The 62,303-nt window shown below is 42.6% G+C and overlaps 1 protein-coding gene across 1 annotated transcript; it reads left to right on the top strand.

The window, feature by feature from the left end:
• Positions 1-27,033: 27,033 nt before the first annotated feature.
• On the top strand, positions 27,034-52,767 carry SRD5A2 (steroid 5 alpha-reductase 2). The gene is made up of 5 exons (XM_057389761.1): positions 27,034-27,374; positions 47,720-47,883; positions 49,653-49,754; positions 50,731-50,881; positions 51,448-52,767. The coding sequence occupies exons 1-5, from the start codon at positions 27,091-27,093 to the stop codon at positions 51,512-51,514; spliced, it is 768 nt and encodes a 255-aa protein (XP_057245744.1). The 5' UTR covers positions 27,034-27,090; the 3' UTR covers positions 51,515-52,767.
• The last annotated feature ends 9,536 nt before the right edge of the window (positions 52,768-62,303 follow it).

The raw sequence follows: 62,303 nt of genomic DNA, 5'->3' as shown, positions 1-62,303 counted from the left end.
AGGATTTTGACAAGATAACCACTTCTTGACAGGAGAAGCTCATTCCCCAAAGCCAATGCAAACTGGAAAGCCAAGAGGTCATGTCTCGTACCTTGTTGTTTGCTGTTGTGCTTGCATGTTACTAAGCTGGAAGGTTTGTGGTTTATGCTGTGACTGTGAGGGAGTACAAGCTTTCAGCCACACAAACAAACTCTGGTACTTTAACACAAGCTCGGCTTGTCAGTACAAAGTAACATTTAATTAACCTAGAAAGTGTTACCCAGGAGTTTGTCTGAGCAACAAATGATCAAAGAATACGTCTCTCCCCCATTTCATTGGTCTGGTTTGACTCCCTACAAAGGGATGTTTTGCACTCTGAACGTGGAAGGGGGGATGTTCTTCTTTGAAGTTGCTTTCAAGTGCTTTTGGCAAAGGTGGTAAGAACCGTGATGTTTTCAATCTCCTTTTCTTTGCAAAAAAATTGCCAGCTGCAGAGGCCAAAACCTTTCCCCTAGAACTGCAGAAGAGTGCAAAAGGCTGCTGTTCCAACAGGTGGTGAACTTCTTCCTGATAACCCCCCCCTACTTTCGTACTGGTTTTTTTTTTGAAGCCCAGTGAAGGTCCTCTTGCTCAAGCACGGCAAGGGATGGATCAAAGGACATGTTGCCCAAGGGGTCTGCGGTATGCTGGGACCAGAAACTGGATATAGAGCTGAGCCTGAGACAAACTGTCAAAGTTTTGCTCTTGGCAGCACTTTCAGCCCCAGCCAAACCCGAAAGGAAGCTGAGCTGGGGCTTTATGCAKCTCCGCACCCCGCTTAACACGCTGTTCCCAAAGTGAAAGGCAGCAGGCTCCAAATGGAACTACCAAGTGTCACATAGTTTTATTGAGTGCTGTTCACTGATCCAGAGGGGAAGGAGCAGCAGCAGGGAGAAAAGGGGAGACCATCCTCGTCTGTTGGTGTCACAAACTAATTAAAGTGATTAAAGTCACGCTGTATCCATGACCTTAGAGGACCTGCAGCAAAGGCACAGCAGGRCATGTGGGTACATACCCACACAGCTGCTCAGTGGGTAACTGTTTACACAGAATCCCATACAAGGGCTCATAGTGTATTAAATCCAGCCTTCTGGCAGGAACAAAAAAATTAAACACACACAAACCCCACAATATTGAACTATTCTATATTTTTAGATGAGATTTATGAAAAAAAAAAAAAAAAAAAGAAGATGTACTTTGATAAGACATTAGAAAAGAACTGAGGATAATATTCTCATTGGAATCCCAGAGGTTCTTTAAGGACACCATTTTAGAAATTGATAATTACTGCATCTCTCTAATTAATAAAAACTCTGAAAGACCCCTCATAAAGACCAAAAAGTCTGTTAGCAGAAGCTAACAGGAGTTTACCAAAAAAAAGTTATTTCAAGCAAGGAATAAAGATGATGTCTGTCAGGTTAAMTATGAAAACATAAAAAGGTTGGACAAGATAAAAGATTTTCCAGAGCAAATTACCAGAGGCAATAGATAATATTAAATGTATTTAAACTCATCAGAATCAGGAAATTATTGGGTTATGTAATGAAARCTCCTTTGCACACACGGAGAGGGGCACAGAGGATGGGGTGCATGAAACACCTTCCCCAGGTCCTCCCAGACCCATCACAGGGACCACCAGACCACCAAAGTTCCATCTCCAGAAGCCAGAGGAGCATAGAAGCCCAAGGGCAAGCGGGAATCCAAACCAAGGACTCCCATGGAATGAGAGAGAAACTTCTCCAGGTTCCTCCCAGGGCTGACTCCAGAAGACTTCAGCCCCAGTGCCCAGACTTGAAACCCATCAGAAGGGGTCATCAGGAGCAGCTCTCTGGATCTTCCTTTGATCTGTGGGAGCCACTGTCTCAGGCTCTAGGACAGATTAAGGGAAAAGGAATTTGGAACTACTCATTCCTTATGAYAAGATGTTTAGAGGAGGAACCAAAGGAGGGTAAAGGCAGGGATTTCAGTGACTTGGAGTGCTTTGTGCACCTGTACCTACTGGGAATACATTTCCAGTCTCACTACGGGCTTGCCCTGGGTACGGAGGTGTGGCAGACTCACCTCTCTGGAGCTCTCAGATCCAGCATGATGTATTTTCTCCAACAGAAACCTGCCAGAAGTCTGTGGGAGTAATGTGATACTGAGGTGTAAAATGAGCAAGCAAGACGGCTAATGGGACCTGGCAATAAGGTTAGCTGGAAAATTTTGGTGTCCACTGTGTTGGACTTCAGCCTTTCTTTACAAAGAAATAAAAACTTCCTAAAACTAAAAAATGAGTAAATGAAACTCCAGACATGCTGGTATAAATAATGTCAGGTTAGCAGGGCCAGAAACTGTTCAGACCAGGTTTCTGAATATAGCTATAACTCAGGTGTTGAGTCATGAAACTACTGCTTGGATATATAATCCATCTGGGCATAATACCTCAGCTGTGGTGCCACAGGAGTGGGAGATGACAGATGTGACACTAATWTTTAATCCTGGAAACAGATCAACAATCCTGACTTCCACTCAGGGTCAAGGCACAGACTACGACCAGTAGGCACAGAGATAAATGTGGTATCCTGGGAAAGGTCTCACATTGTTTAGAGAAAAATCACAATGTGTGTTGGATTCCTTTGAAGCTTTTCAAAGAGAACTAAATAGCCAGGGGGTTAGAAGGAAGATAATCTGTGTATTAATRACTGGTTGAATAATAGAAAACAAAGTTTTCTGCATGGAGAAAGGGCTTCAGTAGAGTCTCTAAGGAATTGGTGGTGGAGTCTGTATTCTTCAACGTACACAGAAAAAATCAGAAATGTGTGAACAGTGAGGTAACAAAGTTAGTTGACTAAAAAATTTACTCAGATGTACTATTCCTATTTAAGCTCAATCAAGGTTTTCAAGTCACGTAATGATTTACAAGCAGACCCATAAAAATGGGCAAAGTCACAAAAAGTCTGAGACATAACTAAAATTTAACCCAGGTGCAAATAAAATAGGAGCTACAATCTGGATTTATAAATACCTCCATCTATGTAGTTTTCAGGTAAAATAGTAGTACAAATCAGTAATATGAAAAACTACTTATTGTAAATTATCCTGCCTCTTTAACAGGAGATAGCTAGCCACAAGGGCTGGCTGAAATCTGCTGACAGATATTGTCTTTGCTTTAACTGAGCAACTTTGTAGGGTCCTAGAGATAAATGCTGTAAAGAGACTTCTGAGACCAGTCAATCCATTGGCCTAGAACTGAATGATGTGTCCTTAATCCTTTCCTCATGTTTCAAAGACCYGCAGCCTTGGGGAAACCAGAGGTTCCACTTTGCAACCCTTAATGTTGTAATGTTTTCCTTGATGTTTATGTTCCTTGTCCTTTGCAGTAACTTAAGCCAATTACGTTTCATTGTGAATACAGGAAATAGTTTATTAATTTCCTTTGTAAAGCAAAGGACATAAAAGAACTTCCTGACTTTTTAAATCTTCCTTCAGCCTGAGAACCCAGTTCCTTCAATCTTCCTTCATAAGTCATATTTTCTAGATCACTAGTCATTTGTGCTGCTTTTCCCTTGACTCCATCTGCAGGGATGAAAGCCAGACCAGCACAAGCAATATTCCAGAGGACCTCCTACCAAGCACTTTGTAGAGCAGAATGGTCATTTCTTATGTCTTCCAATCCATAGCCCTCCTTTTTCAAGACCAGTATTTACTTTTTTGCCACCAGACAAACACCGTTGATGTGAGTTCAGTCTTCATTCTTCAATCAGATTATTGATTCCCTTTGGATCATTCCCAGCTGTGATTTATGACTCCAGGGGCTGTGCACTTTTGGCTCGTTACCTAGAGACAGAGCAAATCTAGAGGGGATTCTATAGAAACCATCTCTGCAAGTTTTACATTTAATAGGAGGCCACCAGGGGCTGCCCTGCCAGTCATGTGTACAACCAGCTTTGCACTGGGCCTGTGGTAGTTTTGGGTTAACCAGTGAGTGGGAAAGTATTGTCTTTAGGTTTTGTTATGTGCCACCTTTAGGGGGTTTCTCAGATGTGGCAAAGAGAAATAGGTACAATTTTAGTAATCGGAATTTACTATGGAGCACTGTGAAGTTCCTCACGGTTCTACATTAGAAAAGACAGAGAACCAAAACCATCTGAACTGTGCTTCCCTAAACTGTGATACCAAATGAAACAGTGCTAGGGAAGGCCTGGCTAGAATCATGGRATGCTTGCTTTTGTTCTTTCCACAAGACATGTTATCCGTATTGCAGAAGGACAGCAAACCAGTTTAATCTTATTTATACTTGACAACCAATTAGCCAATACTCATCTTCTTTGTCTTCCATATACAGTTTGTTCTTTTTTTTATCAGTATTTTTCAGTGGAAATTACCTTTCATCAATTGATAATTTCCCATTTCCATTCTAACCTTTTAAAGTGAACCCCTATGTTTTTGATTTTGTCGTCTTCAGGAGACCTTGTTTGCCCTCTGTGGGTTTGCCAAGGTTTCATCATTCTGAAGTTACTTCCAGCCTTCAGGATGTCAGGCTGGAGTTTATTTGTCCTAGTCTCCTGGAAAACGTCTAAATTATCTGGATAATTTCTGTCACACTTAACATATTTTCAAGCAAAAGCTTTCATTTGCATCTGATTCCATTTTTTTTTCAGATACCTGTTTCAAATATTTTTGCTCATTCAGACGTAACCAAGAACAAGCAATGTGGAAAAACCAGAAAGAAAATTTCACAACATTTCTTACTAAGCCTCAGTTGAAAGGAGACTCAGCGAGGGCCAAGCCCTGTCTCATTTTCTAGGCATCTTACAATAATTGAACACAGGAGACAAATGCAGATGCCCCCCAGATGCACCTGGAATACAGACCAAGAACCCTTAATTCTCATAGTCAAGACATCCACCATCAACAGAAGGCAGACTAGTGACAGAACCTCACGTATTTTAGGCAAAAGTTGAATGCTCCAGAGAAAAAACCCAACTGAGAACAAAGGAGGAACGATGAGGGTTCACAGCCAAACCACATAGTTTGCAGTCTATTTGTCAAATTCTTGGCCTAAAGATGACAGCCAGAGAAGGGACAGAACTCTGCACTGCCTCGTTCCCTAGAGGTTTGTCCATCTCTTCTCAAGCCTCAGGGTAAAGGCCTGGTGATAACTAAGTGCCAAAACTTTTCCCCAAGTCTCCTTCATATGGCCTGAAAAAAGAGAGTGACAGAGCTTATGCAACTCAAGTGGCAAACCATTAGCGCTGGGTGCCATCCCAGGATCGCAGCTGCTGGAGTCAAGGGTCACTGTGGGGAGAATCAGCTGCTGTCCAACCCCTGCAGGTCCAAAGCTGAGACATCATGAGGATCTTGGCAAGATCTGATGAGTCTCCACTGAACCATGTGTTCTGCAAAATGGAGGCGTTGCGAGAAAAGGGTTGAAAGTGGAAGGTTTTATGAGGAGGGGATAATTTTCCCTCAAAGCGACTTTGCAGCTGAGAATGTTAAGAATGTCAGTGTGGGAAAACTCCATTTAWTATGGCCAGTGTTGCTCATCCTCTTCCTACTTCGAGAAGTAGAATTCCTGTGTGGAGRTAACACGCTCACAGACATGCTCGAGCCTCCTGCTGGGAGWGGGACCATAAACCAGCAGCCTTGTGATACACTGCATGGTGGCAGAGCCCATTAGGACGAGCTGAGCCTGACAGAGCCTGTATCCCTGTGTGTCTCAGCTGCCTGGCATTGTCAGGGAGGCAGTGAAATGATTCTGCTCTTTGCATTTCAGCAGCGCTTTGCTGGTTGCCCGGGTTACCTGCGTGTGTTGATTCACAGGGCAGRTCAAAGAAGAGCTGATCCCCCCAGGCTCCTGATGCTGCCATTCCCTTTTTTGTCCCACACTGCAGCACAGACCAAACCAGAAGGGAGCTGGAGCAAAAATTTGGGAGCTCAGGAGCCAAGCCCAGACTGCTTAACCCAAACTTTGTCATACCACATCTCCTATAAGACTGKTTTTTTGCTATTTTGTACTATTGGTAGTGACTAAGGCTCATCAAAAGACTGATTTTTTTTTTAGTTCTATGGATCCCATAACTTCTATGTGCTGCTTACAGAAAATTAATATTCACTATCCTACTTCCCACTGCTGCTTAAATGGAGAAGAAACGATCCCTCAAAAGAAACACATCTCTTCAGGAGAAATTCCAACAGTACCATAATTGCATCTTTCGTATAGAGTGAGTCATAGAAAGCCATGGGAGGAAAATGTTTGAAATAAAATATGAGCCAGGAAGTATCAGTTCAAATTCTTATCTCCAGCTTTGTTAGAGACAACAAAGATGGAAAATAAATTATCTACCATTGTGATGAAACCTGTCCAATGGGCCACAAAGAGCGTGGCACTAAATCCCCGTGAGTTATATTGTCTTTCCTTGGAATGGAAATGTTACCAAGCATCAGCCAAGGCTAAATAACTGATCAGAGAGGATCCAGTTCCAAATGTTTTCCATGTAGCATCTAGCKAAGGGTGTTTCAAATCACTCCCCAGAATAAAAGGTCAGCCGTTAAACAATTTGCCAAAAGAACAGATAATGTCTATGGAAGAAACATAAACATTAATTAAAGAAGAGATTGTGCTGATCAAAGAGGAGCTCAGAACACCAATAAACAACCTGGAATAATTTCCTKAACAGAGATAAAAGGGTTGAAGTCTAGACTGAGCTGCAAGCTCTGCAGCACGACTCAGGAAAGCTTCCCTTCCCCGCTTAGTAAAACAGTCCGTGTAACTGCGCCTACCYGAGTGCACCTCTGGCACAAACACAAATCTATCAGCTCTTGGAACGTGCACTCTGTAGAGAAGAGACCCACACTTTGCAAAGCAGTTCTYACAGAACAGTGTGCAAAGCACTTCKTACAGAAACTAAAAAGGAGCAAATTGCCAAGCCTCAGACMAACTACTGAAACCAAAATGGTTGATAGTCACTAATCCCAGGCGTCATCACTGCTCCAACACTCAGAGCAGCTTTTATTCTCTTTAAATGGTGTCATTTCCAGCAGCCAGGCTTTAGCTGTAGACACATGCACCTCRATACATTGGCCAAGCATGCAAAGAAAGGCAAAATCCAGTAAAAGGATCACCCTCATTCCATCTTCCATCCATAAAACCAACAGAGCAGATCCTTCTCAGGGCACGGTGAGAGCAAAACCATCCCTGATTCCCTGCTCCCACGCTCGGAACTGCAACCCTCTGCCAAGATGGTCACTCAGACCAAAAACTCTCAACTCAGACCAAAAMCTCTCAACTCATACACAAATTAGACACTGAGTTGACATATATAAAGAACATTTCATTAACATTAATCACAAAAGAAGTTAAAGCAGCATCCTCAGGCTCTGCCATTAATATCTGACTTCTCACAACTCGTGTCAAGAGAAGTCCTATGTAGGTGGCAAGAATGCCATTTGCAGGTTTCTCTGATGCACCCAGAGCCATGTGCTGTTGAGGGCTGAGGGACTCTGGACATTCTTTTATGTGGCAATTCCTTCACTCCTAAATAACTGGAAGTGCTGGAAATTTTCCTTGGAGATCAAGGTAACACATGGCACCAGATTTTGGCTAAAGCATAGTGCTGACACGTTGGTACAAGAGTGTGGTGCTTGAGCAAATTAATTTTACACCTTATCACATCAGCATGAAGTAAATTTATAGCTATTAATTAATTTTTTTTTTCCAAAATAGGCTTGAGAATAACCACACACATTGAGGWGGACACTCAGAGACACTGAGGTGAGTTGGAAAGACAGAAATGCAAGCGGTGTCACCARATACCATGCTGTATTTCACCTCTGCTGTTTGTTTGCCTTGGCAGACAGGCCATGAAGTGGAAAKCTTTGATTACACACAGGCAGGGAAAGCACTGATGAGCACCAGATCTGGTGCACGAGGAAGCTGATGGGGAGCTCGTGCTGTGACAGCATGACTGGTGGCATGTGGCTGGAGTTTGGTGCACATGGATTAAAGCCAAGTGGGATAGACAGGCACATACAAAATCCRGTGTGTAAAATGGCAGTAGGCACCTGTGTGTAGGACCTGCCTCCTGCCCTTCCTGTCCTTCTTGGGCTCCTCTGACCGCAATGATATCCTCACTTGAGGAAGAGAAGGCAAAGGGCTGTGAAATGCTGTCACTCGTGTTACTCCACTCTGGGGATGGGTGGCCCTCCCAGTCTCACTCTGGCTGCACACTGTGGCAGCTCCTACTGCATTTTCATTGGTATTTCTGGCAGCTGGACTGAGGCACAAGGTGCATCTCACAGCRCTGCTTCCACCAGACTTTACAAGGTGCTGTTAAGAGCTGTTTGCTCTTGCAAAGCAGGGTTTGAACGAGATGTAAACTCCTCTGTGGAAACCCAGCACAAGCTATTGAGACGCTGAGATGCCAGTAAAAGAAAATATTCAGGACACGATCAGACCCTGAGGGTCTAAGCAAACGCTACAGAGCTGTGTTTGTTTACCCGTGAGCCTGTGCATAGCCACAGGGCACATCAACAGGGATTACCCAGCAGCCAGGTCTCTGTCACAGCTCTGGCTGTCTCAGCCTCACAGACAGGGATCAGGGATCAGACCAGCTATGGGCACATCACAGCTCAGGATACCTTTGTGCATCATTTCCTAGGAAATTAAAGTGACCCTGCATTCTTTTTGACTCTTTTATCCTGGAGGAAATAACTGATGAGATGTAAGTTCTCTAGCATAGGTGGAGCTCCAAGAAATGAGACTAGCCAAGAAGGACACTGCGTGACCTGTGCCACTCGTTTCAGTACTGGAAGAGCTTGAATATGGGGTTCCCCATCCTTAGGAAAGGCTGGCAGAAGGTGCCCTGGAGCTGAACTTCATGACGGGCTATAAATGCACTTAATCTGCCTAGAAGCACTTGAGCCCCCAGTAACAGTTCCTCAGCATGGGGTAGATGGGCACTTATCCATGTTGAGACAGCCTGGGATGAAGGCAGCGCATCTGCCTGCAGATGGCGATAAATGTAATCAGTCCTTTGGAATCTGATACGAGATGCAAGATCTCTTGCTGAGATGATTCAGCTGCGATCAAATTCTGAGCTGGTGGAAAAAATAAATCCCAAGACAAGTTCTTACATTTTGAGTCTTGTAGACACAGAAACAGCAACGCAGACATAGACAGGCATAGACAGCAACATTTCCGACATTAAAAAATTGCAATGTAACAGTGAAAGGGAAACAAGAAGGCTGGAAATAAACCGAGGGAGTTGGACTGAAATCTCCCATTTTCMTTTTAAGTCATTCAAATGTTATAAATCTGAAATTTTGTTTTAGAATTTATACAAATGAATGAAATTTCAGGGAAAYTGATTTTCCATCTGTTTTGAAAATAGTGGAAGAAACCAACCTTTAGTTGGTAATAAGTGATAATAGAGTCCTTACTAATCTTCAAACTTGCATTTAAAAATATTGTGTGGATGAAACAAAGTCTCAGGAAGGAACTGATTTTCATTGAGTAAATTCCTTTTCATGCCATCTGAAGCCATAATTTGGGTCAGATGTCTCAGCAGTTCACAGCTTGTAATAGATGAAGAATTGTTGTGATTTGCTTTGAAACACACGATGGGGTGAATTTCAATAGTCAAAAATCTTGTAAAATTGAAGCAGGGTAAGTTCCTGCTGACCAGGGATATTAATGAAAAATAGCTAGCAGCGAAAGAATGGAAAAAATGAGTGGCAAAATGCAAACCAGGGAATATAGCAAAAGCTTGAACAGGAAGCCCAGTCCTTGGGAAACAGTTTGACACCCAGAGTACGAACCTATCTTGAGTGGGATCTGTTTCAGGCTGTGGGTGCTTTCAGAGCAGTAAGGGTTTTACTCTGTGATGCACCAGGAACGTGTCATCAATCGCTCCTTGAAGCTGTTCCTGTGCTAAAATGAGACAGTCTGGAGCCTGCAAYTGAGAGACACACAGCCTCTKCTGGAATGTGCAATGACAGCTGAGGGTTGCTTGATTTCATGAGTGTCTGGGATTTTCCAAGGATCCTCRGGATCTTAGGTACCCAGTCCTTGCTGGCACCCATTGAAACTATGGCACGTGGCTGYCCTGCCTTCCTTACACCTTCTTTAAGAGTGACGGCTGGAAAGATGGGGGTAGCCTGTTTGCTCCTGACATGGAAAGGAATATTAACTGAAAAACAGTCTCATCAGAGGAGGACAAAGCTCCATGGGTCTARGAGAGCTCAGCTGCCAGGGAGCCCCAGGTCTGGGAGTACCCAGCGTCCATCGGTCAGTGTGAGGGGCTGTGGCATTATCCCACACCGGTTCCTGCACCTCAGGTCTGAGCATCCCCTTGGCAAGGCCATCCACAGAGATGCTCACAGGGAAGGACTCAGCAGGGTTTCCACAGGAGCCAGCACGTTGTAGGCACATGCCCTTCATGAGTCACTGCTCTAGGAAACAGGAATACAAAGCTGAAGTAGACCAATGCCTCCTCCCACACAGGCATCTCTGCTGGATGCAGGTCATGGTCTCTTAGACTACCCCAAGAATCCAAAAGAAAACACTTTAAAAAGCAATTTCAACAACAAACTAAAGATGGAAAGTCATCCGGTACTTCACATCCGCTAGAATTAGGAAACCTTCTCCTGCCTTACCTCAGCATCCTACCATACACACCAATTAGAAAAATTTGGTTTCTCTGTGGTGGTGAAGTTTGTTTGACCTTTGACTTGTRACAGTGACTGCTAAATGCCAGTCTCTCTAGAAATTCCTTTGATGCTTTTCAACTGAGAAAAGAGCATGGAAAAATACAAAAGGAAACCCTATTCGGTCCAAACTGTCAGTGCTGTGGTAGGGAAAAATCCTTCACAAATCCAAAGAAAACCGAAGTTGGTGTCCCCAAAATAAAACTCACTATTACGAGCCACTGTTGCATAAAGCAAAGAAATTCTGCCCTGAAATCGCAGTTAAATTTAAAACACATTTTAAATTTAAAATAAAACCAAGTTAGATTACTTTTTTTGGTACTATGATAGTCCTGGTTTTTGTCCAGATCTTATCTTGTGAACCTTTCTCCTGCAACATTCCTTCACTGCCAAATCTGCTTTACTTTCTTCCACAAAGAAAAGTGCAGGAATGTGGTGATGTTTCTGTTGATTGTACAACAGACAGAAGTAGAWATTCAGTGACACCACAGCTGAACATATGTATATCTTGGCCTTTAGGAACTGAAGACAAATCTTTGAATGCAATTGTGCCAACAAACAAAATTTAAGTGCTTAGGTCTACTACAATTTGTTCTTACGGAGTTTTGCATAAAGATCAAAAGGCCAACTGATTGACATTTCTAAATTAATAACTCAGTAGTAATGTATTTGTCTTTGATATGTTTAGTGGACTCTTGTCCTTCAARTGCTTGTAACATAAAATCAAAAGCCCACGCTGGTTGAAGTTATTCACCACAATAACTGAGGCTGCTGTGCTTTCAAAACTTGGTTTTGGTAATGTAGAATTGCTTTTCATTACACACTTTCATGTTGCTTTTTAACCCCARTTCTTGGTTGGGAGCTGTTGTTAAAGAACATAGTTGAGAATGTTATCTCTGCTGTCCAAACAAACAAACACATTTATACTAAATATCTTCTTCTTATCATCTTTCACGGCTGGAGTCTGAGTAACTAAAAAACTGAGTTCTTCTAATCTAGAAGAAAGGTACAGAATGAGATAGAGAGATGGAGTGTAAGTACAAAAAGGAGTTAAAATGGAGAGAAAGAGAACAAGAAATGTCATACAGCAGCCAGCCTCAGGTAGAGATAAACGAATAATTTATTAGTTGCTTTTCTTTTTCAACAAAACAAAAACTGGGTATTRTAGTTTATTTTTAAAAATAAGACTKATGGATTAGYWTATGCTTTWCAGAATAAAGCAACTTTAGCATTTTTTCACATTTTAAATTAAAGCATCCTTTTGAAATGCATTATTGACTTGTWCTGACTAATGTTTTCTCTTTRTTTGCTTCTCTTCTGTTGAAATATTGAACTGAATCTGAAAACTTATTTCCATATTTCTGTCTCTGAATTGCTTTAGGYTACATGGTCTACAAAGTACTGGAATAACTTCTCATGCCAAGACGCTTCAAAACTCAAATTTGTTTAAATATATATATTGCATMTTCCCCACTTTCCCCAGCCCCACATTGCAGACATTAAATGGTCAGTTATTACTACTGTTATTTTGATTTTATCTGTTCTCAGGGTGATAGACTTCTCAGTAAGTGGAAATCTGAGAAAGATATCTTTTGAGCTGCAGACCAATTCTTGAATAATAAGCATGGATTCTCAAAGAGGGAATGAAAAATGGAATCATGCCAGGACATGGCTTGAAGCACTGGAGAAATTTCTGCCTTGTGTTACCAATGCATATTGTGCTTTAGAATTTTCTAAAGGCAAATGCCTGCTCAGTGGGTGGCAGGACAGCAGAAAGCTCTTCTTAGACTGCTGAAGGAGAGAAGGAGAGGTGACTGCTCAGTGCCTCTGTGGGTCGGACAAGTGAGCGTGTGGAGGCAATTTTATCTCCAAAAGCAGGGCACACAGTCATTAGGTGTGACCGTCTACTTCACTCACTGATCCACAGGAAGCCCCCAACCCTTTTAATGAACTTTAGTAGCTTGTTATGGCACATTATCAATGCTGAAGCTGCTGTACATGTGTTGTTAATATGCTATGGTATTTTTAATTTACTGTGACCTTTTGTGACATCGAAAATTCTTCTGTCTGTCCCAAAAGACATCCACATGTTGTAGGAAGGACAAGTGTGCTTCAATGAACCTTTTAATCAAGAACATATGCTCAACAAGCAAAAAAGTTTTTCTTGATTTCATAAATAGCAAGACAATGTCGAGCCCATGCCAAGCGATCTGTTGCACAGCACTCTCGAGTCTGTGGTGCGTGTGTAATGGAGAATGGTGGCTCATGCCAGAGGGACCATTAGTGSTCTCCTTGTCTTGGGGTTGGGACCAGGGAGAAAACTGTCTCTTCCCTCAGCTTCCTGTGGGGTTGCAATGGGCTCCCTGCACTCAGCTTTGGAGGACAGCAGGAGCAAAAGGTGCTACGATCRTGCTCTGCACCTTTTCTTCGTGCCCCTTTCCTGGCACAGTCTCTGTGTAGTTAATCTCTTGGCAGCTTTTTAAACATCCTCCAGTTCTTTTGGTTTTCATCCTGTAGCATGTGTCTCATATTCCAGTCCTTTAGTCATGTTTGCCACCCCTTGGGAATGACTCATGAGACCAACACGCATTTCTCTGGGGGCCATGCTCAGGCAGGGGTTACCAGAACAGAGAAACCACACAGCTACATGGCACAAAAACGTTTGCCAGCGGCCAGCAGAAATGCCAGATTAAATGTTTTTTCCCATAAGTTTTTTTTTTTGTTGTTTTTTTGAATTTAATTTCTTTTTGCTTTTRCCATTGTGGGGAGTGCCTGAAAATGGGAAGGCATTTTTCCATCTAAATCTCCTGGCAAATTTCTTGTACCATTGTTATGTGTCCTAATGTAACAYTCCTTTGTCAGATGAATTCTACTGGAGATGTTTTGATGATTATGAATAGATGATATTATCCTAATTCTTTTTGAGCAGATCTAATGTATTTCACTGTTTCTGGCACAGCACCARGTGCATTTCAGGAGCGGCTGTTTTCCCACCACTCTTGATATATTTTAGCATTCTGTGATTGCTGGAAGAAGCCAGTGGGAAGGCATGTCTCCATGGCAAGACCCCTGAAGGTTGTTAGAASAGAGTTTGATCCTCCATAAGGCCTTCCATGAGCTCTTTGGCATATGTTAATAACTTTCAGAGAAAAGTGGGACATTCAGCCCAGGCTGWGGCAGAACAATGTAAGCACATCAGCAGGACATTTTTACATATTTTGCTTTCAACTCCTAACAAAGCAGCAAAATTCTTTCCAATTATTTTGAGGGGAAAAAAGTGTTAAAATGGAAAAAAAGTACAATAATATCTGTAAAAGTCTTTTTTTCCCCTATGAAAAAAAATTCCTCAGTTACTACTGTGTTCTTTGGTAGTTAGCATTTGAACACCATAAACTTTTCTGTTCAAATAATCATTTTATAACATAGGTGAAGAAAATGAAATTGTCTAAGTAAAATTAAAAAACCATAACAAAAAAGGGCATMAATAGATCTAGCTTGCTTTTACTATTCCAGAAGATATTTCAAGCACTGACAATATTCATATTTCTCCTTAATGTTACTGGCACTTGCCTGTTTTCTTYTTGTATTCTCCTGCTTGGTATCTGCCTAAGTCTGATTAAAAGGATAGGTGAAATGTTCAGCACTTTTGGAGACATAACTCATATGGGAAAAACAATAAATTTCCCTCCATTTTTAAAGAAAACCAAAAACGTTTTAGTTAAAATATGGCAATTTAAAGCAAAATATTCAAAAATTAATTCTGAGAAAGATACCAGCCTTTCTGAGGATGAGGCAAAAGAAAAATGAATATAATTTCCTTCATACAAAATATCTCACAGATTGTTTGTAAATTAGAGGAAAACCCTCCATGCTTTAGAGCTGGCAATTTTCCCTTGGTAGTGATTTATCCTGGTGCCAGTATCCACTGAAATTTTGTGTAATATTTCACACTTTAGATGACTCGCATACTCCTTAGAAACTTTAAAAGAATTGCCAACTAATTCTGCAAACACTTGTCTTCAACCAGCATGGCTSAGTCCCTCCCAGCAGGCTGAGTATCCTTGATCTCCAGCAAATGAATGAAMAGCTTCCATCCCATACCTGAAAATTAGTTAGGATCTTCCTCACCTTTCTTATGGAGTTTGTCCAATGCCTGTGGTGTATGACTGCACCATGGGTGCCTCCATCCCTTCTTGGGCAGGCAGCAGGTTAGAATGTGACGGTTAAATCAGACTTTTTTTTCCCATAGGCTTCCAAACATAGKTTTTTAAATCCAAGAAAAGCAAATTCTTCTGTATGCAGGTCTGCCTTACAACAAGGAAAATTCATACTGAATCTGTACAGCAAGTCAGCCACTCACTGGATAACAATAAACTATTAGATAAATTCAATTGGAATGAAATATATTTATATTTAAATTATATTTAAATTCCATGGAAAGACATAATTACAATTTTGTACATACTGAATTGCCTAGGTATTTATAAAAATATATGCTTCTTTTATGTATAATGTATGAATTCAGAATGTTTTCCTAAGAAGCCCCATAATTTGAGTTTTTTCTAGGTATGCACTCATTTAAATGCTCATTCTAGTTTCAGAAATTTAATTTTAGCCAGTTTGAATTCATATTCCACTTGTTACCACAATCAGACATTTTTAGAATTTCTATAAAGTTGAAAGTAGACATTTGCTAAGTTTTAAAAGTGTGTAAGCTCTGTATGCTTGCCAATATGTAGAACTTCTAAAGTTATGGGACTTGGCATATGGCTTAATGCAGGCAAAGTTGTTTCTCTCCTATCATTGATGCCAAGTGAAAATGTTCTCAGTTTGTTCTTTTCCTTTATGTAGGTCAGCACTTAGCTAGAGTTGTCCTCTAATTCTGCCAAAATCGTGTTCATCTTATTTTAATTCTCTCAATAAAAGCCATAAATTTTWATTTTAGCTCTAGCTAATGATAACCATACTTCTAACTTGAAAAAATGTACACCGGTCTTCAGGAGACTGGCAAGTGCCACATTTCTGAAACAGAGCCTAGATTCCCATAATCCCAGAGAGCCAGTCCCCATCTCCAGCCATCTCCTGTCTTCAGGAGGAGGCAAAACTTAGAGTAAATGTCAGAATATCCCCACAAAGTTATTCCTCTACTCTTCCCCAGCCCATGCCAAGTCTCAGTGCTCTGTTGAGCTGTGCTGGCTCCGGAGCAGGCCTGAGAGCGTAGCTGATGGTGAGATGATCCAGGGAAACCACATATTCTGCCCTGAGACCCAAGAGAGATTTGGCAGAAGGGGCTTTTCTGCTCCGCTCGAGCGCTCAAGCTGAGCCAAGCCTCTGGAGACGGCTGCTGGCAGCTCTGCTGTACGAGGGACAACATCTGCTTTCAGGGGACAGCAGGACTTCCACAGATGCAGTTTTTGGTTCACATGCTTAGTGCTTCCTGCTCCTTTCCACTCACCCCACCTCTGCTCCAGGGGCTCAGAGGTTACCAAATGGACAGCAGGCTGGATGGTGTCACTGGAYACCCTCATGGGACACAACAGGAGCACAATAAACAAAACAACAATCTAAAACCCTCAGTGTAAGCTCGACACATCCCGTGGTACAGCCAATCCTTTAGAGGAAGGCATGCTCAGCAGCTCCAGAAAAGAAGCCATCAGATGCTTGAAGTACTGAACATTGAGATTTCGACTTCCTSTATGATGCTCAGAGCAGCTTGGCAAAACAGAAACAAAGATATTTTGACCCCTCCTTACCAGCCTTGCAARTACACAAAAGGGAAACAGAAGAACAACAAAAGATGTTTGTAACTTAAACAAGAAAAATGATGAACTATTCCCAAAAGAGCACTGYCATGACTAAAAGGAACGAGGAATGTTTCAATGGCAGGGTCACAAAGGCAGTGTGGCCCAGGCTGTTGGAGGCCATGGCAAGCTCAGCTCATACGGGGTCTGCACTGAGCGCTGCTGCCAGCGATGAGGTCTGGCAGGGCTGGTGATGCACGCTCCCCTCACTTGGGCTCTTTGCAGTCTATTTTGAGCAAGCAGCTCGCAGCGCTGCAGTGCTGAAGACAGAGATAGTCCCAAGTATGCTAGCCTTCCCAGGGAATCGTGACTTCATGGAGTGCTGCAATTGCTGCTTCGCAAAACAGGCGCAGAGGGAAAAACTGACTGAAGAGCGTGCTCCAAACTACCTGCGGAGCTTCTGGCAGTTCTGAGAAGTGAATGTGGATCTCCCGAGTGCTGGGTAAAATATTGAAACATTCTTTCTCTTGCTAAACTTCTGTTCTGCCCTCAGGCACACGTTTTAGAGCAGCAAAATCTGAAGAAACAATATGAGAAAATACACACCCCCAGGAACCCCTCTCGAACGGTACTGAGGAAACCTGACACAAAATGGTAGCCAATTACTAGTAAAATATCCTCATGAAATCTAAGGAAAGGTCACATTCAAGCTTTCTGAGGTCAAGAACAGTGTTGTCAAGTAATCTCCATGCATGTTTGATGAATTTAGGCAAGTGGGGAGGAGGCATGTAGCAAACAGAAAATAAGTGCATGTTGACCAAATGCTGTGCTGGTTAAACAGTAAAAACCACATATGTATATATAAAAAAAAAACAACAAGCCACAGCATTTGGTGTTAGCTTACAGTTCAGAGAAGTCATTTTTGCTACACCTTGTCACCTGATAACTCTATACTGAGCCCTTCTTACTTGAGATACTTCAAACATTCTGCCTGCATTCACAAACACATTTAATTGTATGCTCAGTATACAGATGCTCTGCCTTGCATCACGTACCTGTCCTTCCTCACATTTACCCCTTGTGGATTTAACAGCCACCACTCTCTGCTCAATCCATGACCCGCCCTCCTTGATCTCCCCTCCAGTTCCTGCTGGAATTTCAGGCCCTGGACTTCAGATCTTCAGCTGACAGAAACAGAAATGCTGTGTGCCTTTCATTATCCAGATGGTGTTACTCAGTTACTGTAACTGCCAGACACAAACCCATTCTCGTTCTGCACGATGCTTTCAGAAGGCTMTATCCACTGCTTATTATATTGCTAGAAGTGGAAGTTTGTAGGCATTGGCAAATAGTGATTTTACAGCCAGGATTTCAGAAGTTACMACACAACAACATGTGGTGTCCTGTTACTAGATCAGCGCCAAAGAGCAACTGAGCCAAAAATTAAAACAAACTGTGAAAATAACAAAATACACTAAGAAACAATTGAGATATAATGAAGAATATGAACCTCTAGTAGACCAAGTCTGAGGAGACTGGTTTTCCAATTTCTACATTGAACAATCTTTACTGTCACYACTTCCCTATTTAACCTAAACACACTGAATGATTTACAAGAAGGTACATAAACACAAGCAACATATGCAACAACCCACCTTGATCACATAAAATTTCTTCATTAATCTAATATCACATTAGTTTTACTGTTGCTGAAAATCAAATCAAATCAAATCAAATCAAATCAAACTATTCAATGCAATGTGTGCAAAGCTGAACTCTAAAGTCTGGGCAGGTAATTCTGTTTTTTGTTAGTCATGTTGGTGGCTTTATGCTTCTATTTATTTTCTCTGACTTCTGTTGGAGAAACTCACCCATACTCCATATGACAGGTGGCAGTGGCTAGGTTACCATGTCACACTGGTCTGGAGAGCTCTTCATTTCTAGGCTCTTTGCTGACTTGAATGATCAAAGAAATRAAGAATATTTCTGGTATGAGCAGTACAGCTTCTTAATCTCATGCTTATAACCTGAACAGAAGTGGATTTAATAGATCTGGAAATGACTTCTACTTGCTTCCCATAGACTCACACATTTCAGGGTCAGAAAGAAYCTAATTCATCTTATCTGAGTACCTAACAGAGGGCACTTCATTTTATCCAGCTACTCATATATTGCATTCAGTAATTTACTTGCCTGAAGTACATCCCCTGGAAATGCTACCAGTCTTACTTGGAAAACATTAGGCAATAGAGAATCAACTACTTCTTTTTGAAAGTTTATGCTGTGATCATCTTCTTCAGCTTTAAAAGTCATGAGTTTTTAAAATGACATCTGGTTTTTAATTCCAGATATTGGTTTTTGTTACATACTTTTCTGGTAAGCTAGAGAGTCAGTTAGCATCAAGTATTTTACCTCTGTGAAGGCACTTTCACATCTATAAAGTCACCTCTCAATCTTCATAAGCAAGTAATCTTAAAGTATTGATGAATCATTTTTTCTCMGTGCTAGAGTATTTTACAGCTCATTTCAGAACTGTTGGAAACATTCTTTACAATACAATTTGTTTATGGTGAATTTGGAAACAGAATTCCTCTTGTACCTGGCACCATAACTTGTAAATAACATATGGATTTAAAAGAACCTGAAGTAACAAAAGAAAGTAGAGATAGTTGAGATGGTGAAAACACAACTCTGCTGTTTCATGTGAGGTCAGGAAATGAAGGTCCTCATCTAAAAGGCATCCCATTATGTCCCACCTAAGCATATTGGTTTGAGACAGTTGTTTATATTTGCTTTAGAGAAATAAATAAAGTGCTGATCTCACATAGTTTGTAAAGACCAAGATTGCCCAATATAATAAGAAAAAATCATCAAGGAGCTGTCCTGCCAGATAGGAGGGAGGATATCCTGGTTCCAGGAGTCAGTTTAACAGATGGGGCCTCAGTGGCTCTGCAAGTATGGAGACTGGAATGGCAGACACCCATAATTACTCTTCTTGCTCAGATGTATGGGTCAAAGGAAATCTTCTCTTTCACTGTTTGCACTCTGCTGATTGGCTTACAAAATTGCCAATTGYCCCACCTCTTAAAAAACATAACAAGCAAAACCATGTTGATTTGTGACTATGAAGTTTATTTTAGAAGCTGCTGATGGCTTCACTGATGTAGAGGAATCTAATCTTCCATTAAAAAGAAATATGTTCTGGCAAACTTTGTCTGCATCTACTCTGTTGACTTGGTTGATGCCATGAATGGCACTAGAGAGCAACTGTGAAATTGCTAGAATGATCCTTGGCTGATCTTGGCAATGTACTTGGCACAGTTTTGGTCTAAACCAAATAACTTTCTGTTGGGATTATAATGCATGCTTTGGCAGTCACGGTTGGCAAGGGTCTGTTCCTGTAAACAGCTTACATGCAAAATAGGTCCATGACTCTGCAGACAGCCTGAAATATTGTTACTGAAAATATGTATGACCTGTTCTGTTCCTCTCACTGGGACAGATCACAGACCAAGATATGTCTGTAGTTCACAGGCCAGTTATTCTCAGCTGCATCACCAATGGTTGTTTCGCTCCTGGCTTGGATGAGGCTTATGCACTTGTCCAAGTGAAACAAGTAATATCTGTGACACAGCATTATCATTTTAATATTAGTGCAAATTCTAGGTCTATTGAGTTTTGTCACAAACTCAAAACTACTGAGTTTTGTCACAAAGCCCTAAAGGTGAGGATCAAGAGATTACTCGAAGACATTAGACCAATTCAATTCTGACAGAGTAAACAACTGGAAATGGAAAACAAAATACTGCAAAGGACTAGCAATCTTAAATGTGATTATATGTACTGTCAYGATAATCACAAAATCTGTGATTAAATGAAAATGCGCTGAAAGCACAAGCAAATTCATCCAGTTACTGAAAGAAATGTGCTACCAGCATTCAAATGKTTCACTTGGTAACTTCCTTACCTCAATTTAAAAGAAGCTGCCACAGAATTTAACAGGATCATGGAACAGCTGAGGTTGCAAGGAACCCGTGGAGGACAATACACCTGCTCAAGCAGCGTCACATAGAGCAGACTGCCCAGGATCAAGTTCAGACAGCTTTTGGATATCTATCTCCAAGGACAGATAGCTCCACAACATTTCTGGACAGCCTGTGCCAGTGCTCAGACACCGTAACGGTGAAAAAGTGTTTATTGACTTTATTGACTCCTGCGYTTCAGTGTGTGCCCATTGCCCCTGTTCCTGTCTTTCGGCATCACTGCAATGTTCCCGGCTCCGTTTTCTTTGCACCCTCCCTTCAGGTGTTTATGTGCATAGATGAGATCAGGGCTGAACAGTGCCAGCCCTCTTGGCTGAACTCCCATCGGACAGGTGCTCCAGGCTCGGAATCATGAGTGACCCTTGGCTGGACCCTCTCCAGCAGCGCCATCTCTGTGACAGCCGGAGTGCCTCACCCCTGTCAGAGCGSAGGGGCAGGATCACCTCCCTCTTCCTGCTGGCAGTGCTTCTCCTAAGGCTGCTGACACAGTTCTGACAGCTGAAGGTATAAAACACAAACAGATTATCATATAGAAATATTCATGACAGTGGATTGCACTGAAGTCTCTCAAACATCCCATTCTGTCTTTATATATATATATATCTTTTTTTTAATTTTTTTCTTTTTTTTTAGTAATGGCTTGGAGTACCCTGGTTTGTTGCAGGACACCTACAGTTTACTAGCACCTGAGGATTRCTTCAGATCAGGCTCCACCTGTGGAGTCTCCCTTCAGGAGATAATCTGGACTGCTCAGAGAAGCCCAAATGGAACTGGTGCCTCAGGGCAGAGAATGAAACAGCGCAGTTCAGTTGAGTTCACAGTGAGAAAGGTGCGTGCCTGTTGTTGAGAAAGCTTTCCACATCTCCCCATTACAGAAAATAATTGGTAGAAGTTTAGCAAACCACAGACCTAAAGTATTCATCAATGAAATGTGCCAGCATAGGAGCTGCTCTACCTCCTTTGCTACTTCCATAAACAGCAGGTAAGGGGAAAAGTACCAAAAATAATTTAAAATGCCTGGCATCTCTCATAGTTAGCCCTCATCTCATTTTGTTCATAACTTTTCCAGCTCTAACCAATTAGTTTGCCATTTTCCAAGCTTGGTCCCTGCTCAAAGTTTTGGAAAAGGTCAGCCAACAATTCAACTGTTTCTGAAAAGAAAATAACTAACCACGCTAAAAACAAATAGTGGCATTTTCTTTGAGCTTCTCTAGCACCCCCAAGCTTTGGAGCATTCACATGAAATCTGCCAGGAAGTGCCCCACCCATCTGCGACATGCCAAGAAAGAAGTCTTTGAAAAGATGTGGTTTACTGTGATCAGGAGAAACAGAGTTTAATAGCTAATTTCCCTGGAGACAGTGTCTGCAATGACTGTCCCAGCTTCTGGTGAGCACAGAAACTGCAGCTCTGTGCTGTGTGGGCTCAGTGCTTTACACCAGACACCAGATGAGGAAGATTCTCTTGTGCTCCTCAAGCTCCCCCTGCTTTTCATTCTGTGATTCTCTGGCTCAGCTTCAGTGAGCTTAGAGAGTTAACCCGAGAATGATTCCTCATCTTCTTGTGATGTTGAGTGGGTAGGAAGTTTTAGTGCTAACAAACTGGAATAGGTGGGACAGTGTGGGTGTAAAGGTACTGTCCTTCTCTGCTGAAGGAGGTGTGCAGAGATCAGAATGTGAAAACCTTAAAGCATACCAAGAATGGCGACAACAAAAGAAGATTTAAGGAGAGAACTCAGATTCTGATCTCGTGGCTTTTCCATATAGATACTGTTCAAGCAAATCTGAAGTAAAAGGAACGTCTTTAAAAGCTTTAAAATGTGAAGCCTCTACCTATAGTCTGTGGGCTTTTGTTTGTCATAGGTTTTATATTTTTATATTCATTCCAATAATGATGTGAATAGATTACTAAAAATTACTTGCTGCAAAAAACCCTGTGTGCACAAAGTTAATCCTRTAAAATGTTTACTCCTCCTTCACACACACTGAGCTAATCTGCCCTGTCTTCCTCAAAACCTATTCTCACACTTTCGTAAGTGTTAGGATTACAAGTAACAGTTGCTTATTAAATTTCGCAAACCAAGTCAAAGCCCATTTCTCCTGCTCTAATTGCTTTTCTACAGCTGCTTGCACAACCCAAAGGAGAGGCCTTTGCAAAGACAGTTTTACTGACCATGTGATGTTTGCTTCCCACTCTTCCTATGCAAAATGTCTTTGAAGGAAAATGCAAATAACTTTCCCTTTTAAAAATTGTTCTAAACCCCACCTGCTGGATCTAACATACAATGAAAAGTGACAGTCATGCAGCTTCTCATGCCAGTGGATGAAAACTCCTGCTAAGTAGTAAAAGACTACTTGTGACTGAGAGGGAAATGTCTATAYTGGCTTATGAACTCTGTGCTCTTGTGGAATGAAGCATTTTTATGAGAMTAGCACAGTAGCAAATAAACCAAGAGGAAATAGAGAGTTCCTTATTGAGCACAGGATATACATGATACAAATCAAACAGCAAATGGCAGTTGATGGTTCCCAAYGTTTCGTAATTTCAGTCTGGCTATATTCATGTCAGCACTAGAAAGAGATTTGTTCGAAATTGCACCAGTGCACATATGATTTCTGGGAAACCTACAGCTGCTCACCCTGTTGAGCATTCTCATTCAAAAGTTAATCCTGAGCCCTTCCTAAAGATTATACCTGTGCCACAGTGTTGTGGTTTAACCCCAGCCAGCAGCTAAGTCCCACGCAGCCACTCACTCCTTGAGTGACGCCCTGATGGTGCTCTCCAWGCTCAAGCTCCAGGTCCTTTTGGTRAAAGGGGCAGACCATTTCTTCCTTCACTGTGCTCTGATCGTGGTTTACAGGAGCTCTCTCAGATGGTTTCTCTGGGTTACAGGAAGGCTGTCAAACAGAGATATCCTGTTCTCTGGGACTGCCAAAGCAGAGACACCCACCATGGTGGGTCCAAAGACACAGGAATATCAGAAAGTGACAGGCTGAGCTTGGGCAATGCTGTATTCCAGCCATGCTGGGATTCTGCAATGGGCCACAAGGATTCTTGGATACTTCCTGAACTCAGAGAAAGAGACCCGCAGCAGCACAAGTCTACCTTGATTTTCATCTGTGATTTCCCTCTGAAGAGCATCCATGGGCCTCTGGATTTGTAAATGACACACAGATGATTCCTATATATAAATACATACCTATGACATATGTAATATTGTACCTCCTGTACATTTTGTACAGTTCTTCAGAAGAGTTGGATTTTTCTTTGTAAAGGTAAAATAAGCCAAGAGTTCTAAAGTCCTATCAGATATGCGAACAGGGCTTAGCTCRTACATTTTTTTCCCTCTCTCTTCAAATTCAGCAGGCCTGCTAACACTTTATTGTTGAACTATTTTTTTTCAACAAACACTCCCACTGAATTATTCACTGTTGAGATATAAAAARCATTCAGAACGTCTGTAATTTACTGGAGGGGGGAAGTCTGAATTAAATGGTCTGTGTTTTGTAGCTTGATCCTGCTGACTTGAGATAATTTCTGGGCAGGATTTATTACTACCTGGTGCTCCTTTGAGCTGATTAAACAGATACCCAGATATGCWCCCCTGGAAGAAATAAAGCTTGGTTTAAAGTAAAGTTTTTTGGTGATCCTGTGGAAACCACTCTCTTTCAACTCTGGACCTCACACTTTCTCAAAACCAACTGATGAACACAAAGAATGCTTTTGCAGCACTGCTTTCACCTTTCTCATCTCAATTCCTCATGTGGTGCCTTAGGCAAGAAGAAGGAATTCTCAGGGGAAGATTTGTGCAGTGGTKGAATATGATGAAGAATCATGCGGTGCTTGTTTCCAGCAATGAACATAAATTAACTCTACTTAACATAGAGGAGTGTGTGTCTATAGAAATTTCTTCTGAACCCTAATTTACAGAGCAAGAGTGGGATTCAGTTCTCCTGACACAGTTCTCCAGACATCTTTTAGAGCCAATGAGGAGAAGCAAGCTTTTCTACRTATGATTGAYTGATCTGTTTCATTAYCCCTTTGGATGAGATGAATCTCAYCTTAAAAGTACCTCCTTTTGTCCATGGACTGGAAATGGTTCTAYGTGAGTASCTCACTGCCTCACCATCAGAAGCAYTTCCATTYRTTMGTTTTACCCTGTAAACAAGTAGAAACAGACCAGCTTGAATMCAAGCAGGATGATGAACAGGAGACTGCCTGAAGCTATTGGTRCTKTCTGAGATCACACCCCTCCTCTAGYTCTTAKRCWSTGYKTCTTTTAGAGTTTTAGYTTGAATGCAAAGTGTTCTTTTGGAGTCATCCCCAACTAACTACTGAGCTTTAATATGCTTTGTGAAAGTCTGAGTCCATCACTGGTTCTCCTTCAKAAGACTGTGCCAGAAAATGCACTCCATAAATGCCCCTAAAGTGCTTCTTTATTTAATATGTCCTTAATTCGTGGGATCAGGCTAGAGGCAGTTTGAAGTAATTCCCCATGAAACTTGCACGTTATGATTGACCAATTCTCATATTCAGCTGTTTTGCCCACAACTGTTTGTTTTGGATTCCAGTTCACCGGAATTAAGATACAGATTCAGATTTCTAAAATCCGTCCTGCAGGCACCTTCCTCCACTGATGGTCCACAGCCAGGAGCTGTTGCTTGAGCACAGGTGCCAATACTGCTGACCTGTGATCATCTATACTGCTTTAAGGCTGGCATAGCTGGCACAGTTCTGCTCCTGCCCTCTCTCACACTCAGCTGGGAGATGGCATGTACCAGAGAGTGCAARCAGCCAGGCATCTTCTGCAGGGGAAGAGTGCTCTGGCATGAGGCTGACAGCCACAACATGTAACACACCTCAGAGGCAAAAACCCCTTGACCTCTTTTACTCGCTGCAACAAATGTGACCTTAAGTGACTACAGGACTCTATGAGGATGAGGGGGAAATTGTCTATGACTGAAAGAGTTCTGCTCCTCTAAGTAGCTGTCCCATGGGCAGCATAACAGAACAAGTGCCTCCCCTTAACTACAGCATAGAYTACAGCTGGTGGCTTGTCTCCCTCTGCAACAAGAGAATATCCTTACGCAGAAGAGGCGATTGAACCCAAGTCTCCCATATCCTAAATCAGCGCACTCACCACTCAGACCTTAAATAAAAATCCATTACCACCTCTGCTCCAGAAGAGCAGTTTTATGTGGCATCCAATCCTTTGCAGAGTTCCATCCATCTGCTTTCTCATTGAAGCTGCAAAATGACATGAATGACACTGCAATTTATGGCCTTGAGGTGCTGTGCTGTAATGGCCAGAAAAACCTCAAAGCCTAATATTCTGCTAGCCTTCCTGCTGGCATTCAGCCTCCTGTTAATCCTTACCAAATGAAGATCCCTGAGGAAACAAGCAAGGAAAAGGGCTGTAGTTTTAGGCAAATTGTTTTCAAAACTACTTCATGTCGTTCAGACTGAAGGACTTCTTGGCACACCCCAAATCTAGCACTTATATTAGGACCACCTTCATTAAAACTAGGGGCATTTCAAACGTTGAAGCGTGTTCTGGGTATTGCAAACATGACCCATGGACTTGTCAGACTCAAAAGTCTTGGACTGTTTCCCCAGTCCTACCACGAGCGCCTACATTTGTTCATTTCCACCCGACCTTTGGCACCTCTCCGCCTTCACTCTCCACCTGCCCGCAGCGGAGCGGCAGTGCCTGGCACCAGGCGGCGGCTGAGCCCTGGCAGCACAGATGGCCGGGCAAGCGGCGGGGCACGGTGACACGCTGGGGCAGCGGAAGGGGACTCCGCCGCTCGCTCCCGCCTCGCCGGGAGCCACCGCCTCCCGCCGGAGTCACCCCCGCTCACCTCCGGGCCGGTCCCCGCTCGGTGCCGACCGTGCCGCCTCTGCCCCCGACCCTCCCACCCTCCGCCCGCCGCCCGAACCCCCGGACGGACCGCAGCGGAGGCGGGAGGGGCCGATTCGGACCCCCGCAGTGTGGGGGACGGGAGTGAGTGCGGGAGTGGGGACGGGAGAAAGGGGAAAGAGACAGAGGGAGGGACAGAGGACTGCTACCCTGCGGGCGGGATGGATGGGAKGTATGGAGGGAGACAGCTCCCCTCTGGACAGGCAGGGAGGGAGAGCTGGATGGGGATAGCTCCCCTCCGAGCGGGACAGATGTCAGGGATGGAGTGGGACAGCTCCCCTCGGGGCGGAACGGAAGGGAGGGGTGGAAGAGGAACATTTACCCTTTGGATGGAACGGGAGGAAGGGATAGAGTGGGACAGCTCCCCTCCGGGCAGGACGGATGGCAGGGTTGGGGTGGGACAGCTCCCCTCCGGGCAGGACGGATGGCAGGGTTGGGGTGGGACAGCTCCCCTCCGGGCAGGACGGATGGCAGGGATGGAGCGGGACAGCTCCCTTTTGGACGGGACGGACGGGAGGGAGGGATGGAGCGGGCCGGGGCGATTCGCCCGCTCCGGCACGAGGGGCTGTGACGAGCCCGGGCGCGGAGAGGCAGCGCGGCGGGGCGGGGTGACGGCCGCGGCTCTAATAAGGCCGGGGCTGGCGCTGGCCGAGGGCTCTTTGCCCCCGCCCGCCCCCGAGCATGCAGTGCTTCCCCGGGCTGGTGCTGGCGCTGAGCTCGCTGCTGGGCGCCCTGGCGCTGCTGCAGCTCTCGCTGTACCTGCGGGTGCCGTCCCGCTACGGGAAGCACGAGGAGCGGCTGTGCCGGCCGCGGGGCCGGCTGCCGGCGCGCTGCGCCTGGTTCCTGCAGGAGCTGCCCTCCTTCCTGGTGCCCGCGCTGCTGCTGGCGCTGCGCAGCCCGCCCCGCCTCGAACCGCTCGGCTGCCGCCTGCTCTGCTGCCTCTTCTGCTGGCACTACTTCTACAGGTACCGCCGCCGGGCGCGGCTCCCGGCGCCTCGCCTCGGGAACTCGAAACCCAGGGGAGCTGCGGGGACGGGCGCGGCCGGAGCCGGGCGGGCGGTGGGGCCGGGGCGGGTCCCGGCTGCAGCATCGCTCTCTCCGGCGTCCGGCTGGACATCCGCGGCCCTGGACTCCGCCCGAAGCTCAGGGGCCGACCGGGTGGGCATCTCTGGCCCTGCGCGGCCGCCGGGGGAAGGAGCAGGTGGTTCTCGGGCGGCTGAAGCCGGGGAGACGATGTATGCTTTGAATTGTTCTCTTAGGCGGACAAAAAACAAACAGGAAAAAAAAAAAAAAAAAGGGAGGTTTTGCTAAGCTGGAGCAAAGGTTTGGATGAAACTTATCCAAATACTGAGTGAAGGTACCTAGGAAGCGCTCGTTGCGGGCAGGAGAAGCGCCGCGTGTGCAGCGCCGGCCACCAAATCCAAGCGTGGGAATATGGGCGAGGATGGCCGAGGGCAAAGCCACAGAGGCGCGGGGACACAAAGCCACAGCGCTCGGCTCTGCCCTCAGCGCGGGGCACAGAGCCGCTGCGGGCTCGCCGTGCCGCGGCAACAAAGTTGGTCTTTATGTTCAATCCGTCATTCTCACTCCACTACCAAAGTACCGATTCATATTATTCGGTTTTTGTTTTTTTTTTTTTTAATGTATTTTCTTTTTAGAAATCTTGTCGTATCAGAGTCAACGAATGCTGTAACTCTAGTTAATTYTGTATTTACTAATCAGGAGCTCAAAGAAATAGTAGTTTTGATCCAGTGTTGTTGATAACTTTGAAGAGACATAGCTTTACAATTGTAATTTGTTTCTGCAGTCAGTGGGACTCGTTTCTGGAGACTATCACCAGAATCCATCTTCTGCTCCACTTCAATTTTCTGTTCAGTTCTTTCATGAGGAATTTGAATTTTGCTTATCTGCTTATGAAAAAAAAAGGCTTTTATTCACGAGTAGAAAGTGCATGTAGAAACGTTATGCCATTATGTAGTAAAGAGCTATGCAACTTCKGAGGCAAAACCTTTTTTTACTTGATTTGCCATTTTTCACCACAATTCCTATTTCTGTTTTTTTTTTAAATTATTTTTTATGTTTGCTTTATAGAAATAGAAAACATTCTTGTAATATTTTATCAGAAATTATTATTTGCTACTCAACCAAAATCAATATATTGAAAATCCTTTTTGCAGTATCTCTACAGACAGTATGGGGATAGAAACTAGACTGTTGTTGAAAAATTAAAACAGAAGAGTGGCTTACAGTGCTAAAACACTGTTTTAGAGGTGTATTTGTAATCACTACCATTGTCTTTGCCGGAGGGCACACMTATAACACATTTGGCTTCCAGAAAGCTAGATGCATTAATTATATGTAGTTATAAAAAATTTGGTTTAATGAATTCTGTTATTATCTAGAATTTCTGTTTGAGAAACACAACTATCAACGAACACCACTAGACAACTGAAAAAGACTATTACCTAACCAGTATACATACATCTATTGAGTCTGGGGCTTCTTTTCCAAATTTACTGCTAGACTAGGGCGAAACCAGTGCATTTTCATACATTTCCTTTCCCAGACAGTTTGGGGATCTTCTCATCTGTCGCTGGAGAATACTTTTCTCTTTTAAAAGTAAAACTCCTCAATTCAGCCAACTGTAGAAAACTTTTCTTTCTAACACAGSATGTTGCTCCAGTATTCTCACAGCCTGCAGCCCCAGCTCACACAAGCCATTCTGACATTCTACTGAATCAATTACTATTTGATATGTTGTATTAAATATTACTATTCTATTGTTATGTAATAGAGTAGCAAAATTGCAAAATAGATTTTTTTCTGGGTTTCACCTAACAATACTGTGGGACAGGTAAGTTCTTTGAGGGGTCTTTGGTAGAATGACCAATGACCACATGGTTGTGATTGCAATTAGAGCTTTGYTGATAACATTAAAGTTTTAGCAATCAGCACATCTAATTTTTACCTACAATTTCTAGCAGCTAGGATAATTTCTTGTTACAGAGAACTATTTAGCCATTAGCATAGCTTACAGTTAAACAGAATTTATGCAGCTTTCTTCTTTTCTAGACTTTTTAGCTACCTACACTGTTTAGTTTCTCAGACCCTCTGAAGRCTGGGTCAAATTCTTAGCAATCAGCAAGTGACACAATAACTGTTATCTGGATCAAGCCTTTAACTAAAAGAACAGGACTTTTTCAGTCCTTGGAGGAAGAAGACAACAATGGAGGAGACATCCCTGACCAGGATTCGCAGGTTTTGCCATCCAGCATCAGCTCCAGCCTAAGTCCACTTGCAGCTCCTGGGTTTCCTAGGCAGTTTTTCATGGGATATTAGACTTTCCTGTTCTGTACTGAGTGCCACCACATCCTGGTGACAATGCTGGTGGGCAAGCTGTCCTATTGCAGAGCTGAAAAATGGGTAGAAAGAAGTGCACTTACATATTATGTGTRCTTGCATATAATGGCTCTTTGCCTAGAAAATGACATTGGATAAACCATATTACCAAGGGGTACTGGTCACAGTGGATTAGAACATTTCTTTGCCATACAGTGTTTGAAAAGAGGTTTGATAGTTTGATACAACAGTCAGGTGCTACCTTGATTTTTTTGTTCTCCCCCCCCATTTATTATCTTTACTTGGAATAATGTAACAACAGTTTTGAATACTTTTGTGATTTAACTTGAATGCAAGGACAATGAGTAAAGCATTACATCGATCAACAATAAAATTGCATTTACCTAATGGATGTGGCCTACTGCATTTTCTGTCTTTAAAATTTTGAGATGAATAAARCTGTTCCACTTTTAATTATAAATGRATTTTGTTAACCCACTCCTACTTTTACTACTGATCATCTGATATATGTACTTAAGCATTCCTSTATGCTTGTATGGAATGGTTTCTTTGTACATTGTTCATAATTTAGTGGCTTGTTTCTCTCCACAGGGAAGAATCTATAATTTCTAATTTTGTCTTTTCTTCTATAGCAAACACACATGAGGAAGGGAAGTTTTCATTAGAGGTATGCTTAGAAGGACAATGTAGCCTTTAATGAAGACTACTGTTCCTGGCTAATCTACATTCCTTTATGCTCTAGCCAGCTGTGTTGCCCCAGTAGCTTCTTTTAGACTGAAGCACATATTTCAGAGTAACTTCAAGCCTTCAACTGAAGACCCCAGAAGATGAAAAAATCCATCACTTTTTAAAATAGAGAAATCAATGTTTTCTTTGGTAATGTTATCTTCTGAMTTGTTCTACCCTTGCTAAAACATGTATAAAATGTCTTGCTTAAATTTGAGTAGTCTTGATTTTCTCCCATTGGGCTTTGCTCTTTCTGTCTACCCTGTGCTAATTTAAAGCACTCTGTAGTATACCTCAGTATTTCCTTACCATGGTATCACTTACACAGTGACTGGATCATGTTTTAATTTTCTTGTCACAGAGCTGTCAARTCCTCTGTCAGCATCAGTCCAGATAACATAGGAGGAGCACACGATCGTGTTTCTGATGCATTAATTACTGCACATGATATGGTATTTATGCTGAATTTATGGCTTTGTGGTGGATTTATGGCAGGTGTAGGGGAASAGACATTACCTGATCTGACACAGAGTTAGAGTGGTGCAGACACATGATACTTCATCCAAAATGAAGCTGGTCAGGATAAAATTACCTTTTCATAAATWTAGGAACAGGTTTAAGCCAGCATAATTGACTTGTCCTGCTTTTGGACAGGATGTCAAATAGCTACAATATTTTTTTATTTTAACKGAGGTATCCCAAACTAGATTTATAATGTCATTGAACCATAGCAGATGATCCTCTATGCAAGACATTTTTMCCCTCTCAGTCCTCCTATAATTTCTGTGGCTTCCCCCCTCTCCTTTTTCATCTCCATTTAAGAATGAAGACATCAGTGTGTGATGTCKAATACAGTACCAGAGTTGCAGTAGCATGTCCAGAGACAACATTACTTTCCTGCTCCCCCATGCTACTCCCATGTTGACTGGGAGAGTGCTTTTCTGTTTGGAGTCATGGAAGGACATCCTGTGTTTTCAGGCTACTTAGAGCACTCTGGAGCTGGTGAAACCAGRATTGTAACCAAGGTTACAATCTATCGCTCCTTAGGAGTGTATTTTGTTTGTGTCACTGTATTTCTTTGATTTTAAAGTAACTTTTCTATATGGGCACACTGCTCAGAAAGTCCTTCCCTCCCATGTTAATATTCACCAGTTGTCTAGAATTTGTGCCATGTGCCAGCTTAATCAGGGGCAATTTTGTATTTATAGTCGGTTTCTTAAGGAGTACGCTGGAGTGTTGGAAGGACCRTTCTAACCCTGTTCTGGAAATTGGGCTAATGCTAATGGTGCCTGGCTGACGAGGACTTTAGAGGACCTCTCTGTTTGCCCACATGAGCCCTGAGAGCCACTTCTGGCAGGTGCCATGCCCCCACGAGAAGGGACATGGTCACCCGGGCACTGACTGCTGGCCCAAGAGCCAACCCGCCCCTGGTGCTGCCCAGAACGGAGATTTGCTGCCCAGAGGATTCGAGAGGGAGGTGGATGGAGCCAGGAGACCTTTCCTCCATCCTGCCTTGTGCGGTGCCCCGTGGTGAACCGTGACAGCAGCGCGTTTTGTGCCTTTCTCTGCCACCGCTAGGCAGCAGCCTCTCTCTTTGTGGCTTTCAAAAAGGGCTGAAGGCAGACTGCTGCTGCTGCTGCTGCTGCTGCTGCTGCTCCTGCGGGATGGAGATGGAAGGGAGGAATCCCATCCCCATCCTGTTTGGCTGCTCTCCTTAGTTAGCCAGCTTTTTGTGCCTCAGTGTGCACTTTATTACGACAGCGTGCAGCGAATTTCGTCAAATTCAAATGGTGAATTCTGGTGCTAAAGATAGCATTCTTAAAATCTGAATTATCTGAAATCTGAAAAAAAAATATTTAAATCTGAATTTTCACACCTGTTTTAGGTAAGCTTATAGCTCCTTGACTTYCACACGGGAGGTTCTGTGGTAGAGCAGAATGGTTGGTAGGGGCCTCCAAAAGTGATGGGGTGGAAGGCAGAGAAAAGGAAGAAGAAAATAAGAAAATAAATGATTGCCAAATCTGCCATCTGTATATGCAGTCTCTGTGGAAAGCTGGTCATGAGCTGAAAATGATGAGTGGTGCAAGATGCATGTACAGGAAAACTTCTTGTGATGTATGATGTACCAAGTAATGGTACATCATACTTGTGGTTTGTAACACAGCCTTTCCTGCTAGGGGGCTGTGCTGGGAACACCAGAGGAAGCCCTCAGGTGGTGGGGAGAAACCCATTTGCTGCATTTCCATTTTGCAGTCAGGCTTCAGAAACCAAAGGTGGGAAACACAACATGAGGTGATGAGAGGAAGCCTCTGCAATCCAATTCTATGTAAATCTTAACGYTGCATTTCTCTTGGCAGTGAGGAAGACAGAATTGTGAGGGAGCAGAGAAGATGCCACCRTGCAATGGTGGCAGGAAAGGCTTGTCCCACTGACTTACAAAACTAATCCTGAAGACAGAGGTGTAAAAGACAGGGCGCTGCATTTGCCCCTTCTGCGTTGTCCTAAATAGCTGGGGCACAAGCAATTTACAGGGCATTTCAATTTCAAAGACCACCTAGAATTACATTTATTAATTGATTTTCTTCTCTTGCAACTTTGTTTTTAATCAAATCAAACCTTTATTTTCTATTTTATTCTGTTAATATATTAGCAAAGCAAAGTGCTGTTTTCTGAAGTGCACTGAGGTGAATCTGAAAGACATTAAGAAAGGCTGCTCTTTGAGATACAGCTGGATCCCCAAACTCCTCTGGTTGAAGGTGTTCCATTTGGTGCRGCTGTACTTGGTTTTCTACAAAAAAAAAACATATTTCCAAATGACATATTTCCAAAAAGATCAGGAAAAGCAGAATTTCATGGCAAAGGAATGAGAAATGGGGAGCATAAGTTTTTAACACTTCTTTTGGCCAGTTCCCCTCTCACTGAAACTAAGCTGGGGGAAGAAAGAGAAAGGCTCTCCCTCTCGCCTGACTCTGCAGAATATGGTGCAGGTGGTCCATTTTTAAGCCTGCCTGTACTGCCTGGCTGGCCCRGCAGGTGCTGTGTTTACCTGGACATACCTGGACTGGCCCTTTTTCCAAGTAGGACTGCCTACTTGCAATCAGTATGAAAAAGAACCTCAAGCCTCCAGAGAAAGGCAGATGGATGGAGGCTCCAAATGACTAAGTCATATATAAATTAATTTTCCCATAATCTTTACAGTTACTTTGTATTGGTTCATACAGATTTTTTTTTTTTAAATAACATGAAGTGGATAAACAGAAATTAGGTTTGAAGGATATCTGTATTTTTGAATGGTACGCTCCTTGCTAGTGCAGACCAGATAATAAACACCAGATCTAATAGATCCAACTCAGAGATTATATTTTTCCTSCCATAGAAATAGTTATTTTATCCTTTGGCCCTAGAAAGTCACCATTATTATGTGACAATAGCTAAAGACTTTTTTTTTGTTGGCCTCTTGAGACCTCTATCACTAATCTTCCAATACAAAATATGCRGATATTTGACAAGTTACGAAACCTGTTCTCTTTTCCTTCACCTTGGYGTTTTGGAATAGACCCTGACCAGATTCCTTTTGGCCTTCACCAGCYACACAGTACACATTTGCATCCTCTCTCCTGCTGTTTGGACTTGGCAGCAATTCCAGATCTGTCAGCAATATCACTAACAGAGGCTGCCCATTTGCTCTTCTTCTGTGTATTCCTTGCTCCCCRGTCATCCCAGTGTACTTCACTAATGCTAATACGTAATTTCTTCAAACTCTTCAAGTATAAAAATACTAGATTCATTGCTATTTTTTATCGAGTTTCCTCAAATTAAAGTATAAATAGCCAACAAAAACATCTCTTTATATGCTTGGTCTCAGAATTATGAAATGCTTCTGTACCCGGTGCTGGTGGTGAGTTTGTTTCCTTGCAGTATTCCATAGCATTATGAAATGCCTTCCTAATTCTGCTCTCAAAATAGAATACTGTCAGATCACCTTCCTAACAATTAGCACAAATAATCCCATCTATACACTCCTTTCCCATTAGAAAGTGGGCTAACTTTACAGAAACCTGTAGTTTTTGCCCAGCCCAAATTGTACCCATGTGATTTTTCCTTTTATCTCTTGGTCTGGAAAATTTTCTGCAGAGATAACTTAAGACTTTTATCTTTCTTCACTACTTTTCAAGACAACATGCCTTTTAAGTGTACCTTTACACTCAAGTATCTGATGACACTTTGTGCTCATTTGTTATTAGCAGGCAGCTTTACAAGCCTTTGTGGGTTTTTATTTGTACTCCAGGTTTTTTTTCCCAGGTAGGCATTGTTGTGTGCCATGTTCCTGCTCTCCATTCCCCATTGTACCCACTCTCCTACTGCAACCTAAGGCTGTAATTCTGTTATTTGGCTGTTGAGGAAGGTTTTKTATGCTTGTGTGCTCATGGGCATTACAATTTATGGTTCCAAAGATACTTTTTTCTTGCAGTCAGCCCGCTGGCCTGAGCTCCGTTTGGGGAAGGTGTAGTCTGTCCTCCAAAAATAAAGGGAGACGCCATAAGCACAGAGCGTGTCATGGAAGTGTTTCTTGGTGTCATCTCTGCTCCCCAGAGAAGGGCCATTAAATGAAGGAATACCCATGCCTGCTCTGAGACCTCACTGTTGCTGTTAAGCACAAAATGAGCTCGTGGGTGCTTAGTCTCAGCTGCTCTGCAGAGAACTGTCCCAACTGCAGACCCAAGTCCCAGCCAGCAGGACATCACCAAGGCACAAGAAGGCTCCTCTGATCTCACCTACATAAGGTTTGAGCCYACTGAGGAAGTTAAAGCCTATGCTATCCTGTGAGCTTAAATCCTTTTTGGACGATAACATTCCAAGCTCCAAACTCCATTGAGCTCTGGTCAGACTGGTGAGGATATAAAGATCTGGGTTTGCATCACCACGTTCCTGCTGTTGCTGTCAGAAAAGCAAAAGACTTATAAAGGGTTATACTAAGACACAGAGGGGAAAAAAATCTATTATATAGAGGAGTTTCTGTAAATGCTTTTACTTGAAAATAGTAATGCTTTTAGCAAAAAAGAAAATTACTTGTTTCAATCATGGCATGTCTGTAGTATTCCCTTACTGGGCATACTCCTTTAGGTAGGAAACAAACAGCAGGAGAAAAGCATTAAAGTTCATTCTACATGCTCAGTGGGAAATCTATAATGGATCTTRCTCTTGCAARATCWGKKTTTTYTTTTTTTTATTTCTTGTCAAAAATAGAAGAGGCAGCCATTATGGGGGAGGTAAACTTTTACTAAGCCAATAAATATGTTTGACAAAAGGACAAACTTTAATAAGCCCTTTGCATAATCAAAGCCTTATATAATTAGGTAATTTGCCAGCTTTATGGAACTCCATTAAGAAAAATAAAATTGTGAAATAACTTCCTAGTAGTATGATTATAAATCAGTGTCCATCCCAGAGACCCTGCACCTATTTCCCATGGTGTAAGCTATATTCTAGGTATCTCTGTCAAAATAATTTTAGTCAAGAAGGATTATGATAAAGAAATACATTCAAACTTAAATCAAGAGACTATTCTTAAGTTACACGCCTTGAAATGTCCTTCTCTCTCTTGAAATAGATTTAAATGTGGCAGGCAAATTGATTAGTAGGGTGATCTTTACTGAATTTGGTCAAAAAGTTAAATTAATGTGTGTCTACACCCATTTGAATGTAAGGGCAATGTAAGAGATGTAAGATAAAAGAGATACAACAACGGCAATGAAATTATTTTGCAAAAAAGAAAACCAAACCAAYAAAACAAACCCAATTAAAACTGGCTTAAAATACCCAGTGTAGGAAAATGGGAAAAGTCAATTCCTAAGAAGAAAAAATAATACTTTTTTTTAAAGTTCCAAATTTATTTTAAGAGCCATCTAAATTCTACCTAGCTGTGAGCTTTTGAAGCACCAGTTCCCATTGTATTAATACCTAAGGATGGGCAGAAACTTCCACTTTTCCTAGAAAGGTGTATTCAAATGTGGCCTTCAATAAYAATGAAAAAAGGTCCTGTTTGAAGGAAGATGGCTTTGACCTCCTCCTTCCTAATTACTCTTTATAGACATGTGACAGAGTAGCAGCACCCACAGTCAGTTACAGCCATATTTAAGATATCATTTTGCTTATTACACTGCTACAGTTCACCAGCTTAATCCAGCACCTGCTATGCTGGCAGACTGCCTTCCAGAAATGTCTCTGGAAAATGTCACTTTATCAAGGCTGTCTGCAAAGAGATGTGTTGTCTACTGCAGAAACGGGGCTTGCCTAGGGAAGGGGCTAAGGAGCTAATCAGTTCCCAGGCAGGACTGTGCTGAAGCAGATCCTGAGGCAGCACTTGGACACAGAGGTAAAGGTGTGTCAAAATCATGAGCTCTGTGACTTTCCTACTAAGCCAGGTCTTCTTGATCCTGCCATCCTGCCATTATTCAGGATGGCCAGGAAGGCTACAGAGAGCTCTGAGTGAKCTGGCTGGGCTGCCCAAAGCAGTRYRGTCACATTAGCACTGTTTCCTGCTAGAGAAGCACTGGAAATACCTCCTGACAGTGTGGTCCTAAGCAAASCTTCCAGTGACTCCTGTCACACATCTGGGGTAGGACAATGCAAGGGCTTCTATGCAACTTCTGYTGCTCCTGAGAACAGGAGAGGAAGAAATGTTGAGAAATGACAGAGAGGAAGAAAAGTACTTACATTATGTTACTGAGAGAGGCTTTTGCCTGTTTGTTTCTCTTTTAAAAAAGAGCCTTTTTTTTTTTAGAAAAAGAACCATTAAAGCATTCACAYTTTAAAATTTGGCCCAGATTAAGGTTAGTGAAGTGAGACATGTCTCTGGCTCTTCCTAGGGAAAGCAATTTAAACTTGGCGGAGTTGTCTGAGAAATGCATCTGTATCTGTTCAAACAGAAAGGTCGTCATTAACATTTTTAGAGTCTGTTCCTCTGGTTCATCTGAGGCTATAAGCAGGACCWCAGCATGCAAACCTGCAATCCAGCCAAGTATGGTCTAAGCTGGCACTGTAGGGACAGAGCAAGACTTTTCTGGCTGCTAGGATAATCAACAGGGAAGAAGTGATCTCCTAGCTGGAGTTCTGGCAACATGGATTAGGAAAATACGACTTGTCTTGAATGCAGAGAAATAAAAACTACTGTGAGATTTACAGGCAGGGCTACGAGGTGGGGAGAGATGGAAAGGCCAGGTGACAGAGCACAGGAAGGGACAAGCAGGAGAGCTGTCAAAAACTAGGGCAGTAGTGGGGCAGGAGTGAGAAATGAGAAGAAATGGATAGGAAAATGTCCTCATGTGAGAGGTCAGTATCCACGTGTCAAGAGATGATACTGACACTGTGCTGAGTGATTYACTCAGCAGCTTTCAGTGTTAGGAAATTTTTTGACATATTGTGCGAGGAAACAGACAATTGTGACTCAGTCAGCCAGGGTAGCTTTTCCTTAGGAAAAAAGGCTTCTAAGTCCTCTGATCATTTTAATGTAAGCACAAACTCAGGACCTTACCTGAGTCAATTCAAATTTTGTTCCCTTTAAATTTTGTTCCTCTCTATGTGTATGTRCTGCCATGAGTGCAATGAGATCATGCAGGTTCAGAAGAAATTTGGACTATTACCTTCCAAATGTAAGATATTTCAACAAAATGTGACCGTAAGGATTTAGAAATTATAGTTTTCACCTTTAAATTTTCTACCATCTTGGAAAAAAGAGTGCATGTGGTGTCTCTGGCCATTTTAGTTATGRAGAAAACTTTCCCAATACACGACAGGCCTGAACTGCTGCAGAATCTTTCTGTTTCATAGAGCATCTCATTGCCTGTAACAAATAAGGAAGAAGATGAGCAGTGAGGCACTTACAAACCCTGTGGTCTGAGRTGAAATCATCAAAAATTCCTCTACCAGTGTCCTGCGGCGAAGTGAAAGAAGCACTCTCAGCAGAGGCAGAACTCCCAAACTAATGAGATGGAGTTCTGATGTGACCATCTATAAAACACAGAGAAACTGCTCTAAACTAAACGACACTAAAACCTCAGTTTTCTCACATGCAGTTTTTGGTTTTATGGGGAAACTGTTCTGGTTTTGGGTTTTTGTATTTTTTTTAAACAAATACATAGTTTCCAATCTCAAACTACTTCATGTAGATAAATAATCCAGATATGTCAAATCTCATGTGCTGAGGGTGAAGTTTCTGCAGCTGGCTGTCACCTCAGACCCACGTCCTTTAGGTGTGTGCCTCAGTCTCCTGCAGCCCCACAGCATCGCTCCTGCTCTGTGATTCCAGCAGAATCTGGGACCCTGCTCACTGTCCCTGGGACCAGGGGGCATCCTGCTTCTGCACATATCCTTATGGGGCCCTGAGGGCAGACATGCTCCCACCTGGAGACTGGTGCTGGAAACCCTTCCCCAGCAGACACCAGGCCTGTTCCTCCCTCATGAAAAAAAAAAAAAAAACCTTTGTTTCACAACCTCAGTTTTCCTAAAAATTTTGTGAGCAATGAGGAGCCATAAAGAGGCGAGGATCTGAAGAAGGAAGGACAAAGAAAAAACAGCATCAGTAAGACTGGAAAAGCAAATTGGAAACAGAGCAGGAGTTCAGGCATAAAASAGAAAAAGAAGGAACAATGAGAGTGGGAAAAGTCAGTCAAGCGTATTTTTAGAACTACTTGTAATGTGTTCTCTAAGTCTAGCTGCAGCACTAGAGTCCAGTGTGTGTTGGTTGGATACAATCTGACCAAGATTTAATCATGAAGGAAAGATTACCAGTTGTCTGGCTGCCTTTGGTCATTTCTCAGGCCCATGTGGACAACTCATGGAAAATAATGACATTTTATCTGGTAAGTGCAGTTGTATGAGCACACATCGGTGCACTCTTGGATTTTGTGCCCTTTTCATGTAGATGCATCCTTCTGTTCTGCTCATGATCTCAACCTCTGTGAACTCTTAGAACTCTGTGCTCCAGTGAGGAACTTTTTGAAGTGCATAGCATAGTGTCTGACTAAGTTACTCTGGCACGTATTTCATGCTTTTGGCAGACACCTACAGTTTAGCAAGAGGAACAAAGTGATCTGTTTTCATAAATATCAAGTGATTATTTCTGAAGTAGAAAAGAGGGAGATACCTTGCTGCAATGTATCCTTTGGCTGGCTAAGGCTTTGACACACTACTGCTTAGATAAAACAACAAATATTCTCACAACCTCTAAGTGCTGCTGCCCTTTAGATGTTATCAYGTAGTAGAGGTGATAATGGAGCACTGTGAGATCTGCACATTTGGCATCACCATAGTCCATCTAGCCAAGTTGAACTCTATTCCCCATACAACTAGTCCTGTCCTCTAATCCCCATGMAAGTACAAATTCTGGACTAAGTTTAATTGGTTAATTAATTAGCCCAAGTTCTGAGTTTCAGCTGTGTTAGCTGGCCTGGTGATGAGTTTATCAGAACCTCCCTCTGACCAAAATATCTCTACATTGCCATTCCCAGGCAGCTCCTGACCACATGCAGTCCTCACATTTTCTTTTCATTCCTGATGGACGTTTGTCTGGTCCGTCCTTAACAATTGCTGTTTATTGAGCTTCCTGTTATATTCCAGTGTTTCTCTGTCTTTCCCTAATGTTTAAGCTGCATTTTCTATGCAGTTGYTTAGGCCTGTTGCTTCTTACTTTGTTCTCAGTAGAAAAGCAAAATATTTTACTCCTTCTTTGCAGGAGTCTTTTATACAGTTGCAGATTGTTATGTCTTCTACTGGTTTTCCACTGGTTTTCTCTCAGTTATTTTAAGAAGCCCTGAGTCTTTCAGTCTTTCTTCACATCACACTTCCTAGACCACAGTTGTTTCTCTTCTTGCTGCTTCYACTTTGTCAATGTCTTTTACAGAGTGCTGAGTTCAGCTGGACAGTGCATAATTTCAGCTCCTACGAACACCATACAAAGGAGAAAGATTACCCCAGATGTCTCCAACAACACACCCATTCCCACAACACATTTTAATATTTGCCTTTTTCACAACAGCCTGACTTCAATGGCTCATGCTCAGTTTGCCACCAGCATTCCCTCTGCTGTCCAGCCCATTTTTCAGCTTGACTCTTACATTTGGCTAAGTGTAGCATTTTGCCATTGTCTTTACTGAATTACACCTACTGTTTTAAAACTACCAAGAGTATTTCAAGGTTATCATAAGCTCTGGCCTTCATTCTCAGTGTGCTCAGCATCCCTCAGAGTTGTGTCCACCACAAGCATTGGAAATATTTATTTTCCCAGAGGCATAATAATAATAATAATAATAATAATAATAATAATAATAATAGTAATGAAAAAACCTCCCGAATAGTACCAGAAAAATCTTTGACTAACCTCCCTCAAAAGATCTTCCTAGTTTGATAGTGAACAATTGTTACTATTCCTTGATATGATTTTTCAGTTTTGCAGCTGTTTAACATCCTCTAAACCAGAAAAACCCAAGTTATTTATAAGTTTGACATGTGAGACAGTGTAAAAAATCTAGGATTAAAACACAGGGCATCTTCTGCTCCTACCATCCCTCTCCTATAATATATCCAATTTATGTCAATTCCTGTACTCAACAAACCTATTTCAAGAAAGTAGGGTTACCTAAGTTACCTATAGAAATGAGTCCTGTCCCCTGCTATACAGGGGACTGATATACAGATGTACAGGACTCCAAGTCAAAGAGGCTGTTACAAGAATTGCTGTTTAGATAAGAAAGGCATCAGGCTGCAAATTCTGCACTCCAGTAACTTGGCTGTGTCGTGCCTGAGGACAAACTGTGAGCTTGTAGGGGGCGGTATTGATTTCAGCAGGGATCTGTACAGGGGGCGTATTTCCTTTGCTCTGTTAGCTTTTTGGTTAGGAAAAAGCACTTTAAAAACAAATCCCCATCTTTCCAATGAATATGCCCAAGTGTTGGTGAGAAAGGTATYAATATCAGGTTCATCTGACTCTTTCTTCAGTTGCCTTTGGTYATGGGCAGTCAATCAATTTATTCCYTTTGTTTAGTTCRRTGCTCATTCTGATTGCCTTTCCACAATATAAACAAATAGGAAAAAAAAAGTGTCTATATAATAGCAAATTAAAAAAAAATAAGAATATTTCAAACCTATTTGGTGTTTATATCGAAATGGAAATTTGGGAAYCAAATATGGCTGATATAAATGTATACTGAGTGTAATTTGCTGATGGATTGTGACTTGCTGAGGCAGCTTGTTAGTGCACCAAACCCAACAATTCTGGTTTTGGTGGCCCTTTAGAAAATGCATAATAAATGAAGTACAGTGTTTTGTTCCTATATCKGCAAAACCGGTAGAAAAGATCAATGCTTTTCATGATTCAATTCCTTTTTACCAGGAAGAGTTCTTTATTGGTTGTCTGGATGCTGGTAGCCACTGGGAGATACCAGATTTTCTGGTGACATTTTCAGAAATAATAGAAGAAAACCAGGAGGGGTAATGAAGCAATTTATAAACAAAATTGCAAAATGCTTTTGAAACCTGGCTGCTGTTGCAGTGAATTTAGAAGAGCAAAAATTTTTGCCTTGGAGTCAAGCCTACACAATTCTCTATTAATTAAAACCAAATACYCTTTTTAAGGTCCTATTTCTTTCCTTTTTCTTCCTTTGTTTTCCAACCAATTATATTTTATTAAATATAGCACATCTAGTAATATCTGTAGGCAAGGTGAAGAGGAYTAAATTTTATCCCTAAACTGTATTTATCCTTCTTTGTTAGCTGCATAACATATTGAAMATTTCTATCAATCAATGAGGCATTACTGACTAGTTCTAGATGGTCAGAATGACCCATTCAGGTGCTTGTAATGTTGGAACTGAGTGTCACATAGCTCAAATTCCTTAAATTTATCCAAGGTTAAATGCATCATGAGTTTTGTTTTTTTTTGTTCTCCAGTAATGATTGACAGTAATATAAAGGCAGCATTTTATTTTTAGCCTTTCCCATCAGATACACATGCTTCTGAAAAAAATTTTCYTATGACTCCCCCTTTATTCAAATGCAGTTGTAAGCAACTGGGCTTTTCTGACCCATCACCAAGGTTWCATCCTGAAATCTGTATTTAGCTCTGTGGCCACAAGGCAAGTGCAGTTGCTGATTCCTTTGACTGTTCTGCAAGGGCTGTCATCCACGGTGCCAGCCTTCCTGGCACAGCAAGTACCACTCTGGAGTTTACTCATAAATGCTGGTGTTAAGCAACTGCTAATCTGTTCYAGGGAGTTTATCATCTTTGTGATGCTCAGTTTGTATAAAATGTTAGATGAGTCATGAGATGTTATGAAACCCTGAAGGTATCACACTGGATTAGAGCAGAGGTCCTTCACAGTCAGGACTCAGTCTTGGCAGGTATCAGTGTCAGATCATTCAAAACAAAATGCAGTAAATGGTGGTCAATTGTCCTCAGCAACCGCTACCTTCTGCCTCTCTTCAATGGACTATAATTTATTCTCTGAAATATGGAAATTAATGTTAATTCTAAACYTTTAGACTTTGTCTTCTCTTTATGAAAGAACCTGCCTTTGTAATTTGTAGTTATCCCCCTTCTCTCGGTCCTACCAAGCTTTTTACTTCAATGTTTTTTCTGTATTACATTTAACAGAAATTTAATTTCATTCAAACCTCCTTTCAGTATCATGAAAACGGTTGGTCACGGCTATCTACCTTTACCAAATAAATGATTTTCCAGTATTGTGCATTATTTTTTATCTCAAATAAGTTTGATCTCAATAATCTCCAGTCCAAGTTGAGCAGTTCCCATGGTTCGGTATGGCAGTCTCTTACATGCCTCTTCTCATTTTGCAACTAAAYCCTACTTCATTTCACACGTCTTTGCATTAAACCAGTGCTGCCCAGACTTTCTCATTGCCCTTCTTCTCAAGAAATACTTGAAATCCAATTATGATGCCAACTGTCTCAGAGTTTCCTCAGTCTTTCTCTCATCYCTTGATCAGATGTGTGCCTGTCTCTCCTACCCAAGAAAGAGGAGTCTGCTCCTGCCAGAAGAATTCATCCAACCCTGGATCTGACACTAAGAGACSACAAAGACTGTCCTTACAAAGAAAKACTGTCCCTACAAACAGGCTTCAGATTGGATGAATTTTGAACGTGAACCACATCCCAACATCCTTAGGATTGTAGACTGAGACAATTATTTGAGACAGAATACCCAGAAATGAACCTGAGATGACAGGTTTGGTATTGTTTTATGCAGCCGAATCATAAAGTTTTTCAATAATAGATCTTTCTTGTTCCTTAAATTATAGCCATCAAAAGTTTGCTAGATCTTTAGWGGAACATGGAAATAGAGTATTTTCCACCTCTCTTGGAAAGGAGAGCTCATTCCAACTTTGTTTTTGTCATCACTCAATAAATAAATCTGCATGATCAAAATAAAAAGGTAATTCTCTTGCTCCCCTCACTGACTCTGTTCAGTGATTTTAGATGAGCTTACAAGCTGARGGATCTGTAGATATCATGATGAAGGAGGGTTAAAATGCTTAATTTCACTTTTGAAAGTATTTTGGAGTATTTTGTTTTACTTTCCATTTGAACTGATAGCAAATTAGCCTGCARCACAGAACTGAAAATTTACCCATTACATTTGTTTAAATCCAGTCTGGGATAACTGAAAATTTTTAATCGGCCACCAGAAAATTAGGTACCAGATTGTGTCCTGGTGTGGACTTGACAGTTTTCTCCTACAAATATTCAATCAGAATTAGTGTAACACAACTTMCAAAGAGTAGAAGTTTGAAATTACCTCAGAGTGCAATTCACAAATAACCTACAAGATGGGGCTCAGGAAGTATGTGCAGACTCTTCATCAGCAGATATCTCTGGGATGTGTAATTTGACATCCATCACTCTCCAGAATAATTAGAGGCTTTGTGTAAGGCATCACAGCCACCCCAAACAGAAGTCCATCATGTTTRTGAACGTGTTTGTCCAAGTGCACAGGTATGACAAGGGTGTCAGCAGCTCCCTGGTAACAATTCCAGTGATAACCTATGGCAAAAATGCCTATGACGTTAATTGTCGGTGCAAATAAAACTGGTCGGTGTAATCTCCCCATGTTTGGACACCAGTCTTACCAGTCTGTGCTCAAGACAGATCAAAAGTAAATCTGTGGTTTGATAGCTGGCAAATCCTTTCAAGATTGACYGATCTGTAGTTAGTGCAACACAAATCACACAGCTTTTCTTATCACCTGAGATMCAGATATTGGTACGAATAAGAAAGTGAAAACACCCCCAAAAGAAAGAAGGTTCAGCAGAGTCTAGAGAGCTGTGTCTGACTTAGAGAGGTCTTTCTCTGGGAAGGGATCAATKAAGTGGTGAGAACTCTCAGTGGATTATGGTAACATTTGTGAAAAGATTTCCACCTTCTGTGGAAAGAAGAGCAAACCTACACTTTCCCTTGGTTTAGGTGAGAGTCTGTGGAGTTTTCAAGAAGCTGGACTAATATCTTTAAGRTGAAATTTGATGCAATGTCAAATGATTTTCTCTTCAAAACCTGCTCTTTTGGAAAATAAAGGATAGGGAAGAAAATGAATAATTCATTATTCRTTAATTTAAAAAGAAGCTGTTGGCAATAATTTACTCAGATGCAGTGCCTTTGGCTGGTAAAGATAATAAAGGAGTAATGAATTAGTCATCAATACTGCACTGAAAGGAAAAGGTCAAATTTGTCATTGGACTAAAACCAAAAGGCCAGATTTGTTCTGTTTTTTTGAAAATGGTGGTCTTCAGGCTCCTTTTGATTTTCACACTGCAAAATAGTTCCAGCAGAGTTACAGACTCCTGCATGGAATATTTAAACCTATTAAGTGCCCCTGTTTTATCTCTGTTGCTTTTTCAAATCTTATCAGGAATAGTTTGTACACCCTCGATAGCYGTTTAGTACAACCTGACAAGTGCTGTATTAATATAAATACTCAAGRCATTATTCTGATTCAGAGAACTGAATCTATCCTCTGTTTTTATAGACCCCCAGGGATTTCCTTGGGGAATTTGTTCCACACAAAGATTCTTGGATGAAATCCTAACTTGGATTGTCCAAACTTCTATGAGGCAGGACTACAGCCATGCCAGGATTTTACTCCCTCAACAATTAAACAAAGCTGGTGCCTCCTGGCTCCTCTGCCACTGTAGTTTTACTTTGCATGCAAGTTCTTTCTGTCCTGTCCCCACCACATCCATAATAGAGAGGTGTGTGGCCTCTGTAGGAGAGAGGAGAATAAGGAAAATAAGTCACCTTCCAAGGGCCTATAACCTCTATCTTGCAACGGCAGCATCAGGAAGCAGCATGGAAACAATCATCTTTGCTGGGGTCTGAGAAACTTCAGTTTGCAACAGCTGTAAAAGCTCAGAGATTCTCAAACCCAACTGGTATTGACAAAGGGTAAAGCACTGCCAGTCCTACTCGAACCTACTGTATAAATTCACCTCCTAAACTCTGTGTGGTTTGTATCACTCCCTCTTCTACACAGTTTTTTCTCTGAGCCTCCATTTGCAAGTCTCACACTCTTGTAACTGTTCCGGTCCAATTTGTTAATATGACTTCAACAGCAGATCAGAATGCTAAAGCTGRCCTTGCCTGCTCATGACTCCAGCATCACATTCCCAAGGGTAAAACCAGTGATTATTGATAACTTYATTCCAAAGAGCATTCCTTTCCATTCAGTAATAAATATGACAAATGTGAAATCACTATCCGAAAAATATTTTCCGTACCTCTTGGGTTTCACTATATTTAGAAATATTTCGCACTTCTGCATCACAACTGCTTTAATTGCTGGAAATCTGTTTTAGCTTGCTTTGGAAAGCAGTGAATACATTAACATGTTGCTGCTTGTACTCTGCTTACTCACTTCCAGACATGGTATGATTTAATCTAGATTTATAATATTATGACATTTTATGCCTCAGCTTGCTTAAGTTGATACTGGCAACATGGGATTTGAATTACTTATCAGCAATCTTTATATGCTGGCGTGATGAGCAGCATCCAAAGCCCAAGAGGGCAAAAGAAAGAAATGAAGAGTGTAGATTTTACCATTTACAGAACTTTATTGGCCAGGTAAGAAAATACTTACTAAATATGAATACAACTTCTTCATTTCACTCTCCCAAGGATGATACGGGTTGTTCAAAGAGTCGAGGAGTACTCCCACCTGATGCAAACATATATAAAAATTAAAACTATACAAGCACCAATTATTTGCTCACAGAGATGATAATGCCACTGTTAGCACAGCTTTTGTCTAAGACAACCCTAGGTGCTGTAGCTGCATGGAAATCTTGGTGTTTAGCATATTCAACTTAGGGCTCTAGCTCTTCTTATTTTAAAGAAAGGTTTGAAAGCCTGAAGGGGAGGCAAGGACTGGAGGCAAAGCAGCTCCCCAAGCAGCCAAAAACTTTGCCTCTATGTGTCACAGTGTCTGAGCAGAGCAGGACAGAGCTGCTGTGCATTGGAGATGCATGAGGGTCTCTTCTTGAGTGAAGTGGGAGAGGCTGGGAAAAGGGATTACATCCTAGGCTGTATACTGCAGGGGGTGAGAGAACTGGAGGGGTCTCAACATTGCCTTCAACTCCCTCTGCCACCATGAGTTAAAGCTCTAGGGGATCAGGAATGTAGTGGGATCAGGAATGTCTTCTCCATAACAGAGCTCCTCCACAATCCTCTGCCCATGGCACAGTAATGCTCATTTGGAGACTCACTATTGCAATTGGTATTGCCCCTCACAAATCAGGGACATCTGAACCTCATTGTACCCACGTCCCTCCACAGCAACCAATCTTTGCTTGGCCCACTGGAGCACTACATTGAGTTCTTAAAATTAAAATGGTATTTGTAGGCACGACTTCCTCATTTTCAYCATCAAATGTGGAGAAAGGTACAGAGACATTCTCAAAGCATCACTGAATCTGGATGAGCTTTCTAATTTCCCAGCTTGTGTGCAGTCCTGAAGGACCAGAAAAAGACTCGTATCTGTAGTATTTCATGCTCCCATTAATTGCTGATCTTATATTGTTGCAGTTGTTTTCATTTTTTTGTCTTTATTGACCTATTTTCTACTTTGTGCTTTGTTCAAGTTTTTTCCATACAGCAGAGAAATTGCAAATAYAATGTTATCATGAGCACTGTGCTGACTTTGTTTTCTTATCTACCTTAGGACATTTATTTACCCTTTCTTCACTAGAGGCAGACCTTTCCCACTGCAATTGCTTTTCTTTGGCATGTTATTCTGTATCTATAATGGCTTCCTCCAGGGGTACTACCTGATTTACTGCGCTGAATATCCAAACGATTGGTGCACCGACATCAGATTTACATCAGGTAATTACAGCTGCAGGATTCCCAAGATCTAATCTCTGAGCAATTTGTAAGCATTTTGAATTATGTCCTAATCTTCACTGAACATGTGAGTCAAATCTGTTGTGATGGAAATCAGCATAAGAMCTGCCTGCTGGCCCAGATATAACAAGTAAATGTGCAGTAACTTTTTTTTTTTTTCTGCTACACAGCCACCTTTGAATGTGTTTTAGTYTCAAATCATGAGCCTTGTTTTACAGACACCACTCCAGAGCCTCCTGCTGCTCTGGGCCACGGAGATGCAATCTCAGGCCCCAGGTGTGTGGGGGTGTGCCCTTGCTCAGCCAGAAGTGTGCACCCAGCAGTGGCTGCGTGTGAGCTCACGCTGAGGCTTTCTCTTCCCCGCCAGGGAGCTTTGCACTTGATGCAGCTATTCTGAGTGAGAGAGAAAAGGAGGGCAAAACCCCAGCATGAATGAGGCTTTAGGGACAAAGAGCTCTTTTTTCTTGTGTAAGGCACAGGGGAAGATTAGAGATCACGCACAGTCTGGTTGTATGTTAATACGATTCCTTTATATTCCGTAACTTAATAGCCTAGCTGAATTTCACCCTGCAAAATCCCTCTGAGAATAACTGAACGAGAGCAGTTAGATAGCTTTACAGATTTGGTTCTGTACAGAGAGTACAGAGTATGTTTAAATGTAAACATAGAAATGAAGATTAATGTGGAGGTGTAAGGAAATGTTTTGGATCTGACAAGTACAAACTAACAAAAGTACTCTCTGTGCCCTGTTTCAGACCGTGGATGCAAGTTCAACATTTTTCAGGCAGCATCACATATTAAAAATTCTGCATATTATTTAGTAAGACCTTCCACAGCCAACAAAGAAAACACCRCATCACTTAATTTGCATGATAAATAAAATATATGTTTAAAGTGGAAAAAAAAAGAAAAAAGAAAACCAACATTAGCAGTACCTGAAATATCAAAGAAAAAACAAACAGTATATTCTTCCTCTACACACTATTACCAACTTTCTGTTGCTACTGGAAGTGTTGAGGATTTATCAGCATTTAGTCTTTTTTCTATACATTATAGTACACACATCGCCTCTATTTCTTTCYTTCCTTTGCAGTCATTGTCAGAGGTGATTTTCTCAGTGCCTAATGTGGCATGAAATGTAGGGCATATCACCTGCAGAGTTTGTCAATCAAATGCATTTAGTGTTTCAGTTAAAGGGAATATGGTCAAATAGGTTACTCTGACCAGATAATATCAGCACCCTTCAGTGAGTACCTGCTCTCTGTGCACGCCCATAGCTCTGYCCAAGCAGCCTCACTGGCATGGACTGAGAGCTGTAGGTTCCTTTCCCRGCTCCAGTGATGTGCTGAGTAAGTTTGTGTGTCTGTGCTCCTCTTTCCCCAGCAGTAAAATGAGAGTATTGATGCTTGCCTACAGCTCTGTGGTTGTTCTGCAGTRGTGTCCTCAGCTGTGGCTGTCCTCRGGCTGTAATGTCCATGGGGTACTTCGTGCCCCCCCCAAGTTCAATAAATAGTGACTATGGCCACCTGGAAAGTACATCTGGAAGTGTTTTGGTTTCACCAGTCACATTTGCTTCTCCAGTTSAGTCGCCTTCTTGGTAGCAATGCATCTTTTGGGTTGAAGAAGAATCCACCCACCTCACGTTAAAACACTGATCTGTCTGCTTCAAAGACAAACCTCACACACCAGCTTGAGTAGGGATAACTAGACAGACCTGTCTTTCTRATCTAATCCATTTGTTGGTTTCTTAGGCCTCCTCTTATTTCTGCTGGGAATGGGAATCAACATTCACAGTGATCTCCTGCTGCGCCAGCTGAGGAAACCGGGGGAAGTCACTTACAAGATTCCTCAAGGTATAATCTTATYCCCCATTTCCTTGAAGGAAGTAGGGCAATAGAATAGATAATGTTTTCTGACTGAATTCACAGGAAAGAGGCAATAATGGCAGGGAAGCTGGACTTGCACAGGTACTCAGTTCAGGTGTCCCTCTAAGCTGCAGGGACTGGTGTGAGCTGGCTGMACACAGCCCAAGGGAAAAAGCAAGAGCATCTGAAAAACATCAGCTGTGAGGAGAGGTTTAAGGAAATGGGCTGGCAATTCAGAGAATATTGAAGTGGGACACAGGAAGACTATTTTAACTTCGTAAGAGGCAGCTGCAAAGAAGGAAATACCCTTCCCGCGCCCAGAAAGAAGTACTAGTGGACTTATCACTGTGCAAAAGAGAGACTCAAAGTGTAAACTTGAGAGGGAAAAAATAAAACCTAGAATGCAAAGTGCCAAACTGCTTTTCCAGGAAGTGTCTAGCTCCTTAGAGTAATATGGGTGGGGATCCAAGAATTTCTTGGGCTCGGTGTTGACTCCTTCTGCTGGCTTTTCATGGACGATGATACACCTCTCCGAGAGTTTCTCACCTCCAATAACCTGCCTCTTGTAAATATTGTGAAAAACTGAGATCCAGATTTTGCATTCCCCAAAGGTAGTGAAGTTGCAAAATATTTTTAGGGCATATAAGAGAATAGATTAATGTTCATAATTATAATTTAAATTAATAATGGTCTTTCTCAAGCTATTTTCCACATGAAAATAAATGATTGTGAAAGTGCTGTATGTCTCTCAGTCAGAAATCCCCTTAGTTCTTATATTTCTACTAGAATTTTGTGCAAGATCCCCCTTTGGCATGGCTCCACTAGCTCCAGGGAAGCGTGTTTAGGTTGCTGGAATAGGCTCTGAATAAGAAACGGAATATATTCTGCTGCTGACTTTATGTGAAAGAACCTTCCATGCGCAGGAGTTKACTGTAAAAATGAAATATTTTGTCTTTTGCCGCAGGGGGATTGTTCACCTATGTTTCTGGAGCCAACTACTTTGGAGAAATTGTGGAATGGTTTGGTTTTGCCATTGCAACCTGGTCCCTACCAGCCTTCGCCTTTGCCTTTTTCACTCTTTGCTGCATTGGGCCACGTGCTTATCACCATCACAGGTATCAAACTGTTCCTTGCCATATGCTGCTACTTCCTCTTGGAATGCAGTTTGCAAAATGCCAGGGGGGACCAGAGCCAGGATTTGGGATAAAATTGAAATTTAATACTATGTGCAGGAGGTGTATTGGCTTATTTGTGTAGGGCAGGCAGTCAGCTGGAGCTCCTGTCAAGTGGGGCTGGCCTGACAGTGATTTAATCTGACGTGAGTTGCATCACTGCTTCCACCGTGCTAAAACCTCTCTTTACTGAGCCTTTCCTAAGGTTTTGTGAGCTTTTCCTAAGGTTTCCTTTGCAATCTCTACAGTCCTTTGGAATAGATACACCCCCCTGCTCTGAATTCCTAAAATTTCTACTTCAGGCCTGCCAGACCCTAAATGATATTGTCAGCTTTCATTTAATTAAATAACCTGGTTTAAATAGTTTCCAAATGGCTCTTTTGCAGAGTAATACACTGAAATAAACAAAGCAAGGCAGTTTGGAKCAGTTTTAAGGTTCCTCAGCTGGGCTATATTGAAACTGTGCAGTTTCCCTCTATATATTCACCGTTTTGCTTATTTTCTTTCAGGTACTATCTCAAGACATTTATGGACTATCCAAAATCAAGGAAAGCCTTGATTCCTTTTGTTTTTTAATAATCGAAATATGGACTCTTTGTTTTGTTTTTATAGGATTATTTTTTATTTCAATTCCTAGTTTAAATGCTAGGTCTGACTATAATTAATTGTATAGATGATAACTTGGGGTTGTAACAGTCAAGAATGTAGTTTGGAATGGAAGTTCTTGTTTTTAATTGGAGGGGAAACTGCAGATAGTTGTGGGCAAAAAGACTCCCAAAAAAAACATATTTGCTTCTCAGTGCAGTTCTATCTACGGAAAATAAATATGTAACTGCATTGACACCAGAGAAAAAGCATTGGCTAAATATCGATGAAGAAAAGTAGAAAGTAAGCCATTACTTTGGAGAAAGTCTTCAGCAGCCACTCCAATTTATAACACTTGTGCCACTGTTTCTTCCTGCCTCCATGCTCAGCACGTGTRTCCTCGCTCTGCTGGCAGTGCCCTGTGTGTTGCCACACTTTAAAYCAGAGAAGAGGTCTCATTTTCTCCCCAAAATTACTCAGCCCATTATTTTTCATCTAWAAGCCATCTTAATTCCCAGAAACACAGTGTAACAAGAGGGAACTTGTTCTGGCACCAAGCTGGGAGCAGTGTGCCATGGCACAGAGGTGAGGTGAGGTACATAAAGATGGAAGCTGGCACTCACAAGAACAATGTCTGTGTTCCTTCCTTAAGAAATACTTTCCTCATTGTCAGATGATTAATCTTCAGCCATCAGGGCTTGTTTTTCAAATGTACTTGGTAAAAGCAATTGCAGCTCCATTAGCATTTCTTTTCTGTTGCAAATCCCATCTTTTTTCAGAATAAAATATTTTCCACTCAAAACCACTCAGTCGTTGTTCATAAAAAGATTTGAGGTGGTGATGTATGACAAAAATTACAACAAATAAAAAGTTCTGTGTTGAAGAAAATGTTCTCTCACACTGGCAGTACATTCTGTCTAAGGAGAACATTTTCAAATACTTTTATTAGGGAATGATGCAGAGATATTATTAAATTTTTACAAAAAGACAGAAAGCCTCCTCCTAATTTCTGGGTAGTTAGGAATTTTCAAAAAAAAATGTCATTAAACTCAATAGGAAGAGATGTCTGCTTGGATGCTGATAGTTCTAGTTACCCTTTGGAGCATAAAATCCTGTTAAGAATTATGCTGAGTGGCTGGAAAGAAAGAGATCAGACTTCACACACAAAACATACAACCTGCTGTTGGAGTAACCTGWTTGATTGTATGCAATTTCCTCCAAAACACAATAAAAATTTATGTGAAACACAGAGCTGTGTTAGCCTATAATTCACTGTTTGCAGAAACAAGTTTCTAYGATGTTGCTTACCAAGGTCTGCTCACACTGGCTTCCTTCTGGGTAAACTCTCTCTTCTTTGCTCATGTTATTCRTTGTCTTCACTACCACAGAGCAGAGCAGCCAACTGAGGCTGAGTCCCACTGTACAGTCCCTCTAGAGCCCACAGGAGAGACAGACCCTTTGCCATGTGTGGGGCAAAGGTAAGGGAGGGAGGAAATAAGATGCAAGCAGAGTTGTTGCATGGGATGACAGTTTTTACATTAGTCCCACAAATGTGTTTTCCTTTGGTTATCTCATTTAAAGCAAGRCTGGAGGCAATGAGGATACCAGCTTGGAGGGTATGACCTCTTTGCCAGGGAGTGGATGCTGAGTGTGAGCAGCAGCCATGCTGCCCAGAGCTCCTGCCCTCATCATATCCTCCTTCATGATTCGTACTTGCAATTTTTCCCTCTAAAGCCTCACAAGTGATGAGAGAGCAAATAGTCCATGTRTGCCAGTGTTCCTAGGTGCTGTCTTCTCCACCTATTTCTGAGCCAGGGGAAGAGCAGGGACCATGCTCTGCCTCACCCTTTTGACCRGAACAGGACTTGTGCAGACTTCCCTGTCCCTCCTACCTACCTCTCACACTCAAACAGGACTATTCCCTGCTTTTATTTTGTCTTGTTTAATATGTGCATCAGGCAGACTGTTAGTGCCACTGGCTGTCCCAGGTGCCCCTGCACGGAGCTGGGGGTCACAAGGGAGATCTGGTGCTGGCCCAAGGTAGGAGACAGGSTGCCTGCATGCAGGAGAGCCCCACAGCCTGGCACCCCGGCACTCACCGAGCACAGGGTGCCTCCAGGCACTCGTGCCCTGCAGGAGCAACTCCATACTCTCTGTCACAAACCTTGGACACATTCCATGGAAAAAGGCTGGCTGCAGGCAGGAAAGGAGCACAACTTCCTTCTGCCCAGTTCTGGGGCATTTTTGGACAGCAGGAGTGAGACACTTGCTTTAGACCCCCTACATGCAATGATTGCAGCTAATTGTCATGGAGAGGAGACACAGGCTCTCTTCGTGTGGATGTCCCCTGTGTGGTTGGTGGCTGTTGTTCTCCCTGCAGGGACACCAGACTGTCGCGCTGTGCATAGGAATGCACCAGGGCGGCATACATTCTGAGAAATTTCTTTCATAATTCCTTACTTTTATAAGGTATTTCTCCCCTTGTCTGTGGGAGAAAAAACACAGCAGACATTTTCATATCCTTCTGCTCAAGCCTCTGGAAATTATGTACACATATGATTTTAGAGCTGACCATAGAATATTTTGTAAAGCAGCACTTCTCTGATTTTCTTTGCAATGTCTTTTTGTTCTGCCAAAACCCAACAGATGTGTCCTCTGCTGGTAAGCATTTAAAATAATAGCTCATTCTTTTTCTCCCCCTTTTGCAATACTGTTTTTCTATTTGGTTTCCTTCCATCATTCACATCATAGACTTCATTAATCTTTAAGGAACATTTGTTTGGGTGCTGGTCCCCTGGAGAGAACCTTCCTCAAAACAATTCTTAGTGCTACTGCTCTTCTAGAAAGACCTCTCTTATGCAAAGCTCATAACCCAGCCTTCATCCCTGCTGGCAGTCTGCTGGGAAAATGAATCCTTTATCCCCAGGACTCTTGTTAATTTAATTATTTTTGTACCGTTCCAGTGTTTTTTCAAAAGCTGACTTTCCGCAAACATGCACTATACTGCTGTGGCAATACACAAATGGCTTAATCATGCATCTGACAGTTGCTGCTRTAGGACGTGTTTTCTGCACCTAAGAGATCAGACAGACCACTTATGGACTCCAGAATTTAGATCTCTAATCTCTTCTGACAACCAAACCCAGAATTAAATGCTGTTCACTGGGAGGCAAAGCGGAGAACAATGGCACTTGCCAGCCCTCATTCCCATCTCAGTGTGCCACACACACTTCAGCCTTCTCCTGGCTTTAGTCCATGCTGCACTCAAGACAATAGAAACCAGTTCCAGGCAATGTAGGGCATTGGGAGTTGTTGTTTTAAAGTGCATATTTTATGTAATATTTTTACACAAAAGGCAACCCCCCCCAATTTTGGCCTTGAGTGACTGTCTTTCGGACAAGCACTCATCTGAGAGCTGCACTCCTGCACTCCTGCTCCCATTACTCTCCTGGAATAAAGCCTCTTATGCTTGGACAGAAGCTCTGAATATTTCTGYAGAAATGTCAGACCATGGTGTGCCCTGAAAACACAACTCTCCCTAGGTAGGCAGAGTGCTCTAATGGCTTAGCACAATTGTTTTGTGCTCTTGACCGTGTCACTGATTGACTGACAAATTCCACGCTGTTCCTCACCACTTTTGGGGCCCTTCCCTTCCCTTCCCTTCCCTTCCCTTCCCTTCCCTTCCCTTCCCTTCCCTTCCCTTCCCTTCCCTTCCTCTTTGGAAATTGGTCTTTAGTCTTACAGGCCAGGATTTGATTTCACAGCATTTGACAAAGCAGTCCCAAGTGCAGACATAACATATATAAGGTACAGCCTGTTGCATATTCTGGTGAGATAATTATAATATTGCAAAATATTCCAAAARCTTAACAGATCCAAATACACTGAAATGCAGGAGGTATTCTGTGGTATTTCATCACAGAGAAAAAGCTTATATGTGTCACCCATTGAACCTTATGTTCACCTGCTGACAGTAGAGGGATCATCTGCTTATGTTTTATTTGCTTGTCCAATTAACAAAATCCTTTTTAATGCAAATCATCACAGTGTCTCAYTTAAATCCAAGCATAGTTCTGGARGCTTCATATCCTCTYTTCTGCCACATCTGGGTCCACCTGGACTGCTCTAATTTCTCAGAGCAGGCATTACTAGAGATGTCTCCTGTCAAACTCAAACACCGCTGTCACTGTGTGAGTRATGTGATCTAGGAAACACAAACATCCGATACTAATCCAGAGCCAGGGCCTGCCAGCTCCTCACGAGTACTACCATGCTCTGAGTGAAGCTACTGATGGCCACTGAGCTGCTCATGAGCATGCCTTTATTCACATCAARAAGAGACAGCAAGTTTGATCTGTGCAGGAGCAAAGTTGGGGGGCAGACATCAAGAAAAATACCAACACCTGGAAAGGCAAACGAAGATACTAGAATCTGGTTCTGGTCTATGTTTTCACAATTTCCATAYCACAATATCACATATTGCAGCTGCTTTTTCAACAAACCTACCTTTAAAGCTCTAAGCCTAACAAGAAAAGGACAGTTTTCAGAAGCTYATTATCATAGAATCACAGAATCACAGATTCACAGAATTATTTAGGTTGGAAGAGACCTTAAAGATCATCCAGTTTCAACCCCCTGGCCATAGTCAGGGACACTTTCCATTAGACAGATTGCTCAAGTTAGTTCCTTTGCATATTRAGAGAGGAGAGTGGTCTTAACTGATTTAGTGTTTGGAATAATCCCAGCAGCATGTTTTCAGGTAGGTGCCAAAACCTCTCCCCTCCAACAGAGTCAGTGGAGGCATTATTCTCCAGGAGTGATTTACAGCCCCCATGCCAGAAGGCTACAATCCCACATAGGAGACAAGGATGCTGGAAGTACATCCCARGAAACCCAGACCCACCCATTTAATGGCATATGCATTGTCTRTGATTGGGTGGGAAACAGTCGTRTTTGGGGCCTCTGGCCAGCAGTGTYATTCCCAGAAGAACCCAAATTMCCCTATTTGAACACTTCTTATATCAGCTCCAGCACCACAAGCACCTGCCAGGTTGCTTTCYAGTTTTCTTGCCTACTTTTGCCAAGTTTGCCATTTAGGATTACACACAGTGTTGTCCCAGCCACACTTCCCTAYATTCCAAGTACACTGTGGCTGAACAGTCCCCTGCTCTGCAGTGTTGCTGCCATGAGGAAAAGCCCTTCACTGTGTGTGGATATTTTGCATTTTTATGYTATGTGGTAAAAACCAGGAGGCTGCTGAGGGGTTCATTTCAACGAGTTCACAGCAGACTTGACTGAGCCGGAACTGAAATCTGTATGGAGTGAGTTTGAGTCCTGCTTGAGTGGTGAGAGGGGAAACAGCTCCATGAGCCCCCTGCACCCCCATTCTGTGGCCACCAGATCCTGGGAGCTGGCCATGGACTCCCTGTGCCCACAGGGCACTGGGTATCACACCTGTGAAGGGGAACATCGCTTTCTGGCAACCTTGGAAGGGTCCTCCTCTGCTTCCCCATCTTCACCTCTGTCATCCTCAAACTTCCCTAATAGGGGGCTGACCCACCTGGGGATGCTACACCACAGAAAAGCCCTCCTTGCCCGGCACAGTCAGGCACWTATGTACAGCCCTGAGTGAATCTGTTTTCTGTCATGGAAACCCCTGGACTGACTTCCATCTCCCCGGCAAGAGAGCAGCTCACAGAGGATTTGGAAATCAGTCTCTGCCAAAATAGTATCTCTGCCATTTACCCAGAAAATCTGTGTTTCAGATCTCTGCAGGAATAGAAACCCTGTCCTTTCACCAATTAGAAACCTGGAAGCCATTCAAGTAGAGGAAACCAAGAAAATTATGTTCGCTGTGGATTTCTAGAGATGGGGGAATGTGGTTCTGKCAGGCCTACAGGCAATTTTAAAATACCAGCAAATATCACTCTTGGGATAAAAAGCTGGAATTAAAGTACATTTGCACCAATGGAGTCCCCTGATCTAAATCYTCTCTTCCCTCTGCTGGTAATTTATATCTGGTAGTAAATAGGAAAACGTGTATTTCAGCACTGAATGTATTAATCCTCCTTTCTGCACAGTGGGGTGAAACTTTACTCTTGCACATCCTGTCAGGCTCGTACACTGAGAAATCTTTTTGGGGATGGTAACTGAGCTCTGCCAGGCAGCCCTCTTACATGTGATACAACTGTGGCTCCAGAGCCAGCAAACCAGAGCCAGAGCCCAAAGGGTTACAGGCACAGCTGCAGATAAAGTCAACAGAAAAATGGGGACTGTCACAAAACTGAGCTGGACAMCTTAGAGCTGTGCTGATAACATTGGGCTGTACTGGGGCTTGGCAAAGTGGCATTTTGCAGCACATGAAGTGGCAAAATTCCCCCTGACTTCAGCAAGGATCTGGTTTCACGTGTGTTTTCTCTGTTCAGGTGCACTAATGGCCTGTAGCCAGTGATCTTCAGCTCTGTTTCTACACAGCATGTGTTAACCCTAACAACTCAGGAAAGCTTTTTCTTTTTCATAAAACAATATTGCAGCTTTCCCTTATTTCTGCTGAGATGCTTTTTCACAGGCATTTCAGAATTTCTCCTCTCCCTAGGTCTTGGGGTCCTAAATATTACCTACAAGGAGGAGTAGGAGAGCCTGAGTTTGTACACCTATGCCCACCCCTTCTTTTCCATTCTGGCTTAGCCACCAGCTCAAGCAGAGACTGCCACTCCTGCAGTCCAGCTGAGAGTATCTGCCCTGCTGTCAGGATAGAAGCCAACCCAAACAGCTCTCCCTCAGCACCCCACAATGGCAAAACCTTGCACTATTTGATTAACTTACAGTTTGCTTTGGTTTTTTCTTTTTCCTGTGCCAAGAAGAAGATCCTTGAAGAGTTTTCTCTCCTTCAGTCCCCTCCAAGGTTTCTGTGTGGTGTGCTGTTTGGGTCTATGCCAGAAAGTTCAGCATCACCCTTCAGACTCCACCTGAACTGGCAGTCCCTGAACCGTGTCTTGGCTCTTTGGGGTTGATGCCCCTCTATCTCTTACTTTTTCTCTTGATCATCTCCTAGGCTTTTCCTCTACTCTTTTTAAAATGGATCTCAGCATTTGAAGTTCTGGGCTTTATGTGATGCTGCAGTTGGGATTTTTCCACTCTGGGAGATGCAAGCCAGTACCCTGCATAGTTTCCCTATGCACCTACCCAGCAGGAAGCTTAAACTCTCAGGTGGAAAAGAGAAGCCAGAAGAAGAAATAAAATGGAGTTTCCTGCCCTAAAAGCAAATGAAGTTGGAAGAGACTAGAAAACTGCCTAATTTCCACCCTTCAGCAGGACATGGAGGAGGTGAAATAGGGGCAATTCCTTGTATCCTCCTAGTAGGGACAAAAGGGTCAGGTCCCGGACTAGGGCAGGGAGTCCATGGCAGAAGTGCCTTGCCAGGTCAGATGAGGAGCTCTAGAGGAGGTTAAATGACAGTGAAAAACAGGAAAGCTGTTGGCTGGGAAGGTCACTGGGAACTTTGGGAATGAAGTTCAGGATGGTGAGAATCAGTGGGGCCAATGCTTTTCGCCCAGACAAGTCATTCCCACTCTCAGCACTTCAGTCTAAGGATGAAGGAGAATGTTTAGCTCTGATGAGTGTCAGTGCACTGGTGTGCATGGTCAGGGTGCCATCCTTGCCCTGAGTGTGGTGTTCTGCTCTCTGAAGCGGGGCCATGCTAATGCCTGATGCCAGATTGTGAATCCTCTGGGACTCTGACTAGATGAATGGGTTCTGGCTAGAAAAAATACATGAAAAACTTTACTAACTGGGCTTCCTTTGTTAGAAAGATGGATTCTAATGCTGCCTCAAATGTRCCCATCTGTGCAATGTTATCTGGATGATGTGTACATGTTGTAGTCCAGCCATCAACTGGTTATATCCAGATAATTGTTACCATTAATTTGMAACCAATATTCAGTGAAACTGACCCACCATTTCTGGTCGAGCCCTTGCTTTGCAGGGCAGTTGGTGCCACAGCACCCTCTCCTCAGTTTTTCTAGCTGTGACCACATCTCATTTGAGGTCTACTGACACTGTGTTGCTGCTGCTGCTGCTCAGAGGACAAGGTGAGCTCTTGCCAGCATCAGCTATCCCTGCTCCCCTGGTGGAAGGTGTGACTGGGAACTGAGTGAACTGGAATTTGAGTAAATCAAAAGAATGGACTTGATTATGCCAGATGTCCTGGGCAATTAGAGTGTTACAGAGAGGAAAAGATCTTAACCGCAGCAGAGGGTTTGCCTGGGCATCCCTGAGGAGGTCAGTGAGTAYATGATTTCTGACAAGAACACCATGCTTCCTTCACCCAACACACTTTTGTTTGGGGTTTTCTGTTGTGCTTAAACTCTGAGAGGGGGAACAGCCAAGGACGGGTGACTCAGAGCCGTGCTGGAGGCAAAGCCATGACTCAGAGGTGGAGCTGCCTTGCAGTTCTAGCTCAGCCTCACATCACAGGGCAGCAGTGGGGCTGGAGAGGCTCCCAGCACTCTGTCCTTACCAGCAGCCCTGAMAAAAGATGCAGTGACTTTTTCTTGGCATCTTTTAGCACATCCTCTGCCAAAAATTGCCCCACATGTTCACCTGCTTCCATCTAACTTGATCTCTGAACACAAGTGACCAGGCTTAGGCACGGGGTTACAGATGAGGCCTCAGCCTCTTCCTTTACACTATAGTAACAAAGCCTACTGCAAATGCTCGACCTGACAACTGTATTTACCTTGGTTKATATCTCTATCACACTGGGGGCTTTTCATAGTGCTGGGGTTGATAAATGCACCATGGTGCCCACCCAGGACACCTCCTCAAGGGATCTCTGTGTGACTCGGAAGGTCCTCCTGTGGAGGCTTCATCCAGCCCTGGGGATTTGCCTTGGAGAGCTGCTCGGCTTTAGCAGCTGATCCTTGCAGGAAGCAGCACATTAGCACTGCCCAGCCAGATCTGGGGCAGGGAAGCTGCTGTGAGAGGCAGGTGCACGCTCACTCTCAAAGGCAGATGCTAAGCTGTCCCAATCCTGATATCTGAGGAAGTCCTTCAGCATGAAAACATATTGCCCAGCTGCTATCATGGGAAATGGCAGAAAGGGCTAAGAAAGGTATGAAGCAGAGCTCAAAGAGTAAAGCAGACTCCTTCCCCAGAAAAAAATGTGTGCGCCAAGACAGGTCATGGATTTATTCCCCYACTTCCTTGGGCTGATGAAGGTAACAGAAGCAATGGCACGTTATCTCATGTGGAAATGATGAAAATAAAGGTGTTTTGGGCTTGCTCATCTCTGAGCAACATGGAGTGAAGAMGGTCGGTGGCTGGAGGAGAAGCTCATCCATAACTGCCTGAGCTGGGCACTGCATGTCACCTGCTCCTGGTGTCAGGYTCAAAACCCTTCAGTTTATTGTCTTCTATTTCTCTTCACTGGAAGGATTTCTCAATCACTGCAAAGTGTGTTATGATATTTTTGTCCCTTAGTCTGAGGACATGTTGACAGTCTTGCTTCCGACCAACTGCAATGCTACAGTTGCTTAATGCAGAGTGTTGTCACATTAATAATTTCTCAGACTGAGCATTTCAAATTTCTAACCTCTCATTCAAACAATGTGATGAAAATGCCATAATTTTATTGCTACAGTCATAAACATCACATGCTGTGCAAGCTTCAGTACAAACAGCTTAAAAACCCATTTATTTTAATAAAATCACCATCAATAATTTGTATCTTTTCATTTAAGAATGTATTCAAACATGTAAGAAATTAACTATTTTCAGATAAAATTACTTATTGCCAGCAAATGACTGTTATTTTGACTTGCAMTAACAGTTGCTAATAATGTAAGATAGGGAGGGAGAGGAACATGTGCTTGTACCAGCTGCTGTCTCACTCTTATACAAAAGCATGAAGAAGTTGCTGGCAGTAATCACAAAAAGATTCTCTTTCTTCCTCTTCAAGAAAAAGTGTAACAGCTGTTGCCTCTGGCAAGTGTACTGTTTGCCCTATTGGTGCTCAYCCCATGCAGAATTTTATAACAGACCAAAGGAAAATAAGTCCCCAAAAATATAAAAATTGTGCAATGAATCAAACTTGTTTCTTATGGTTGGCACTCAAATAAGGAAAAAAAAAATCTGGCCCGACATGGAGATGTAAAGATCCTAAACCCAGACCTGTCCCATACAAAAAAGGGCAGTAGCAGCAGAAATTATCACCCCTGGTCTCCTGGTGGGGCATTGCCTCATGTTTCCCACAACTCTGTTTTTTGCTGTATAAATGCCACTCCTCCCTCTGAGCAGCAAGTCTCTTTCTGGACAGAAACTTTATTTCCTTGTTCCACATTRGGCCCGGGGAAAGTGCTGGCCTTGTGACAATCAAGTGGCACACCCGGGCTCCCCCCGGGTGAGGCTGCTCCATACTCTGCTCTCTGCTGCCAGTGGACACTTGGAAGCTGTGTCTGCTCCAGTAGCACAATGTCTSCTTCCCTGAGCTGATGAAGTAGATGGAAACACAGTGTTTTGGGGTGTATGCTGCTTTTTCTTACAATTGTGTGGTGTCATGGCCACAAGAACAATTTTCCCAGGGCAATCTCTGTCAGGGCAGCCTGGGTACTACAACAACCAGCAACCCATGTAGTGCTGGGTCTGCTTGGCAAACACAGTCTCTATTAATACGTATCACAGAGAGAAAGAATCACCTTCTCCGTACACAGGCAACCCTTGAGTTCTGAATTGTTTTTTCTTTTTTCTTCTTTTTTTTTTTTTTTTTTTTTTTTTTTTTTTT

The sequence above is a fragment of the Malurus melanocephalus genome, unplaced genomic scaffold, assembly GCF_030028575.1.
Source record: "Malurus melanocephalus ecotype Western Australia unplaced genomic scaffold, MMel_1.1 scaffold_19, whole genome shotgun sequence".
Lineage (NCBI taxonomy): Eukaryota > Metazoa > Chordata > Aves > Passeriformes > Maluridae > Malurus > Malurus melanocephalus.
This window is presented reverse-complemented; position numbering and strand designations above follow the sequence as displayed.

Bases quoted from the DNA above. Each gene is read 5' to 3' on its own strand.
- SRD5A2 (XM_057389761.1), top strand. From the start codon at position 27,091: ATGCAGTGCTTCCCCGGGCTGGTGCTGGCGCTGAGCTCGCTGCTGGGC. The intron at 47,884-49,652 runs GTAATTACAGCT...TTGGTTTCTTAG, and splicing joins CGACATCAGATTTACATCAG to GCCTCCTCTTATTTCTGCTG. The intron at 49,755-50,730 runs GTATAATCTTAT...CTTTTGCCGCAG, and splicing joins CACTTACAAGATTCCTCAAG to GGGGATTGTTCACCTATGTT.